General features: G+C 47.4%; 1 protein-coding gene across 1 annotated transcript; it reads right to left on the bottom strand.

The window, feature by feature from the left end:
- Positions 1-4,616: 4,616 nt before the first annotated feature.
- On the bottom strand, positions 4,617-54,080 carry SLC12A8 (solute carrier family 12 member 8). Its single transcript, XM_075710922.1, has 13 exons — positions 54,012-54,080; positions 53,059-53,205; positions 49,993-50,184; positions 46,026-46,257; positions 28,666-28,779; positions 21,176-21,263; positions 19,816-19,903; positions 16,492-16,638; positions 12,845-13,520; positions 11,874-11,971; positions 9,483-9,600; positions 7,209-7,269; positions 4,617-4,782 (listed from the first exon to the last, which is right to left on the bottom strand). The coding sequence occupies exons 1-13, from the start codon at positions 54,078-54,080 to the stop codon at positions 4,617-4,619; spliced, it is 2,196 nt and encodes a 731-aa protein (XP_075567037.1).
- Between the last annotated feature and the right edge of the window lie 470 nt (positions 54,081-54,550).

The following is a 54,550-nucleotide window of genomic DNA, read 5'->3' as shown; positions in this document are numbered from 1 at the left end:
AGGTGGAAAGGCAAGGAGCCTCTCTTGTGCCATACAGGCTTTAAAGCTATTTATTTCTAGCCTGCAGTTTGCTGCCAGAGCCTCTTGTCCATAGCTTTTAAGGTTGTTACCGCTGAGGTCTCACCTCGTCTCGGGTTTAAGTGATGCTACGCCAAATCTGGGTCTCAGCAACACACTGCTGCAGAGTCAGGAATATAAGCAAGTCCATTATATACCTCTTTTATATGGAGTTACCAAATTTATAGGTTGTCTACAAAATTTTCTCTCTTTTATCCTGGTAATTGCCTTTTCTAAAATTCACCAGGCAAGGGCAATAATTCAAATAACCTTGGTTTTCAACTAACATAAATGTTAATCCTAGGCTGGCTCCTGTGATTCAGCAAATCTCTTCCAACCTTGCAGGTGTAAGCATGATGCTGTTTAAGAGACTCTACCTGTCTGAACCAGAGGTGCATGGGTGAGAGCATGCCAGCTCACGGGGCACAGAGAGCCCCCCGTGCCTAAATTCAGCCATATACAGAAGCATCGTTTCATATTTTGTCATCATTCTTTGCTACTTCAACACTGTGGTCACAACTGTCTGCTATGAGCAAGAGACCCTGGCAGGTGTGTGATTTTTTGGCCACTGTACACCACAAAGACCAAGGAAACTCAAAGCTGATCAAGAGAGCGCCAAGAGGGCAGAAAAAAAATTAGTTTGAGCTAAGCTATGGATTTAAGGAGCTTGGTTCTCCCCGTGCAGACTCCTAATGGGATGCACAGGCAGATCCAGGTGGATGATGACAATTTATACCAGCTGAGGAGATGTCTCTTAATGCCAATATCACAATAAAAGGTCACTTTTCTCCTGCCTATTCTTAGTTGACTACTTGTGCTGCAAGTTTTTTGAGGCAGAATATTCTGATTTCCAGACCCATTTAGTGCTGTGGGATCACAAACGGAGCATGAGCTTCCAGGCAATACTGCAAGGCAAGTAATAAAATATTTATCCTCCACTGCCTTCGGTGCTTCTATGTTCTGCAGAGGAAGCCATCAAAACTAGAGCCACCAGTTTACAGCTGGAGTCTTCAAAAAGAAACAAAACCAAGCTTTTACATCCACATCTCTCTCAAAACCAAAGGTTTTCACACCCTGACCCCTTGCAAAACATTCTCATTTCTCAAATAATAATAATAAAAAGGTAAAATTTCCAGCTGAAAAGAAAATAATATAGATGCTAACAAAACTTACATGACTTAGAAGATAGGAGGGCCTTTTCATAATGACATTAACCAAGCTGCAACCTATACGGGACATATGATGCTCAGAGCTGGGTCCCAAACCCACCTTCAGGGAACCTGAATGCTCATGAAGGCCGCAGCATCTGGAGTCACAGCCTGGCTCCTGGAGGGGGTGAAAGCAGCACATTCCCACTCACTGTGGCAATCCCCACCTGCATTTCTTCCCTTCAACCACTAAACATGAAGTTGATAAATTCCTACCCCTAATTTCACCCATTTTTTTAGAGTGCTACAGAAGCTACAGACATTTTTGAGACAACACCCTGATCTCTGGCAAAGCAACTGCTCTTTCTTTCTCATCGGAAAAGCTTCCTTGATGTGCAAAACCCTGCATACCTGTATAGCCCAAACTCATCGAGTCTCCAGTGCTACCAAGTCTGTGGGGTTATTGGTGCTAAAACAAGGCTTCCCACTCACTCTTAACGTGCCAGAGCTAATGCTCCGGGAAAGAACAGCACGTCCTTTTTCATGCATTAAACAGGAAAGTTGCTCTACTCATAACCTGTAACGGCAGCAAGGAAAAAGTTCCTCCCTTGCAGATACAAGGGGAGGAAAGGACCAGGTGCCCATACTTACCGGGTGGCGGAGGGAGCTGGTTCCTGCTGTGCTGGTGGTGCCAGTGGAGGAGGTGGCAGGGTCTCTCCAGCAGCAGCACGTGGAGCCCAAAGACCAGAAACCCCCGGCATGACGTGCTCTGCAGAGCATCTCCTCCGCTGCCAGGTCCCGATAGCAGCTATTGCCATCTGGCGCTGATGCCAGCCCCGCCGCTGCCTTTTTCCAGAAATACCGAGGCACAACCCATCCCTGCACCCCAGAGCCCTCCAGACGTCCTCTCACCGAGCCCCTGCACAGCGCAGTGCCTTCCCCCAGCAGCTGGCAGAGGCTTCGCCAGCAGGCAAACACAACCAAAATTGTTCCAGAGGATGTTTGGATGCAAAGGGCTGCTGGAGCTAAAGAAGGGGCAGGACCGGTGGTGGCAGGGGAGGACATCTGCTGCAGATTTAGTCAGCTGAAAGCAAAGCTCTGGGGCACCTTCCCAATACTGCTAGCCCAAGGGGGAAGCTGCTTGTATTTCTGGCTCATCACATTCCAATTTTGGGGAAGAGCAGGGACTGCAGTGTCAGAGAGGCAAACGCTCCCCACCACCAAGTCATCTGGTTTCAACCAGCACAGCTCCTGGGCAAGGGACACGGCCAAGGGACCTTCCCCACCCTCCCTCTCTGGATCCCCTGATTGCTGTCTTATTTTAAGGAAACTAAATTGTTTAGGAGCTAACAAAGAAAAAGTTAACGCAGGAATTTCTGCCCGTTAATCACTTCATACCATGCTCTGGGGTTTTCTTTTGTCCAAGCTACAGAGAAACGCGGAGCTAGACAATCCCCATCTTGGGAGGGAAGGAACACTGCAATATTTTGATGCAACAGGACTTTATGAAATACAAGATTTTACAGTAATGGCATTATGGTTGCGTATCAAACTGTAACAGGGGATAACACAGCACCATGTGGCTTGCCAGCAGTGGATCAGCACCGAGGAGTCTTTGGAGTCTGCACAACAGCATTAGCTGCCAAGGTCAAGGAAGAGCACAGGAAGGGCTCTCTGGAGCTGCTGGTCCCAGGGAACCCTGGGGAAGCTTCAGCACAGAGCCACATCCCCGCAACAGATCCAGACTCTTTGGAAACCAAAGGCAAAAGGCAATGGAAGGAAGGAACCCTGGAAGGAGTGTTTCCAACACAGCGTGACTGACTTGAGGTGGCTCAGAGCCGGCCCCGCAAGCATAACTTCCCTCTTGCCCCTACCAAGATAATTAAGGTTAAAAACACTTAATAAAAGACCCGTGACCTTGAAAAATTAATACACTTTCTGCAGTGCACAAGGATCACTCTCTTCTTTATCTCAGCAGAAAGCTTCCTTTGCTTCCCTCTTTAAGAAAACTGGAAGAGCCAAAGTTGCAGCTGGCCAGACCATGAGATGGGACAGAGGGTTCCCCCATGGCTGGTAATGCCACGGTGCCAAGTGCTAGCAAGCTGAACGGCCCCAGTGCTCAAAAGCATCAAGCACACCCGCAGCAAGCACGGAGAGGAGTTTCTGGTGTCTCAAGCTTTTATTGCACAGAAGAAGAAATAAATAATCTAAAGGCTGAAATGCTCAGAGATGAAAGGAAGTGAAAGGCAGTGATTTCCCCCTCCTTTTAGCATCAGAACTGATTTGTGGTGCTGGGGCATGCCTCAACCCAGAGCCCTCCCTCGCACCTCCCTGGGTCTCTGCCAGGACCGCTGCCTGCAGGCAGGACAGTGCTCAGCGGAAGGGTTTTTTCCGTGGGGAGCAGAAGTGATGGTGACAGGGACATCCGTGCAAGACCTCACCCCACCCCATAGCCACTGCCCACCAACCCTAAGATCTGCACAGGAAATCCTGCAGCATCCCCAGCTGAACCTCCTGCATCCCAAATCATGGCAGTGGGAGAAATGGCTCCTTGTGGGAGCTCACTATGGGATGGGCTTTAAGCAAAATAAGCAAAGATGAGGCTGAACATGTTCTGTTAAGGCACTTCTGAATCATCTGCCCCTTCAGCCAGGAGATGCTCTATTTGGACCCAGCTATGTTGTCAGGTCCCAGGTGTCATGTCAGAAAGGATGTGGGAAATCACCACAAACAGCTTCGAAGACATCATTTCACAGTTTTACAGTAGACGTCATTATACCGCATTACTTCATTTAAGTGTGCGATTCCAGTTGTGAATGTGTTTCATAATCTTCTTGTACTTGTCACTGATTCTGGCCTATTGTCTAATGCCTTAAACTACTTTCTAAGACCTTGGTAATTGAAAAGCTGAGGTAGAAAATTACTGTATTACAAGCAGGAAAATTCGTGCCAAGAGGAGAAGTGAATTGACCTGGAAGGTCGCATCCATCCGTGGCACAGCTGGGAGCAGGGCGCTGGCTCCTGCTGCTGAGGTCACCGCTCCCAGGCACAAAGCGTCCCTAGTCACCCAGAGGACATTTGAAATGGGGTGCTGTAAGCTTTTATAGTGGTGACGGTCTTTAGAGCTCAACAGTGCTTATAATTGAATTCTTTAAAAGGATTATATTGTCCTCAGTAACTCATCACTTCCCTGGACTGGCCCTTTCATTTGCATTTTTTCCCCCATTTTGGATAAGATTTGAAACCCAGCAGTGTTGTAGTTTGCATAAACAAACAAGCCTCGAATACATAACTAACTATTCACATCCTTTTCATATATATTCAAGTATTTCACAAGGCACCGTGGCAGCCATTAGCATTTCTAAATGCTTTTTGAAGTGACGGCTTGAGGCTTAATTTTTTATGTGTCCTTTACCGGAATTGATTCCCAAACTCCTCTCTGCTGATAAGCGAGGACTGGTGATAGCGGTCCCGCGAGGCGAAGTCTGCGTTCTCCTCGGTGAGCTGTGTGGTCTCCATGCCAACTGTTGCAAAGGATGGTGTCACCACGATCTGCTCCTTGGGAGATGGCCTTCTCCTGCAAACACGAAGCACAGGCGCCTGCATCATCCCTTGTTTGCCATCCATTAGCAGCCGTGCTCTCAGCTGTGCAAACAAGGCAGGGCGCTTCGAGAAGAGGCTGAATCCTTCTCGGCGCCCTTGGGAGGCATAGGGCTAACCTGAAAACATTTTTCTTAGAAGGCGCACAAAAAATATACTCCCTTCCCCAGCCAACACTGGAAAATATACATTTTCTTAACAAATAAGTTTCCTCTTTGGACACTGGCTATGGCAAACACTTTCCACACTGTGCGGGAGAAGAAGGAGCATGAACAATTTCTAATGAAAAATACCCTTCTTATAGTTTCCTAAGCTTTAGTGTACAATTATTTTTGTAACTCTTTCAAATGAAAGAGGAGATTTCCCTGCAATCTGTTTATCCCAGAGGCTGATTTTAAGAAAACCTTATTGCACATCTGCAAATCAAAACTGTAAGAGCTTATAGCACCGACTCAGACCTCGTTGAGCACCTAAGAGCCTTAGAGGTGTCAAGGATCCTTGGTTGCCTCCAACTCTCTTGCAGTCTAATGGGATTTCTTCTTTACCTCGAATTCATTAAAATAGCTTGCCTGGGTTTCAAGAAAAGAGAGCTTAGGAAAAACCTGTAAATTACTTCAATGCAATTTCTTGCAGCATAGCAAAGGTGGGCATCAAAATGACCCACCCGACCCCCAAGCAGAACCAAAATTGTGCCAGCGTGAGCAGGAGCCCTGGCATTAGGATAAGGTGACCAAGCTGGCTGGCTGACCCAGACATTGCACTCTTTGAGGAGAGAGAAATAGGATCAGTTTCTGCCTTGGGCACTTGCCAGCTCCCCACTCGGCCCTCCTCAACAGCATCTTTGCTCATTGATTGCACTGATCGAAGCACTCCAAGGACTGTGCCGGTCTGGTAACCCACAGGATAAAATTCGCCTGTGACAACAGCACCTCTACCCATGAGAAGCAGGGCTGCCTCTCCGGGAGGGATAGTTTCTCCTTTCCACACATGGTAACTCTCCATGAAGCCTTGCATCTCAACCAGCCTCCCGTGGAGGACCTCTGACAATGAGCAGGACACGGGGCTGAGACGCACCAAGGGACAACCGGCAAGAAAATCCTGCTCTATCATCATAGCTGCACCAAACTAAAATGACCTGACACAAATCTGCCTAGATGCTGAGGTGGAACTGGAGAATCTCCCTAACCTGGGCTCTTAGCCCCTAAAGCTTAGGCAAGCATGCAGCTTTACACAACCACTGTGAGAGGCAGCAGTAGCTGTGTGAACAAAGCTATTCATGGCAAGAGGTGTGCGGGACAGGGGGGCCTTCAGGGACCCAGTCCCATACTCGGAGACATCCACTGGTGTGGTAGAGAGAGAGATGGATGTGATGCAGGAGAACCGACTTGTCTGTTCTCAGCCATGCCACAGACCTGCCATGGGGACCTAAGAGAAGTCCTGTCACCCCTGGCTTCTCTCCCAAGCTACCTCTGCTACCAAAGGCATGTGGCCATGTTATAGGAACTGTGGGCAGAGGCAGGAGCTGGCAAGACAGTCACAGGTGTGTGCCAATGTGCTTAAATGCCTGGAGTTTCATTTATTTTAAAGCAGCCACCAAATTTGCCCACATAATACACGGCAGCTCATGTTGTGCAGTCCTTGCTACAGTGTTCACCCACCGCAACAAAAAAGCAACCCAAGAGACTGAGAACCTCAAAATCCCACTGCATCATACAGTGGCAGAGATGGTCAATACCTGCTGTGGGAAACCCAAATGTGATGGAATTAATAATTAATAGGATCAAAACAGATTAACAAAACTAGTTAATAACCAACCAAACAAAACCCTTAAGGTCTTCTAGGAAGGAAAAACCCAAGACAATGCTACTGCAGTCCCATCCAAACTCAATACTGAATGGTTCCTTAACTGAAGACCTTGTTTATTGTACTTGCCCTGTAGCTATTGCGGCTTCCCCCCCAGTTTCCTCTCTGAAATTCGAGCGCAGCTGCCACGTGTGCCTGTTCCACCACTACTGTAGTAATTCGCTTTCAATGGATGGTGGTGGAAGACATGGAGTCTGCTGTTCCTCACTTCCTACCAGATTTTCTGCTTCAACCCGAGCCACCAAGGTTGAGCACAGACCTTTGGGGTAAGATAAAGCTTCAGGCACTGAGATATGGTTAGCAGCTGACATGTCCATGCATAAGGCAGAGGAGACTCCAGCATTCCCACTTATGTGGTCAGCCATACGCCAGGCTAACAGGAGCAAACAGTTATTTTTACCACTAAGAATAACTTTGAGTATGCAAGAAGGGACCGCTTAAGGTAATAAGCAAGTCAACTCTGCCACCCCTCTGTGCACATCAGTGGGTCACGGGAACAACGAGCACCACCTCAGTCACTGCCAAGTGACTGGTACCAACCTGCACAAAGTGATCAAAATTGACTTAATCCAGCTGAAGAAACTGAAATTTGCTGCTGCTCCTGCAGAGAAAAGGCACAAGAAATCAGTACGCTGCTAATTCTCTCATAATAACATTACGCCATTGAATTTTTGCACAAATCTCAAACCAACATGCTTGTTATTAGCCTTCAGTACACAAAGATTTTTCAGTGGCGAGAACACTCCTGCAGTCTCCCCACACACTGTGGCTTTTAAGCGATTGTCAGGAAACTTAACCCAAATTTCCCATGGAGAACAGTATCCCTTCCCAGACCGACAGCTTGTGAAAACCCCAGTAAAGCAGTGAGCAAAGCACAGACACCCCCTGCAGTACCTTTTCCTCTTGGACTGCAAAGCTCATTCCCACTGCAGGAATGGGGAGACGGGAGGAGCCATTCAACCAACCTCAGCCAGGGTGGCTGTGGTCTCACCATTCATTCCCTCCCATTTGACCCCATGCAGAGCTGGCTTAGCTTATTACACCAACACCAATTTTTTCTGATTTCTCTGTAGAGCTAGTTTCCTGCACTGGCTCAGTACATGGGCGGGGAAGTGCTGGAGCTGGCAGCGTGAGAAGTTTGTGGTGAGGGACAAGGAGGAGAACAGAGACCCAGCAGGCTTGCTGGATTTGCCTTAGGCTGTTGGGCAGAAAGAGAGAGGAGAAGGGGCATGTCGAAATCCCAGAGCATTTCTGCTCCCAAGGTCTTAATCTAGTCCTTAATCCAGAGCATCTATCCAGCCAGTGTCTCTCAACCTTTCTAGACAGAAGGGTTGTTCAGTCTTTTGGAGAACAAACTCATGGATCATTGGATGCCATGTGGCTGCACAATAACGTTCACTCACAGCCAAATAAAAATCAGGCTGAACTTTGAGTGTTCATTTCTAACTTGTTCTTTGCCATGAGTTGTTTTACTGCATGCATGGGAATGCATGTGCAAAGGAAACCAAGGAAAAAAGGTCTAATTATGCTGCCCTTGCTCAGATCACCTTCCAAAATTCTCTACACACTGACTGAGAAATTCTTTTTAAAGTCATTTTTGGTAAATATTTCAAAAGCACATAACAGAGATATAATATAGTGAATACACAAAGGCAAAGAAAACTCCAAAGCCTGAAAACCTTATTTGTGTTTTGTTTAATATATAAAAAAAATTGTTAAAACTTAGATATATTTCAAAAGATACAAATTAGCAAGTACTATCCGCAATCTCAGCTCTTTTCTACTATCCTACACAGATCAATAGAACAGACAATAATTAGAGTAGAAAGAGAAGCATTGGTGAGCGATGTTTTGATCGTTACCAAGTGACAACTATTTTTTGGTTTCTCATCGTTTGGGTTTCTGAAATCTAGTACCTACTTACCTACCGTCTAATAATCTTTCATCTAAATAAAGCCGGGTAGCTATTTCTGCATTGCTTAAAAGACATGAACTCAGGTTCTCTTGACTTTTCTCATCTTGGTTTCTCATCTTGGACAAAAAATTGCATGTACACACATGCAGGTACTTACGCACATATGCACCTACGTATGTATTTATGCATAAATACGTGAGTACACGCACGCTGTGTGCGTATCCCCCTCTCCCTTCAGAGACACAGACCAGTGCAAACCCCTCCTGCCGCCGTGCCAAGGAGCTGTAGGCTCTCGTGAGCTGCTTTCTGACTGTGCTTCACTGTTTAATTTTGAACTTGTTTAAGCCGATCACATGCACAGACCTTTCTAATGCCCTCTGCCTAAGAGTATTTTCCCAGATTACGTTCCCAACATATTCAACCTGTTTAGTTCTGGAATCAAAAGGCTCTCTTGTTCTGCAGTTATGAATGCTGAGATTTAATGAGATAGTCATCATAATTCCCATTTTCATTAAAGTTTTCTCAGATGGGTTTAGATTCATTAATTAAGTTTATTAAAACATATTTATGGCAGATTTTTCTCATTGCTGTGATACATTTACAATCTGCCATGCCTCTAAAGTCTTATTTTAGTATCTGGTGTTGCCATTTGAAGTACAATATATTAAAGCAATAAGCACAACGTTCAAACTATCAAACTCATGCTAGTTGCAGTTAGAATCCAATATAAAATTAGAGAGCCAGAGAGAAAATGTATTACAACCAGCAACAGAACAAAACCTCATCATTCACTGTGTCACCTGCATATTAAACACAAGAGTCTTGATTCCTAATTAAGTTAAAATAAAGCTTAATGAATTTTTAAGCAGATTTAATAATACAGGAAAAAAAATACTCACCAAGGGGGAGTCCTGGGCTCACTTGGCCGATGTAGAAATACAGAACAACTGCTGCACCCAGGCTGACAAGCGTGTAGATCCACTGAATGACAAACATGATGGCGAGGGACACGATCGCCTGTTGGGAAGACAAGGCTTGGGGTTACCCCAGAGTCCGTAAGAGAACACCTTGACAACAAGCTGACAGTCCTTCTTCTGCAAAGCCCAGCGGCTCTGCTGACCTCCTTGCAGTGGCCGGGAAGGACTACTCACCTTCAGACACAGCCTCACACCAAGTCAACAACTTGCTCTTCAACCTTGCAAGATGAGCATGATTTGCAACTCTAACGAAAACTCTTTAATAACTGAGGGAGTGCTGGAGCTTTCAAGTTGTTGTGAGAGCACCAGTAACTGGTTTTTGGCAGGGTTTTTTTGCCAGAGATGCTGAATCTTGGCTTTAAATTCATCGAAAAACAGTGCTTCAATGGCATCTCTGCACCTCCAGCTTTCTCAGGGACTTCTCAGGAGTATTGTATAAGAGATGTGCACAGTCAGGACCCAGGGCGCAGCCACCTGGCATTATCCTGACAAGTGTTGCCTTTTGTGTGTCTCCCTCCTAATGATGCCCCTGGATGGGGACACAACAGAGGCTCTCCTTGCCCAAGACCTGCTGTACAGCCCGTGTGCTGCCCGTGGGAGGATTGATGCCAGTTGCAACCACGTGGGTGGATGGACCCTCCTGGGCATCGGTGCCTGAGGACGGTGGTGCAGCAGGACCCCGGCGGAACCATATCATCTCCTGCCTGTAACACACTCCACGATGTGTGGCTTTTGGCCACACGTAGAGCATTTCCACGCAGTGTTATCTCTAAAGATTTGGGTATGGTGTGGCTGAAGTTTCTCAGTAGTGAGGTTCCCATGTCATAGGGAGCCTCGTTTGGCCTCACTGTTAAAAGGAGGGACAGCACAGGTTTACAGTGTCATCTTCAGCAGCATGGAGGTAGCTTTCAGTGAGCTACCTTGAGTCCTAGAGGCAGCGTGGACCTCAGGTCTCTGCTTGGGCTACTCCAAGAGGAATATCCAGAGGCTCACCAGCTCAGGAGGCAGATTTGGCTCAAGGGGCATATGAACCAGTGCGGGGTTAGCATATTCAAGGATCAGGGTAGGAGCAGCAAGGGGCAGCACGCAGAGAAAGCTAAATGAGCCCAGACTGACACAAACAGTGAAGTTCAAGGAGGGAGGGCAGAGGGGAAAGAAGCCAGGATGAATAAAAAATGCATCTGATTTTTGCTTCTGTGATTTTATTTTGCATCACTGATCCTTTCTCAGCTCTGCTGCAACCTCCTCCCAAGTCTGACTATTGACAGGAAACCAAATCTGCTTTAATGAACACGTCAGTCATCTCCGCAAGCAAATTCCCCTGCGAAGGCAGGGAACTGACTGCTCCGCAATGACATGCCCTTGGGAGCCACATTAGTTAACCGAGCCCAGAGACAGCATCAGGGTGCAACCTCCTAAAGGTGTCATCGCTAGAGAGGAGCCTGCACATCCATCCCACCCCTGGCATTGCAATCCAGTGGGACCCCTTGCCAGGAGCTAGCTGCTGGCAGCAGCAGCAGTGAATTTAAAAAGTAGGTGTCAAACTCCATCTGAGGATTAAACTAAAAGGCTTTGGTGTGTTGTTCAAGTGGGTTTGTTACATTTTACACACAGCTACGAAACCCCCATCCATGCAGCAAAGCCATATAGGTCATTCATTATGCATATCTGACCCTTTCCCTGTCATCTGCCCATTAATCCATCTTCCCAAGATGAATTTAAATGTCCTAAACTCCTCAGCGGCTTGAGACAGAAGCTACTGAAAACTTATTTATTCTTTAAAGTAAGGTGCTGGAGGAATGCTCCACTTTCCTCGCTCAAAAGGTGGAATTTCACAGGCTACTGTTATCAGGTCAGCACTAATGAAACCCCACCCCGAGCTTGCAGAAACTGGCTCATAAATAAAAGCCACAACGCTTTGAAGCTGATGTCTCACTCCATCCCAGGACAAGGGAAAGCAGGGTGGCACACAGTGAAAAGAGGGACACTGATTTTTTTCCCAGCCAGCCTAAAGTCCTAAGATGCCAGACTTCAAATTGTATCTTTTTGGTTTGGGTTGTTTGTTTTGGGGTTGGGGTTTGTGGTTTTTTTTTTCCCTGTTGTTGTTGTTTTAATTAATACACCATCTGGCTTTCTCTGAATTTGAACTGCTGGATGCATGGTACCTTGAGTACTTAATTCAGGTGACCTGGAATACTAGAATCAAAAGCCATTTTAAAGTACTGGATTGTATTTACACTGCAGTAAGTGATGAATTTCCTTCTGTTTTCTACAATCACAAACTCGTGCTCAAAATAAAGAAAAATTACTTACACCAGCAAAGGAAACCCAGTGATTGCAGAATTTGGAGTAGAAGGATTCTGGTATTTGCTGAATTTCCAGCTCTGGATTTTGTTGCTTTATAGACAATTCTACAGGAAAAAAAAAAAAAAAGAATTAAAAAAGAGACGAGACATTAGAAAGGAGCTATAATGTGTTTTTTTTCTTCTACTTTACATTACCAGATTCCAGAAAACCAAAGCAGAAATTCTAGCTGACAGCTGGGTATGGCAGAGTTAAACCAAAACCTCTAAAATGAAAGCAGAAAAGAAGTGCAAGGGAAAAAAAAAAGTTGCCAACTCTGGTACTGAGTCTATTTGAAGGCCACACTTCCCTATCTCTGCCTCAGTTTCCCTACTTGTGAAAAAAGAGAAATAATACTTTTCTCTCTCAGAGGGATTCATGAAGCTTAATTGACTACTGCTGATAAAACACTACAGCACTGACATGACAAACTCCAAGCAAACACACGGTATCAAATACCCTCATCGCCAACAAAACAAATTCAGACTCTTAGCTGTGGATGTTGAGTTACAGGCTCTATCTGTGGCAGGGGACCACTGCATTTTGATAGCCTGAGTTTTAGACTCGCACAGTTCCATCCCTCTTACCCCGCACCAGGATGAAGTAAATCCCAAGATACACTCAAAACCTTTTTAATGTACAGCGTTAAGCATGCATGCGTAGAATAACGAGTATATAGCAAACAACCCTACACTAAATATAGTCCTGCCTGCTTTCCTGCGATTAATCTTCTGTAGGAAATTGCATTGGAACTTCTCCTGTGATGCATTGCGATGAACTCTACCCTCACCTGGAATAAATGATATTATTGCTATGAATCACTGAATGACAGCCCCGTATAAAGCTAGTTTCACGCCTGCCTTCAGGAAAGCACCGGGAGGACCAAGGTTATAAACCATTCCCCTGTGAGCATGCAGATGTGCGCCTCCTACAGCCCTTACCTTCTCCCCTCTGGCCGGGGAGCGCTGGCACCTCACGGCAGAGCTGCTCCCCCCGCTCCAGCAGCCCACGTGTCCGCTGGGCGTCCGCAGCAGGCGATGAGCATGGGTCCGCACCACGCCGACAGCCCGGCTCAGCCAGGTCCTGCCGGCTCTCGCTGTGGGGCTCCACAGTCTCATGGCAGCCGTACTGAGTCGGGGGAGCATCGTGACGGAGATCCAGGAGAAAGCTGTCTTGTAACATCTGCTTGGCTGGCTTCTTTGCCTTCTTTTGTTTGACCTTTTGGGTTAAATTCTCTGGTCCTCCTTTTTTGCAAGTACCTGGCTCAGTAAGAAATGGTTTAAAAAGTTGGTCCATGTCTTTTGTGAATTCCAGCAAGGTGCCGTTTGATCTGCTTTGAATTGCTCCATCTGCTGCACGGCTGGAGGGCTTGTTGAAAATTAAAGGCTGGGAAGAGTGAGCAGGTCTAGCGTTTTCCATCTGGGTCTCGTCAGGTTTCTGTTGAACATTGTAGCTCAAGGAGACCGAGAAATAGGAATAGTCTACAGCAATATACGTCAACATGAAGTTGATGGTGACTATGGGAGCAAGAACATTCACTTTCCCAGTGAAGGTGAAAGCCATGGTGATGAGACTCGTTAAGCAAATCGCAGCCACTGGAGTCTTGTTGGGTCCTCTCTAGTTCGTAAATAAAACACTTACATTTAAATTAATAACCACGAGCCTCACCATGAGGATTCCCCACTTGCTCAGCTGCCATGGGTGGTTACCTGGGCGGTCTGCAGTACCCCCTTAGTCACAAAATACATGCATGCATGTGCACGCAGAGGCTCACCGGCTTAATAAATTAAAGAACAGGCTGGAATCCAAAAGCTGCTGAGCTCCCAGCTCACCTCTGAGCCTTATTCAAGCTTTGTCTTTGGAAAATTCATCCACTCTCACTCTGCATCTCCATGGTAAAACAATGTCATTAAAGCAGCAATAAACCTTCAGAGAGATTTGTGGGGCTTATGGGAAGTCTGGCAATAAAACGTGTTAATTAGAGTTAACTGTTCGTCTCTAATTTCTCTACAGGAGTCCGCATCACTGCCTACCCAAAAGGCTCCTGCACGCTGCCATTGGAAAGGCTTTGACTGCCAGACACAGCCAAGGAAGCTCTGCCGGCATCGAGCAGTGCCACCTTCACATCAGCAGCCTCTGGCCCTGCCCTGACATACAGCCGAGCTAAATCCATGGTCTGCTCAGCCTCTGCACTCAGGGTTTCCCTCCTTTCATCCACCCGAGCTGCATCTGCCCAGCGGCAGGAGGAAAGCAGCAGAGAGGTTAGGCGGCCGAGGATGCTGGAGGGCAGGAGTCAGCTCCCAGCGATGCCGGGCATGCATCAGGAAGGCAGGCAGCCAGGAGAAACACCACCTGCTCTTCTCCTTTGGGGTGGGGTGAAGGCAGGGAGAGGAGGAGAAAAAGAGAGGCAAAGCAAAGGGCTTCAGGGGTGGAAAGACTTGAGCCATCAGCTCATGAACTTTAATCCCAGGTCTAATGTGCCCTTCCTTGGACCAGGCACTGTCTTGCCGTTTTGGTACCCAAGAAGCCTGTGCAGGCTGCATAAAGACCTCACTGGAAAATATCTTATGAGATACCTTACAAAATATCTTAGGTTTTCATGTGTGTGTTTACCGCATGCGCTTCTTTAATAAACACACAGCTCAAAACTATTTCTAGTTTTATTTCCTCTACTCTTATTTATTAATAGAAAAGGGGACCAGTTCTGGACCTTACACCTTTCCACAATGAAACAGAAATACGTCTCAGGGACAAAGGAATACGGTTCTCTAAAAGCATCTTCAGTATCAGAAAGACGTACTGAGATGGGAAACAGATGGGACGATCTCAGGATGTCTCTGGCTTGGGTTTAACTCTACAGAAAACACTCGTGTCCTTCCCATCAGCTGGGGTTATGGTGACTACAACGCTTTCTTCAACCACAGAAAAGAACTGATGTGGAACAGATTGGTAAGGGCAAACTGAATTTATTAACTCTCCATGAACCAAATCTAGAAAAATTTTCAAGGTGGCAGAGAGAAGGAAGGGGGAAAGGTGATCTGCCTTTGATTTCTCACCTCTTTCTGAGCCCGTCCCATCATGGCACTCTGCCTGGACAGAGTTCAGAGCAGAAAATTTGACAGAAAGACAGAAAACTATCAGAGAAGAGAGGGAATCAACTCTGCAGTCAACTTTGCTAAATCACTGAGAATTTCACAAGGGTTGCCAAGTGGAGAACAGCCTGTTCTGCGATCACCTGACAACTGCATTCAGGGGCTGGAAGTTTTTGCTGTTGTTATTGTTCCTGCTTCCCCTATAATTATTACTATTTATTATTATTGCTATTATTATGACTTTAGTTTTAGAAAATCACTTTGAGGAACATAAAACAAAGGACAGAAAATTATTATACTTATAAAAAATTTAAATGTTTTAAAACATTAATAAATACCAATATTGTAAAATATTCTTCTGTATTTACAAGCTGCTCTAAAGGAACAAAACATCGTAAGGTTTTTCCAGCCACTTGGTACAGACAGTTAGGTACTGCAGGTTATTGAGAGTGACGGAGTTATTTTCTTCCTGTTTAGAAGATGGGAAAACTATAAAAAATAGTTTGCTCTGAGTGTATAGCCCAAGACTACAGAGACCTTAGCAACTGGTACTTTGACTGATCTCAGTAGAACGACTCCTGTGAACGAGGATTATTTGTTAGGACAAGGAAAAAGCCTCTTGTCATATTCAAAGCAAGGCTTTGTTTCAAAGTATATCTAAAGCTTAGCAGCCCCCTAACTTAACCTTTCAAATCTATTCTTTGTTTCTATTTTATAGTGTCCAAAAGGCACCTTATCTTACAAAGAAGTGTCCTCTTCTCCAGTGCACACAGACTGAATCCACAGCACCACAACTAGTCATGTACTCAGCTATGAGGTTACCAAAGAGGATAGGAACAGCTCAAAGAAAATGTGCAGGAAAAAAAAAGAAAAAAAAAAGATAAAGAGGCATCCATTTCACCAAGTGCTTGGACAAAAGCTTCAGGCCTCTGCCCTGGACAGGAGGGCAAAGAAGAGCTATGTACCTCCCTCCACCATGGTTAGGATCAGCACCAGCATAGATAACGCATTTGTAAAAGAACCCCACAGGCAAAGTTATATCCTAAGTGGCTGTTTTACTGGGGACATCTCGAAGAAGCGGGTCCAAGGGAGGGAGGGGACCAACAGCAGCCCAGGAAGGGCTGTCCGTGCACAGGGGCAGGACAGACAGCCCCGGGGCCGGGGTGCAGAGGTGGGCGAGCGAGATGCTGGGGTGAAGCAGGGCTGCTCCTGCGTGGTGCCGAGCCCCGCGGGAAGGCTCAGGGCAGAGGTGGTGCAGTGCAGGGGACAGGCAAGGAAAGGACCACAGGCAGCTGGGCTCTTGTTTTTTTAATAAAACCACCCATTTCCTGGCTTTTCTGCCTATGCATAGGGTACCAGATCCCGAGCCCTCTCCTCCTTGCATTTCATACATCCCCCATCTCACCCTACAGACACATAGAAATCCTGGCTTCTTAAATCACCAGTTTTCCTTCAGGTGAAGCTTTGACAGCAATCTCAGAGAAAGGATGACTAACCCCACGTCCAAGGAAGGCAAGCATGGGGATCACGTTCTCCTGGGCAATGCACTGCAGGATCCTGGGTGCTCCATACAGCCCTCCCATGCAGGAGGCCAGGGACGAGATGTACAGCCCTAGCAAAAACAAGAAACCCACCAAGGATACCTGGAGGAAGTGGAGAGAAAGCAAAGTTGATTATATTCTTCTTTAAAGACCCCCAAGCAGTCTTAAACACGTGAATTTTAAGAGACCGCACATATTTTGTAACATTGCTAAATGAACAGAGCGAGCCCTCAGAAAGCAGCAATTTAACTAGTCTGTGGTATAAAGTGCAAGTAATTAATACAGGAAAATTATCCCATAAAAGTAATTTAATACTGAACATCCTGCACCAACAGAGCCGTGTGACAAGCTCATATCCAAGAAATTCTTTGTCACTTGGAGCAATTGCAGCAAAGCAGCAGCTATTAGATTCCCCTTAAGTAACTGGAAGTGAGTTTATTTCAGGAGAGATCACTTATATACAGAGCACATCATACAGGAAAAGCTGCCCAGGCTTCCAACCATCCAAAACAGGAAGACAAACCCCTGCGTCCCAGAGGGGAAAACCAATCCTGAAAGAAAATCCACAGTAAAACCAAATCAAAATTGCCACTTAAACAAATGGCATCTCAAAAAATACGCTCCGAAGGATATAATACAATGACCTTATTTTCCTGTCTTCAATGAGAAAAGAATTTCCTTTGGCCAACATGAAACTTAAAAAAAAAAAAATCTTTAAAGCCACAGTGCTAACAAGGCTGGGTTTATTACCGGTTTCTAGTGAGCACCCTTTCAAACGGAGAGCATCTCCTGCAGACGTGGAGGGAAAGGCAGGCAGCTCATGGTCTATCACACAGAAGCGAGGATGGGGGTCCCCCTGCGCAGGTCCCCACTGTCAAGAGCTGCAAGCACAGGCAGCACATCTAAAAAAAACCCACCCAAATACACAAAACCCTACAATATGAACACTGTGCATGAAAGCTTTGAAATGGGAGTGTTCCTGGTACCATGGTGTAAGGAGGTGGGCAGACACAGCCAAGGAGACTAAGGTCTGGGGTCACCTGAGCCATCCCCAAATCCTGCAAGACCACAGGAGTCTGACAGCCAGCAGCCAGCCACAGAGAAAGGCAGGCAAGGCATGGCGGGTAACACCAGCACAAAGGCCAGGCAGGGAGAAAGCCCCAAAATTTTGGTCCAGATCCATCCTGCCCATACTCCACTGAAGCAAGCTGCTGGAGGTACAGACAGACATCTGCGGCAGAGGATGTCACCAAATGCAGGTCCCCTGCATCCCACGTGTCCTTTGCTCCCACCCCTCCTCTTGGGGAAAATAAGGTCTAAATGAACATGGGTCCTCCCAGATTCTGCCCCTGTTGAAGTCCGGTGGCACATGCTTTATCAGAAGGAATTACAAAAATTTACACGGCTGAAGATGATTCAAGCTACATCTGCCTCTTCCTCATCTATGAAATCTGCACACAGCAAAAAGGAGATTGGGTAAAAAGCCATAAAATGCTTGCTGTTTGGGGAAGGCCTGTAAAATTAACGTCGTGGTCCAGAACCGTACAAACTTCCTACCACAACATTTCTTTTCCCCATGAAAATCCACTTCGCCTTGTGAATTTTATCTTGTGGGACAGAAGAAACTTGAGGCAAAGATGAGCAGATATCAGCTTCCATTAGACCAACAGACAAACACTCAACTGGGAATCTTCCCTTCCCTCTCCTCTAATCCTGCCCTGCTCTGATAAATACTTGGAAGAAACAATCAATTGTGCAAGATGTCATATATTATTTTAGCTGCCAAAAATGCTTGCATTTAAATGTACTACTTTACATTCAAATCAGGGTTAAAGGGGAAGAGTCCTTTTCACCAAGGCTGATGAAAGGGTTTGCTGGGGATTTTGAGCAGAGAGAGCGTGAATACTTTGTAAGAAATTGGCACTTCGAGCTCATTAGAAGTGAAAGTACTGAATCTCATTTTTATGTTTAAAAAGCCAAACAAGTATTGTAAGGGAGAAAAGCAGCCAAGCACTCGCTCACCTGTGAATGACAGAAAGGGAGAGTTTGGGTGTGTAATGATCTCCCCTCACACACACACCCCAAAGTCATTAAAATCTAAAGCAGCTTGTAATAACTCAAAGCAGCAACTTCAATATTGGGATTGCACCATTGTTTTGTTCCATACTAGGGAAAACTGAATTTGCTTTTTGGGGATTTTGGTTGGTTGGTTGGTTTTTTTGTACTTAACATTATTAAATATCTTCACATTCTTTACTGGGGGATTTTTTATTCCCCCCCCCTGAGGATTTTGAAGTTAAAACACAGCTTTAACAATCTCTTTCTCTTCAGCTGATTCATTTAAAGCTGATTCTTCTAGTTACTGTACTTTTCTCCCACTATGTCATTGTCATACAAAGACGTTGCCTTAAAGAAGGTAGGCTCATTCTTTTTTCCCCTGAAACAGAGACAATTTTTTACCTTAGCAGGAAGTGGCAGGAGCCCCACCAATAATTTGGAGTTTATTTGGGGGACTGGAGGAAGTCTAGAGCTACAATTACTTAGAAAGAAAACAAAGCCAGAGTTTCAAATTTATATTTTAGATTAAAACCATGTTACAAATCAAATAAATGGCAAACATCTCAATTTTAAATTAATCACAAGAAATAGTGTCAAATATGGTGAACCCATGATTTTGGATAATGCTGAATAACAGAAAATTAGCCCTTCCATATCCCATTTAAAGTAAGACAGTGGCACACACCAAAACCTTTTGCTCTCTTTTTAAAGGCCTGCAATGATAAGGTTCATTGCCTGTAACACTAAAAACTTCCCTCATGTATATACACCCATGTGGAATGTCTCGAGTTTAATAATCCTATTGCCCGCCCTGCAATTACAGCCCACTAGATATGGAAATGTAAGCTTCGCTTGACTTAGTGAAGATAAGCAGTGGGGTTCTTTAGAGATTTCAATTTGGCCTAAGCTTTCACCAATGAGAAAGGAAACATTGACTAAAATACAGCATTTATCATTAGATCACATTAGCATATTTTAGTTCTTAAAGCTACTGCTGGGTGATTATGCCAAGATTCAGCATTACTGGAGATGCTGGTGAATGCAAAGCTATTCAAATCAATTGTACCCTGGGATTTACAATGGAGAAATCCCCCTGAATTTCAATGAGGGATGGGTACCCAAATTCCTTAGGCTTTTGGAAAACTCAAGTATTCGGTAAGGCAGATGGCAACCCAAAAGCACCGTTACATAAAACCACGCTGGTCTATTCGAACAAGTTACCTTCTCTGCTATCATGAAGTCATAGCGGAGTGACTGACGGGTACAAATGGCTCCCAGCAAAAAAACAAAGACCATGTATAGAAACCACCTGCAAACAATAAAAATAAACTATTTTTTTCCAGCAAGACAAGACCGTTGAGAATTCTGCCCATTAGCAGAGCCAGGAGACGGTCAAGTACCCGCAAGATGGGTCTTCAATCACTCTGCATGGGCTGCTCCTACATGGTTTAGCCTCAGGGCTAAACTGAACACAATTTTTTATGATGAGGGTGGTGAAACACTGGAACAGATTGTCTGGAGATGTGGTAGATGCCCCATCCCTGGAAACATTCAAGGTCAGGTTGGAGGGGGCTCTGAGCAACGTGATTCGAGTTAAAGCTGTCCCTGCTCACTGCAGGGGGGTTGGGCTGGATGAGCTCTAAAGGTCCCTTCTAACCCAAACTGTTCTATAATTCTGTGATTCTGCAGGTACACAGGTCCCCTCATCTGGCAGTAACGTTAAACACTGCAGCCGCCTGCTCTACCACCTCAGTCATGATCCTCCTCTGGCGTCTCCGGCCTTTCCAGTACTCAGATGGAGGGATAAGCTAGTCTGTTTGCAAAGCCCAGACAGCAGAGATGTGAATGACCACAGTCCATCCCTCTGTGATACTTCCGTGTCCTGTGGTATCCCCTCATTTAAAACAAGCCCCAGTTTCAGCAGGAATCCCTCTAAATTCTGAAGATCCTTCCTTTCTGTCTGAACTTTGGTACGCAATTAAAAGTAATAATTTCAAAAGCAATTTATGTGGCAATGAAAGCAGGCAGGAAAACCTACTGATGTTTTTTTTAATATGTAACAGTATTTTACTCCTGGAAAGCAGCATTTCCTGGGGGAGAGCACTGCTCAGGGATGCAGGGCTCCTGCATTCCTTTGGCCTTAGAGATGGGTACGTCATCTCACCTGCCTTGGCCCCATTTTCCCAATAATAAAATTAATATTCTTTTATATTTTATATATTTTATATTTATATAGAAAAAGAAAGCCCTTTGAAATCAACAGCAATAAGTGACAAAATCATGCACCCCAAGCCTTCAAGAACTTTGCATCCCGCTCTGGGACAGCTGGGCTGCAGCAGCACAACTGCTCTAGCACCAACACACATCCCACCCAGCGGAGGAAGGACTGATTACATCCACATTAATGAATGTCTTCTCTAACCCACCCAGAGTAGGTGGTGGTAATGGATGATAATTTGAATGAGGGCCAGACTTTAATTTTCCAGATGGCTGAGTAATAAAGGTTGATAGGAATATGAAATGGATTGGTCACATCCAGGGCAGTCTCCAAAGAGTAAATTTTCCCCCATCTACGACTTACGAGGTGCCAATAGCAGCCAGAGACCCCAGGGGGATGTTGGTAGCTGGCTTCCGGAGATCTCCGCTCATATTGAACCCAACCATCACACCTGTATGTTGCAGACATAAATGCAATTTAGAGTTATAGCATATATAATACATATTATAATATGTAATATAATTTAATCAATCAGTTAATTGATTGCTTCAGAACAGTAACTGTATCACTTCATTGCACTTCCACACACATGAATACTGGCTCCCATCAATTGCTTCGTAAGAAACTGTTCATGTCTTTAATAGAAGCAAGCCACCACCAACACATCTACAAAGAACCCTTTGTCCAGTTTGAACAATGCTGCAGGGGGAAGGGAAAAAAAAAACAGAAATCTGGACAAACCCCATCTTATCTTAATGCAAACCTCACAGAAGACAGTGCTGTCCAGTTGTTGAAAAGAAAAATGCTACCGTTCATCACAGCAGCACATTCAGCAGGTGGTACTACCCCGGCAGACCAGATCCATTACAGGTCCCTGCATTCAAGGGGGACAACCGCCATTACAAAACAGCCTGTCCTGTCCGTGTTTAATGACGAGCACATGCGCATTTAGCAGAGGGAATAACAGTGCTCAGCACGTAGGTGGCACCTTCCAGCCAAGGGATCTGCTTTGGAAGTAGGCATTATCTCTACTTTCCAGATAGGAAAACAGAAGCACTGAGCGGGCAAATGATTGTCTCAGTGTCACGTAGAAAATGCGTGGTATGAATAAGAATAAAGTACTGAACTGTTATTTTAGGCCAGAGACCAGGGTATTGTACAATCACGGACAGTCCTTAGCCTAAAAAATTACCATCTAAAAACACAAGAAAGGGAAACAGGGTGGAGCAAAGGATCTCCATGTTGAGGCTAGGAACCTGAGGTACAAATGGTTTATGAGACTTTGCCCACAGTTGAAGAAGGAGTCATACCAGATTTGGCAAGAAAACAGAATTTTTTTCATCAAATCGGCCCAAAACTTTTCCTAGAAGACTTCAGATATCTGCTATTAAAAAAAAAAAAAAAAAAATCTGTGATTTAGAATCCTGATGAGAATTTGGACAATTTGAAGGCAAGACAGAAGAGCCTCTTTAAGACACTAACTTCGGCCCATCACTGTCCCACCCCCTCAGATGTTAGACTAACATCTTCGTAAGGACACGTGGGCCAGGTGCCAGTCAGCAGTGCTCATGGGATGGTCCCTGGGAGCCGGGGTGAGATCACCACAGAACAACAATGAGGAGGAGGACGCCAACGCCACGGCGCCCGCGGCATCTGCCAGCCCTGGCAGCAGGGGACCGACCACACGTCAGTCTGCCACTCAGCTGCCAAGTCCAGCAGTCATAACTAATTTTCAGAGGGCACAAGAATGACAAAGTCAGTCTCTCAGGCTGCAAATCTGAGTGACTACAGCTCTAAATCAGCAACAACCCATTGCATTTTAAAGCTCAAACACTGACTGCTGCTTGGGAGGATTTTCTCCCAAGATGAAGGGTAGGCAGGAGCCATGGGACAAATCCCAAGATGAAAGGGACAAACCCATCTCAGCTGGATGGGTGCCTTCCCTACAGACCTTGCATGGCCACCAACAGACTGCCAACAGGGACCAACGGTTGGATTGCTAATCGGGGAACAGGGGCTCATCTCCCTGCTCCATCCCAGGCTTTGCTGTGCATCTTCATAGCTGCATCTCCCCATCTGCTACATGGGAATCATAACACTTCCTCTCCTCACTGTGCTGCCACAATGATAGCACATTAATGAGCACAAGGCACTCACATGTTGCCAAACACAATGGCTAAGCATCCAGGGCTTTATTTATTTATTAGTAATATTTTTTCCTTGATCATCTTTTTCTTCCCTCCCCCCTTAATCATCCCACCCAGCAGCTATTTTTTTCTGTCCTCTCCACCACAGCGCCAGAGCCCCAACAGTCCCCGTGGGCTCCTGGCATTCCTCAGCTCCTGGAAGAGCTGTCTTCCAGATTCAGACCAGATTTGAATCCTTGACACCATACCGAAAACATTACAAATCAAAATGAGTTCTTAATTTTCTCCTGGAAGACTATTCCGAAGACATACTTCTGAACAGCACTGCTAAAAGCCTATCAGCTGGTGCGCTTCTCCCTGGATAAAGCTTCCAAGCGCTGTTCAAGCACTGCTCCTTTTAAACAGCCACACAATAGGCTTAGCTGGAGGTGAGAAAAGTTAGGAAGGCAGAAGTCCATGGGAATGGTCACAAACAACATGCTAAATGAAACTGCTATAAAGTACTCTTCAGTGACTTTGTAATTCAGGGGCAAAGCACAAAGCTGAGAATACTCTGAATTTTTCTTCCAGAGGGAGCAAACTATTGTCAGAAGGACAGCTGTTAATCTCATGTGCCTCTTGGCCAAGTTTCCCAAACATCTGGCACCACCTCTAAATCTCCCAGCTTGAGCTTGACTCACCTCTTCCTCATCCAAACTCCTACCTCAGCAAAGTGCTGGGGAAACACCAAAATGGTGTTTTCTGGACTGAATATGAAAAAAGGGGAAGACATGTGAGTCATCTGTGCAGTGATGACTGCACAGCCCAGGCCACCTCATTGCCTCCCACTCACAGACCCACGCATATTCAGGAGCAGCCAGGAGAGGACCTGCCAGAGCCCACATAAATGGGATCTTGAGATCGATGACTGACCTCCTGCCTGGCAGCGACAAGGGGTCAGACCCAGGTCAGTGCACACCATTAGCTTCTGTCAGGACCCCCTGGAGGTCACCAAAGTCTCATGGCTTCCACTGCCAAAGGCCAAGGCCACCACAGAAGGAATGAACATGGATATTCTCGGCCACTGAGGCCAAAGCCATCTCCTCTGTGCTGCAACTATGCCTCAGACCTGACTAGTACAGAAGGATGGACAATCTGGTAGTACAGAAGTATGGACAATGCTAAAGCCACCTCTCCACCACCACCCAAAAAGTAATCTTCCAGGCAGGATGACAGCTGCCAGAGAGCAGTACTGAGAAGGTCTTTTGCGAGCAGCAGGCTAACCACCACACTTTTCAATGAAAGGACAACCTGATTAATTTAAAAAAAACCTAAACAATCTCCACCATCCATAGCCTCAGTCACCTCCTGCCAGAGAACTGGTCTGACTTGCAAGAGGCTAAAAACAGCCTTTCCAGAGACTCTAGCTACTCAAGAGAAGAAAAACCCTACACTTGCATATAAAATTCAACAATGTAGAGAAGCTGGGACGTTCATTCCTCCAGACAGAGACCTGTCCCTAGGGAAATGGCCAATCCCTTCTGAACTCAAGCAATCATATCTGCAGATTGTCCATGGAGAAAATTACCCACCTCTCTGTTTCAGTGAGATAGCAGGCTGGATTTTCCACACTGGCTATTATCTCAGAGAGCAGCAGATAATGACAAAGCTTCTGGACCAGGAAGCATGAAAACACGGTCAACTCAGCCAGGAAATTATGGCTGAGACAGTCTGTACATTGCTGCTATTCCCAGCGTAATCCTGTCCTGGGCATCATCCAGGCGGTGGATACGTGCATGAGGGGACCACCTACATTGTCCATTAGACACAACCATCAGCTCCACCAGCTTCGGCTTTTAACTCTACCAGCTATGGTTTATAAATGTAGATATGACTGCTTGCAAACACCCATTGCATTTTCCAACAAATTTTACTACACAATACAAAAGGGGTTTTTTTGTCCTTCACCCAAGAGATGAAGAATGGAAAATCTTAGATAAGAATTGCAGCTAATTTTTTAAAAGGACCGAATTCTCCACTGATGTAAGATGGCACCTCTCCATAGACTTCAATGGAGTTGTGCCAGTTTACATCATCTGATAACTTAGCCCAAAACTTCTAAATCTATTTGCTGTCATTTTGCAAGTGCCAAATATCATTTATTTCAGAACTGGTTTCAGCACAATGATATTTTCCACTAACACCACTTCAAACGTTGTCTTACTTTCTTGTATCACATGACAACACACTTCTTTCATTAGACAGAAAACCTTGGGGATTTAGCAGAAAAAGGAAAACATTCTCTGCACAACAGAAACAACATTTAACTTCATTTTAAAGCCACACTGATGGTTGCATGGCTGCTGCTCCTGTCGCTGTGCAGTTCTAAAAGCTGAACATGGGCAGGAAGCTCCCGAGACTCCTTCCCCGTGCAAAGCAAACTTTGTGATACACAAAGTTTGCGTATCAAGATGTGGCAGCTAAACACGTGCATAAAGAAGGTATTTACAAACACACAGAAAAACATTTGGTTAATGCACAGCATCTCTATAGAGGTATGCTCACATCTTCCACAGCGAGCATGTTAGTGTTTTTGACTGAAGCCAGCAAATCTGAGTCTTCTGTGCCCATGCACTCCCATTTAGGTCAGCTCTGGATGTATGTTTTGGATCGCTCAGCTACTTCTCTATTATTAAATGACAAACTTCAGGGAATAAGGCCAGCTGCACTGCACATCCAGCTGAAATGGTTTAAACAGCTATTACCCAGGAAGCAAATGGACCAGCCTCTGCTTAACACTGCTCAGCTGTAAAATCAGGGTAACTTCACTCACGTTGCTGGAGTCGTACCAATAAAATACAGAGAAAAGGAGAAAACAACTGGACCTGCAGCAAAATGATCAAAGGAGGATGCTCGTAGAAGGCATGTTGCTACCAGTCTACAAAAGGCTGAGACAACCATCCTTGGCCACAGTGCCCTGGCCAAGGCAGTGGCCCCTCCTGCCCATTCCGTCCCAGCAAGGGTCTCCCTGCAGGTCCCACTCTCCCTTCCTGAAGCAGCTGCCCCTCTTTGCTTACCAGCCTGTATTTCTGCAGTTTCAGTTTCACTGCTATTTCGGGTGGAAAGAGGCAACTTAAAACCACTCTTCTGTACATCCCAGAGCCCAAACTTAAACCAGCTGAATTCAGATAACCATTTTGGAGGGTGAATAAAGCGCTTATTCTGAAGATACCTAAATAGTTTCACTTCAAAGGGGAACATTTCATCTCAGCAAGGCCCAAACATCTTGTTTCACAATTTCCTAAACCTTTTTTTTTTAAAGAACAGCATCTTAGATTGTAAACTATGCTAAAAATTAAAGAGAGTAAACACAAGGTTTAATAATAAAAGATAAACAGAACATTGCTGTGGGTCACAGAAATGTTTCAAACTGGCTCGAAGTAACCCCTCAAAACTAAACAACATAGTGTTTCACTGAAACTCTTCCCAGATTTCTGATGCATCTTAACGCAAAGGATTTTGCTTCCAGTGCTTTGGCCGCGTCACTGCGGGGGTCCCAGCAGAGGTGGGTGCCACTTGGGCATGGTGCTGGGCAGGAGCAGGAGCACAGGCTGGAGGTGACAGCCTGGGAGCAATGTTTGGACACCCCTGCCACTTCTTTTCACACAGAGGTGCTGGGGATTGACACTGCCACTCGCTCACAATCTGCATCAGGCTGCCTGCCCTGCATCAGAGGCGCCGGCAATCCTATCACATCTCTCCAGCCTGCTATTAATGCTGCTGCCAAACCCATCCCTGAAATGCCATCTCCAGTCTCGTGGACCGCCTGTCCTGCTGGCGGGCTCGGACTGCATCCAGGCAGCGCCCGCAATGCGGTGGGAAGCAGCTCTGCTCCAGCATGGGGGACCCCGAGAAACCTGGGGTCCCCTCTGCAGCCCTGGCGTCACACCCCATCACGGGGGAGGAGGTGAGCTAAGCCAGCGCGGGTCAGGCGGGACACGGGGGAACCGCAGCCCTCACTCATTGCCCCAGCCCTAGGAGATGTGACCTTTATTCCCAGCGCTTCAGAAGTTGCACTGGGCTCCCCATTTGTGATCTGCAGCAGAGAAGTCTTGACTCCCACCCTAAAAACTTCTTAATATCAGATCTCAACTTCTTCTATATAGAGCACCAAACACAACCCTACATACATTTTATGAGGCTCCTGAACTCCGCAGTGCTACAAACAGCAGTAACAGAAGCAATAACGATGTTATATGGTACCACTGGCACCACTACTCTGAAGGAATAATTTAAATCCTGTAAATAACCAAGCAATTAAAAAGAACGCAGCCAGCAAAGTAATTATACATCAGCCCAAAACTGTATTTTCAGAGAATGTTTAACATTACTACTGGTATTACTACTGCTAACTAACAAAACAACAGGCTGCCAGGGTTTTAAATAAATGATATCTATTAGCTTTGGCCTTCTTCCTAGCAGCCAAGCACTAGCAGTGATGAAGAACCATTTAATACGGCTAATCACAGTAATTTTCTGCACAGCTTTGTCATAACTATTCCTTCTTCTATAACCAAGAAGCTGGAAAAAACTGCTTTCCTGCATCAGAGGCAGGGCTCATGAGGAAGGTCTCTTTCTTTGGCTGGGGGACTCGCTTAGGCCAGGCAGAAATGACAAAAAAGAGGGCAGAAGCCAATTTCTCCATGGTGCTGATAGTTCAGGCAGGTGAGTTTTCCAGGAGGAAGTCTACACGGAGGCAACAGCCAGCCTGATAAGCTGGGAGAGAGGATTTCAAAGGAAAATTTGAAGTCCTGCACTAGGTGCACCTGACAAAGTGATGTCTTCTGCTACCAGATCATTCCTCCAGTCCCATCTGTTTCACAAAACCCTTTAGTTTGTCTCCCTGTGCCGCAGCAATTCTGCGGACAACTTGTAGCGAGTTGCTTAGAGCTAATCCTCTGAAAATTCATTCTGTAATCCAAGGATTCATTGCTATGGAAACTGCTTATAATTGGTACTTTTTATAGCTTAAAAACCCCAACATCAACAAAAGGTATTGTAACTCCAATTGATAGTTATTTCATTCCTACTGGAGACTGCCGGCTTTGGAAAGGGGACATAGTTCTTCCTGGTAATTTAAGGGAATGAATAATATGAAAGCATCCAATTAATCTCATAAACATGAGCTCTGCTGACATGCAAAGATGCATCCGTGACACTGCAGAGAGTGGTGGGTCAGCATCATGAGTGATGGCATCAGCCGAGCTGGGCCTCCCACCCACGGTATGGATGGAGGGAAAGCCCTCATGTGCTCTTTCCAACGCTCCCAGTGCAATCAAGTGATAAGGCTTAGCTAATAAGATAAATCATGATTGGCACTTTTAAAAAGGCTTGATACCTCGTGGCCTGACAGCATTGGCCAAGCTCAGTGCCTGAGCCTTGTCCTTGGCAGGGAAGGATTTAGACCACCACGTCAACCCATAGCATTGACCAGCAGTTTCTGACCACAGAGAGACCGAAGAGCACATTCAAGTGAACAAGACAGGAGTGTGCAAAATTTGAGATGCTGGAGGAATGTCCGAACATTTTGAATCGACCGCATGAGTCTGCTACAGCCCAGTATGGTCCCGCTCGCCTCGCCCTGCAGCCCAGAGGGACTCCCTTGCTTCTGCTCATCTCCAAGACATGACTGTAGAGGGAAAGAGGGGAGGATAAAACTTACGGCACCTGTGGCAGCTGGAAAAAACACTCCAAAAACAGTGAAGAAGGACTCCCCCTGGCTGTAGTCCGGCAGCGTGTTGTTGAACATAAGCTCTTCAGAGTAGCCAACGAAGCCGTGCTCTGCGAAGACACGGAGGGCGAGAGGAGAACCTCAGAAACCACCGGGACTGCAGGAGACCCTCCAGCCTGCTCTCGGCAACCACCTGTCCTCTAAACACATGCAACAGCAGCGGCTGTTTCCAGGGACAGTTTGAAAGGATGAATGTCAACTTATTTGGTTGCGGGAGAAGGCAGAGGTCAGCGTGGTTACAAGGGTGTAAATGCCAGGGAAAGGTGCAGTGGTGCAGGCCAGCACATCGAGAGGCACCACCAGGCTGGGCGGCTCTCGCCAAGCCAGAACACAGATCATATCGAGTCCTGCCTGAAATCAAGCAGGACATCTTCCTGTAAAACCTGTCCATGGAGGAAAACTGACTGCAGGGATCAGCTGATATTTATACTTACTTATCCATGCCACTTCAATCCTCTTTCCAAATAGAGCAAAATTATGATGCCATGAGACAACTGCATCCCTGAGCCAGCCCTAGGACCATATCCCAATTCTGTGTTTCTGACAGTCAAGCTCCTGCACAGACAAGACCTGAGATGTGCCCACACTGTGAAGCTGCTACCAACACACACAGTTTACACACTGGTTACCAATGAGCCCAGAGCAAATAAAGCCAGTTTGTTGCAGGGGGGGCTCTCTCCTACAAGATGGGTTTCCCAGTGGAGAAGGAATAAAGTGCTCTAAAACTGCCCACTGCTGCGTTGTGCACTTACCCTCCTGATGCCATTGCTCTCTGGTTGCTGCATTATCATCTCCAAACCAGGGATAAACATGGGCCTGTGCATCACGACCAGCCGTTCCCCTCCCAAATCTTCTGCGGATGTTTCTCATGCCGCAACAAGGAGCAAATGCCGAGACCTTGGGCTGTGCCCCGCTCCCCACACCAACTTCTGCCAAGTCTTTCCAAGGTCATACACAAACAAGTTTTACTTTCCAAACAAAAGGTTTTAGAGAAGATGGGAGAGAGGGGAAAGCAATGGGTAGGATATCAACATCATGCAACTGGTTTACTGGGTATGTAATGGAGGATCCTGCTCCCTCACTTCACACTGGAAGGGCAGGTCAAATTCTTCCACAAACCTGGATTTGTTAGGAATAGTTGAGCCTGGCAGCTGATGTGCAGGCAGGGCATTAATTAGGAAAGGTTTTAGATGCTTAGAGGTAGAAAAGATAACTCATGAAAGCAGGTTAAGGAATTAACAATAAGTCTATGAAATTAATAATTTCATTTTCAACAGGCAACACTGCTTTTTAATGGAGTATCTTAATCTGTGGAAACTTCTCCTCCCTGTCAGTAATCCAAATGCTCATGCCAGCTGGGGGTGGGAGGTGAGCAAAGTCAGTTCCTTTTTTTCTCCTGCCACTACAATCTATTTCCACAAGACATGTGACTGCAATAACTTGAATTTTCTCATTAGCAGGCAGGATGTTGTTTATGGCTGCACAGGGTGATGGCCAGAAATTAAAAAAAGACTCCATCAAAGCTGTCCCATGCCTCAAAGACAACATTAATGATGTTTGGACAATAGATTAAACCGGAAAATTAAATCAGGCTCTGAACGCAAGACATATCCATTTAAAGACTCAGAATATAACTAACCACAGAGCTTTGAAGTTGCCACAGAAAAGTCCTATAGATAATCAAAAGTTTCCTACTACATCTGCATTCATTGTGTTGCCCAAACATGGATGGAAACACATTGATAGAAGAGGTCTCCTGCTGCTAGGCTTTTTAAAAGCACCAGCTATCTTCACCAGGACCCAGACCCAGACGAGATTTAAAGGGAATAAGCTCAGTGCAACACACTGACCTCTGGACCTCACAGACGTCTGCAGAAAGCGCAGCTTCTGGAGAAATAAAGGGGGGATTTGTGTAGGCTGTACGCTCCTGCAAGACCAGACCTGAGCTCCTTCAACTAGAATTCGAGCCCATGCTGGCACAGCACGTGGGCTGGCTGCAAAGCTCCCACAAACTGCTCGAGGAAAATTTCGGTCCCTGGCCAAGGGATTTTTGACAAAGTATGTGCTCCTCATAGAAACATTGATGTTTCATTAGCAAAACAAAAGGAGTGGGCAAAATAGTCCTCTCGCCCCAAGGAGATCTGCAGACCTTCTCCAACCTGTGCTTCGCAGCAGCAGCATCAAATGTATCTATGTCACTCTTGACAAAAGTTTGCCCCGCCTATTCTTAAAAATCTCCTGTGAAGTGGACTCTCACCCCTCTTGATGGTTTACTCTCATATTTTCCTGTCTTTATCATTTAGGTTTCCCTTACTGTCTAACCAAAATCACCCTGTTTGAAGTTCATGATGCTATCGCTTGCCTGATCCATAAGCTATCTGCATTTTTTAATAGCATCCTTTCACCTACTGGAAACAGTCCCATCCTGCGCTGGTGCAGTTGACGGTTCCTGCCAGGCTGTAAAACTTTATGTTTGTCCTTATCAAACCACAAATCATCCCTTTCACACCACTTTCCCAGCTTGTGCAAGGTCATCTGGAAGTCTGACCCTCTCAGTCAGGCTGCTGCGACTCCTTCCCAGCTGGGGGTCATGTGCAAATTGAATCTGCATAGTCTCTTTTCCATCATCCAAGCAGCAAGCAGTTAAGGAAAATACCAAACCAAAACGAGACCCTTGCAGAACCTCACCAGACACAGCATCCTGCTTTGCGAGTGAACCATCTCCAACCGGGGTCTTACAACCAGGTTTTGGGGCTATGGAATTCAACGATGGATAGATCCAGGCACTTTCGGTGCCTTACGTCTCCTTTCTCATACAAAAGGCCAAGTATACAACCAGACCACATTTTCTGTGATACCCTTTTGGCCATACCATGGCCAAAGAGAGACCGTGAGACCCATGAGTCTGACGTCTGACCTGCACCTGTGTCCATATTAATCTTAAGAAGCCAAACAATCTCTTGTGCTGCACCCATTCGTCTGCTGCTCCCCTTCCTATTTTATTTCCCTAAGTGTAAATCCTGGGTGGAAGAGACAAAACCCGAAACCATGGCAGATGTCACTGGAACCGCAGAAAACGACAGCCGTGGATTTTTTGAAAGAGCCACAGGATGCACCTACAACTCTATCCCACTTCTGCTTCCTTTCCTCGCAGCTCTGGCAAGCAAGAGGAAGCCCAGCCATTCCACATTTCCCCTTTATACAGAACCAGGAGCTTTCTTGTCTAATTAAAGAAAAGTTCATCCAAATGTTACTTGTTATTGCAACCTCATTTCTCAGTCAATCACCCTCCCGTGAAGCAAATCTCACATCCCTTTTGATTGGTTTTACACCAGGATTTGCAATTGCCATCAATTTAAGCAAGCTATCGGCACACGACTGCAGAGCTGAGAACAACACGCTGTGAGCATCTCCTGGCTGCCCTCATGCCTGCGACCGGAGCAAGTCATCTGTGACCTTTCAGCTGTCGTATTAATGGGACTAATTGTAGCTGACAGGGCAATTGGGCTGAAAATCATCCAAAACAAAACAGGAATCAGCAACTGAGACCAATCGGTTAAACCAACAGAGCACTCGGTCGGTTGTTCACAGAGTCAATTATCCACATCCCATTGAAAGTGCACTTCAAAAGGACGAGCTTCGGAAGGAGGAGGGAAGGAAACGCGATAGGGTCTATATTTGGCTCTCTGATCTCCAAACAAGGCAAGATCATTTTATTAATTTTTTTTTTGTAAGAGGATCTTTTCCTCCAGCTTACTGCTGGGTACATGAGATCCAAGCCAGATTCCTCCTTCCTCGCTCATTACAAAATGTTTGTCTGACAAATTTTATTCTCAATTAATTTATGCAACCCTGCAACCTCTAAATCCTGCCTTTAATGAGCCTGCTCTCGGTTGGCTTGCAGAGGGCTGGAGCTGAAGTGCTATAAACAATCTTCCTAGTGTCATGCTAGAAGGAAAAGAATCTGGTTCCTTCTCTGTGCCGTGTCTGCCTTATGGGAAATGCACAATAAAGAGCAGTAACAATTTATTTTCATCATTAGATACTCAATAGGGACCAGGCAAATAATGGGTTCTCAAGCGGTTGAGCTGAAGTAAATAAACAACAGGAAAAAAAAACTGACTTAGAGCAGTATCTGAATTATTCCTGTAATTTTTGACAGATTAAAATGATGTAATAAACAATAAAACCACCTAGCAAGTTTCAAATGGAAGAGCTTCCAGGATGAGCACCCTCCATTAACAAGCGCAGGGGGACCACAGGGGGCTGCACATCAGCCCGATGCAGGCAGAGAAGGAGGAGGAAGATGGCCAGGATTCTCATGTCCCCCCGGCCATGAGATGCTTGGGAGGAGGTACCAGCCTTCGCCTGGTTGCCACTGCTGCATCCCCCCTCCACCCTGGCTGGTTTCCACATTTGAGCTTTTCTTGCACTTTTTCCCACCTCTCACCCTGTGGAAGAGGATGAAAGCAGCTAGGGAGGTTTTCAGCACTCAGGGCACCCTTTAGCAGGGTGGCCACTCTGTGAAGCCCAGGGTTTCGGAGAGGTACTCAAGGAGGTTGGAGAAAGGGCACAAGGCGAAGCTGTGGTTATGCAGGGTCAGGCCATTATGCAACGGCACAGAGAACGACAGCGCTGCCAAGTTCCAGGCAACCTGGAGCTCATTACACATTAGTCAAGTCTTGGCCAAATTCAATAAGCCTGTTCACAAGCTTAAGGTTAAGTAAACCCTGGCACCAAGGCAGGGGCTAAATAATGCAAAAATGGAAAACCACCTTAAGAAACAGTTCCCAGAAGATGGTCACGTATTGTGCTCTGCTTGTGATTAGAGATTTTAATTATGAAGGTGAATGCTGAAGGCTTAAAATGGTGAGATATTTTTCTTTTCCTAAATAAGTAAGCCCACACGTTCCCACCTGGAAGGTACTTGCTGAGATTTGCTTTCAGAGGAACAGCTGGAAGTGTTTGTCTTGCAGCACATTTCACAGGTCTGACCCCAGCATTTTCAGGATCCTGTGTGATCTAAGACATGGAGAGCCAAAGAGTAATTATATATCCTTGGCATAATTGTCTCCTCTCTCTCTCTTTCCCATTTCTTCTTCCATCTCTAAACCCTTCTGCCATAAGCTCCGAAATCCAGTCGTTCCCCTTGGATGCCAGTCCAAGTGCACACCAGAAATGAGGTCCTGGTGTGGGTGCCAGAGATAGCCGGGCACACCAGCGTGGAGAAAACAGGAATGGTCCCCACAGCCTGGTCCCACAGCTGCCATCCTCACCTGAACACACACTTCTGCAGTAAGATAAAATTTCACTCCTCACCAGCCACATGCTTGCATTTTCCTCCTCCAAACTCTTAGCCAAGGGCAAGGTACAAGCCCAGGACTTCTGAGCTGTTAACTCTCCGGTGGACAAGTCAAGCCCTGTCAGGTTGGTAACTCTCAGAAGTTGTGGTCTATCAGATGACTGTTGGGTGCCCTAAATCAAATTAATTTCTACATACGTTGAAGTGCTCTACAGCAGGGAAGGAGTAAAATTCTCCCTCCAAAAGCCTTTGAAATACTAATTCTTCCCCTGCCTGCAGAAGTTCATCCATGGATGGTCTGTGGTCACCAAACTCACCAAAACGTACTTACTACCCATAGCCTATCACACAAGAACAGCATCTTCACTTGCCAAGGGAAAATCAGGCATGCCTGGCTTTAATGAAGCAACATTTTGATGCCAAACCACTACCATCAATAGGTTTTTCAGCATCTCAGTTTGCAATTGCAGATACGCAGGATTAACCATCCACACAGAAACTGTGGATGTGAAGAGATGGATGTCAAAGCCATGAATGTCATCCAAACCCCACGGTCTTTTTATCTTTGTGTTTCAGCTATGCAAACACTGAAATTTAGTTTGAGGCAACAAGCAGTGCAGGATCCTGTGATGCAACAGCTCTGAACGATGTTCTGCGCCGACGCAGCCATGCTCCGGGTTACTCGGGGCTTCCCCAGAAAAGGGAGTACTCGCACGTGCCGGAGAACGACATGGATCTGGCTGACCGCAACCACAGTCATGCAATGCCACGCAGCACTCCCGAGGAAGGTCATTGAAAACAGTGCACCTCTGCAGCAGATTGGCATCATCAAAGAGGCAGGAAGAGAGCACTGGGGTCATGAATAACACTTAAATCACCTTTCCCAACAGAATAAAAAATAAATCAAAGCGGTGCAGTCACAAGCTACATCCCTCCGCATCCCTCCGTGCACACGCTTGGCTTCCTGTGTTTGGGCTTGTTTAGCACCGACATTAACAATCACATTTCCAACACTCTTCCAAGGCTGGGCTGCTTCTGCAGCCATGCCTTTGCAACCACCCAGCTCCACCTCCAGCTCCCAAGGTCCTCCAAATATTTTTTCTCAAGCAAGTCCAACACTACCATTGCTATTCCCAGGCACTGCCCTACTGCTGCCAGCCTGGTACTGGGCAGGTGGAGGCAGAGACAGATGAGAAAAATGGTGAAAGGCTGGGAAGGAAAACAGTGAGAGGGAAGCAGCGCTGGAGGTGAACAGAGGACAGTACGGTGGGTTTTCTGTGCTACATCACTGCTCAACTTGATGTGGGCTGACACTCGGCCTGTGAGATGCATGAACAGATTTTCACCAGAAAGTCCCAGTCCTCTAAGAGATGGGGAACCAGCGAGTCATGAAAGCAAAGCACATTAAGAGGCAGAGCTGCGCTGGTAGGTACAGAGAATAAACATAGCCTTTGCTGAACTCGTACAGGGATACAAAAATGTTTTAACATCTTCCAGGACATCTCCTGCTTCACCTTTGCATATACAAGGTTTGGCTGGAAGACTGGGAAGAAACAGAAGGAAAAGAGAAGAGCTGCAGGGGAGCAGAGCTGGAGGAGGATAGGATGGACTGAAGAGATCGATGCCCCTGTCTCCTGACAGCTACCCCTGGACTCATCTACCCAGGGGAACACATTCACCAAACCCAGGTTGCCTTTTTCTGCAGCCCCAGTGCAACACATGTGCCACGTGAGTCAGCATGGATCAGCGCACATTTCCTATGAGCCAGGAGCACGTCTGCTCCATGCTGGACTTATGGGCAGCAGCACAGCTCTGTAGCTGGAGATGGGGCACGTGCAGCCCAGCCCAGATGGAAAAGAGCAAACACAAGACTTCTGATGCCTGTCCCTGCAGAATCACCCTCTGTATGTCACAAATGACATCATGCCTTGGATTTGTCACAGTCCTCAGGGCCACGTCCTACCTGCTGACAGCTCCCACAGTCTCCGTATTTCTGCTTTGGGAGTCTTAAACTAGGCGAGGGAAAAAATAGAGAAGAATTTTTGTGTTGAATACATGCAGGTCAATGATTATGCAGCGATAAAAACGCAGCTATCACGCAATTAACACAATGGCGCGTGGCCGCACTGACAGATCAGTGCAGAAAGGCTGCAGAGCATTTGCTCGAGCTGCCAGGGCATGGAGAGATGGGGAACGTGGGACCTCCCCAGCTCCTGCTCTGCCCCACCCCAACCCATGCCGCTGCTGACAGCCCTAAGCACAAAGTACTGGGAAGAGGAGGAGGTAAGGATGGGAAGGGACTAAATTCCCTCTGTAATTTCATCCCTAAATCCCGGTTAAACATTTACTATTAAAAGAGCTCATAGCGATCACAGACCCCGAGTCACAGGCAGCAGGGGTGAAAGCAGCAGCTCTGCCGTTGCCGTCTCCCCACGTGGCAGGATGGTGCCAGTTGAAAATTAAGCTCTGGGTGCCATAGCCAGCACCTCCCCACGCCTCGCTGGCCACAGCAAGTGGTGTCCTCAAAAATGTCAAACCAAAGCCGAGCAGCAAGAGGCAGCCCAGGGCAGGGAGAAGAGCCCATTGCTATTTTTCCACTTGTGGTGAACAAATAAGCTCCTATTTTATCATCAGCACTAGGGAGATGGTTTCATAAATTAGGACAAACAGCACACTTACGTTTCAAATTCGTCAGAGCTGCAAGGAACAAAAAATAGACAGGTTTTAGTGAAAAAAAAATGTAGCAAGAAGGGGGTGGGGGGAGAAGGATCAGAGCAATTTTAAAGAAAGAAGAAAAGGAGTTCCCTTGCCCAAGACTTTCTCTGCACCTATAATAAGCCCAGCAAACCCAAAATGAGAGATTATGTAAAGTCTGTAATTGAAGGAGCGAAAGCCACAGTTAAAACAATCTAAAAAGGCCAAGCCCTGAGAAAAGCAACTTGAATCCCTTATCTTTCGATGGAAAAGAATGTCCTCCCTGAGATTAATGACGTGTTTACCCGAAAGGAAATCGCCACCCTTCTGAAGCAGCGAGTGTTTGTTCCTCCCAAGCCCCTGTTTTCTGCTCCAGAGCTGATCTCCCAAACCTCCTGTTTAAAGTCAACACACAATACGGCTTCCTGCCGCCATGGGCTCCGAGGGATCCCACCATTAACCCTCTCCCGAAAACCACCCTCCACCGCACCTGTTCGTCCCAGCCACCGCCGGCAGGGATGAAAAGCGAGTATTTAGAACATGCTTCGAGCGCCAGCTTGGAGACAAGCATCATGCCGACGGCTGCCAGCAACCTTGCTGCAGGGCAATGAATCACCCCCATGCATAAATATTTCTCAGCTGAGCAGACAAATTAGCAAGCATGGAGACTGACAGCGCTGTCGAGGGGAAGCACTCATTCATCTTGCTCTTCTCCAAAGTCTCCGGACGCAGGAGATGACCTCAAGTTGCTCACGGTTTCGGCAGCACGCCCTGCAGCCTGGCCTGCCGCAGGATGCTCTTGGAAAGAGGTTTAACACCGGCCAGTACAATGGTCTGCTGTGTTACGGGAGGCATGGAGGAGCATGGGATTTCTCCACTGAAAACCCTTGAGCAAGCAAGAAAGCCTAAAGCAGAAGCACTGGGGGGTGATCTGTTTGAGGAAACCTGCAAAAAAACCCGCTCAGGGACCATCAGTCCTTTGCATACGTGACAAACCCAAGTATTCACATCCTCCCTCTCTGGTAAATGCATCCCTGGTAAATGCGCTCACACTCCAACCCCGATCTCCTCATGGAGCATCCCAGCCACGAGAGCCATCAGGTCACAAGCATCCTCCTCTCCCTAAAGCCAATGGACTTGCAATAACGGGTGCTGGCCAACAGCTAAAAACAGCACAAAAGGCAGAATAAACAAAGGGATCTGCTTAAATTTGTCTCCGACGTTCATATTTAGCTAATGGGGCAATTTGCATTTGCAGGATGCTGTCACCTCTCTCAGTTTGTGAAGCAGCCTACGCTCCCTCCAAGCTCTCCCCAGCCACATCACGTCTCCTGTGGGACCGGGCTGGGTGGGAGGAAACGCTAATTTGTGCCCAACTCCCCATGTGCCTGCTTTGTCTCCACCTCGGCTGCTCGGGAGGATGGAGAAGTGGAAAACCACCAGCATACACAAGAGCACACACAGAGCCCAAAAGCGCCCACCCAGGCAGCTCCTCATCACAAAAGCCCAGTGCCTCAGCACTGCTTAAATAAAGGAAAACTCAGAAATGGCCTGTGGAAGTAGCTAGTAGAGCTGTTTGGCACTTATTCTGCCTCTACAGGTTGGTAAGTTTTAATTATTTTTTGCAAAAAAGCCAAAAAATGGATATTTTCTGCAGGTGGAAAGTCTGAAATTTTGGTTAGGAGAAAAATGGAAGAAATTTTAACATGGGTATTTCAACTTAATATAAAACATAAGTGGACTTTATAACTTAATGCTAAGCACCAGACTTGCCGTAATATATAAAATCCTTTCATTACTATTCTATTTTTTTGATGTGGTATCCGCTACCTGGCTTGTTCAGCGGTATTCAAACCAGCCAGCGGAAATGGTTTTACTCATTACAAAGAGGACAAGAAATAAAACATCCCTTGCTTCACCCTTTTTCTAGGAAAATAGTTTGCATCAATGGGATACTATTATTAATTACAGAGCGGTATTTCTTGGAAGTCGTGCCCAGGGTCCCCGGTTGTGGGAGGTTCTGTAGAACTTCTCCAGAAACCCCAGCCTTGAGAAATCAGAATTTAGGCTGAGTCAAGGCACAACAATTGGAGGAAAATGAATGGCAGCTGAGCAGCAGCGGCGATGACACACATCCTTTGGACTCACTGGAGTGACCTCCTTTCTAATGCGGAGCTACTCCATGTATTGATTGGGACAAAGCCCAATCCATGTCGATCAAATCCCCATCTTTCTAAAGAAAGCAGTTCACCAAAATTAACACAAATTAACACAAAGTTAACACAATCCACCGGATGCTGCCATGGTCTACAGAGTCTTCTGCCATACTCATGACTAGAGCATCCCGTACTTCCAAGTTATGGATATGTTATCCAGATGACAATGGTATTTCAAAAGAAAACTATTCCTTTTGTTGATTTTTTGATTCTGTGTCCAAAATGATAGTTTGATTTTATTTTTGGGAGGTTTTCATTATCCTCCATACAACACAAACAGCTTCAGCTTCAAGTCTGGTTTCAGACTGCAAATCAAACTGGAAATCAAACAGTGTCTGGTTTTCGAAAGGTTGAGCAAGATGTTGTCACCTAGAAGGATTTTTTGTTTGTTTGTTTGAAACTATTAATTGAATTCAGTTTAAATCAGAGAATACATTTTTCCCTACCAAAATCACATTTTTCAATGAATGCATTTCCCCTTTGAGTAGAAAAGAAAACCAGCAAGAACCACCAGGCCATCATCCAGCCCCATGAAGGTACAACCAGGCTAAAGTCTCTTACCTACAGCTGAAAAAGGCCAAAAATTTTTAACACAAGCCAGCAGAGAAGATGATGAGCAGTAGATAAGGACCCATGTCCCACGCAAAGTTTTCTCTTTAGCCTAGGAGAGGAATGTGAACTAGAAGTGAAGCAGCTGGAGAAATAATCTAATATCCAGAAACTATCTTTATAAATTAAATCCCTAAATAAGGAAAGCTGATTCAGTGCACAGCTGAACTGTGACTGGAATTAAACACTGGAGGGATAAAAAAAGAGGAGGTAAAATATCTCCATCATTTGAAAACAATTATGTAGTGGCACCAAAAAAAGATTAAAAAAAAAAAACAAACAACAAAACAATGCAATTAAATAAAGCTGTCTCGTTTAAACACAGCAACAGGGAGAGATGGAGAGATTATGGGATGATATATATCTTCCTCAAGCCAGTCAGTTTTATTAGGTCTCTAGCATTAAACAAGTTGCTGCTGAACAGAAAGCCTGCATGGGAGGTTTTATGGGGGAAGCGGGTGGGGAAAACCCACGTGAAGGCAGCATCTAGCAGGGGACAAAGCCAGCCGAGGTATTTCAGGATTTATTTACAAACTCTAGGAAGACAAGCTTAGCACTGCCTCACAGGGAAACAGCAAAGAAATTAAAGGTTAAATCAACCGTGTACAAAACCTCCTGTATAAATCAGGAGCAGCATTGCCTATTAAGCAAGTTTAAACCTGTAACAACCTCAGCAAGCCTTCTCCTGCCCCGGGGATGGACGTGGGCCAGCCTGGCCCTGACGGTACCGTGCAGTGGCACTTTTGAGCGTGTCAGGTGAGGCCAGGACCCTCCTCCTCCTCAGCAGCACGCGGCGGAGGGCAGCTCGCTCCCGTGCCCCACGTGGCCGCTCGGATGGTGCAGCCCGGAGAAGACCGGAGAGGAGCACAAGAGGTCTTCCACGCAAGGTGGTTTGATGCAGAAAGGAAGGACACGAGCTGGTCCTCAAGTCCTCAAGAGACCCAGCGAGGTGGGTTTTGGCTGCAGGAAGAGGGGGTTAGCCTGAGCCAGCTGCCACTAGAGCAGGGTCCCCAAGGATGCAGCAGAGGATCCGTCACTGGAAGTTTTTAAGAGCAGGTTAGATGCACACCGCATCCCCAGCGCAGCCTGGCAGGTGCAGGAGGGCAGGACCCCACAGGCCCTGAGCTCTCCTCCCCTCCTCCTTACCCACCTCCTGGGAGATGCTTCAGGGTGGTGGGCTCAGAAATCCCGCCTGGCCTCAGCGGAGCGGGGGCACAGGGATGCCAGCCCCGGCCCCCAGCGAGCAGCAGCTGCACCGACACCCTGAGCACCCGCCGGCAGGCGAGACCGCTGCTCCTCAGCAAAGTCCTACTGCCAGGTGTCCTCCAGTGAGGAAACACCATGAAAACCTACATACGACGCAGCAAAATTACATCTCAATCTAATTTTTTTTAACTTTTTTTTTTTCTAAACAAACTGCTTTAAATACCTACTTCATAGAGGCTGGACGGAGTGGTGTAGCTTTCCTCTCACTATCTAAATAAGGCCCTAACAATGTTATCACTTTTCAAAACACATCTGTCCCACAGCTCCTAGCCCAGACAATTGGCAGGTAACCAGTTAATAAATGTCTTCGCCAGACTGTTGAATAGGCTGGCCCGAGCTCAAGAGTGATGTCAGGGCCATTCAATGCGCTATAATTGGAAAAACCTGGGGAAAGCAATCCTGCGTTTTTTAATAAATAAAGAGTGTATTAGCAGCCTCCTGCTTTTATTCACCACAGTGTCTACCTTGTTCGGTAGCAAAGTGGGATTTTTTTTCTGCTGCCGTTCGCTCAGTGATTTCTACTTGGAATTTGATGCCAGTTTCCAGATGTGTCTCAGTCCAGGAAGTCAGCAATCAGCCTGGATAAAGCCTCTGGGATTAGCTGCAGATCATCTTCTGACACACACATCCTTCCTGCACCCTCTCTTATGAAATTGGGGCACACCCCTTGTGCCCAAAAATAAAATAAAACAACCCAGAGGCAAGGAAAAGCCCCTGATTAGGACGCTTTGATCAGTTTCGTATTAAGTATGTGGGAATACGTTTAATTAATTCAATCCATCAAAGCCCCTGAGGCACCGTTTGAGGGATCTTTACAACACCAGAGTGTTTATATACATAAATCACTTTAACAATTGCAGGTTCCCCATCTGCTGGAGCAGCCCCAGGCGAAGCTCCTCTCCCACAGCTCCTCTCCAGCGGTACCCACGGGAGAACATCAGCTCCCCCAGCTCAGCCGCAGGACACCCGAGGGGGATGAATCCTCCGAAGGAGGAAGAAGTAAGGATAATAAATGGGTTTTCTGGGCTCTGCACGAGCAGCTTCAGGAAGCTAAAGCCGAAGAGGGTAGCATAAAGGATGTGGTTTGCATGGAAAACAATCCCAAGCAGAAGCACCCTGACAGCAACATGCCTTTCAAGATTCCCCGTGTCCCCGAGAAATGAACTATCCGGGTTCCCCAGCCAGGAGGAAAGGGGCTCAGCCTGGGGCACGTAGCACCGTCTGCTGCAGGACAGGGAGTCCCAGCCCTGGGGGTCCCCAGGGGTCAGACCCCCACCCTCCAATTATTCAATTCCCAATAAAATCTATTTTCTTTCTTCCCCCCAGACATTTAAGAGTCTGTTGTTGGGCCCCTTTTGCTGATGTTGCGATTCCTTTCATCTCCCCAACAAAGCGCAATCAAATTAACACCAGCTCTCCCCCCAGTACCCCCCCTCAGCGCACTCCCACAGCTGCTCTGCTTCAACAGGGCACCTGAGAGCCACTGCCAAAACAGGAAAGCAGGCGCCTAATTGAAAGGGAGTATTTGGGAGTCACCCTACACAAAAATTAGCAGAGATATGCTAGGAAAATAAGAGTGGGCATTAACTGCGGGCTTATCTTCTTTTTCCATGACTCTAACATTTGGGACGTGAAAAGGCCAAAAAGTTTCACATACTGTTCTGAGGAGCTGGTCACGGAGAGGAGCATCCTCTCCTTTACATTCACCGCTCCTCCCAAAATAACTGAGGTTGATTTTGAGGTATGGACATCCAGAATTAAAACGCAAACGTAGGCAAGCCAAGAAAACCCTGCATTGCTACCATGCAGTTGTGCAGCAAGCGCTGGGTCTTGGTTATGGGTCGAGAAGTCGAGCACTGCCTGATTTCAATTCACCTGCTTTAGGTTTGGTAAAAACAGCAAGCTGTGCCTAGAGAATATGGATGTTTTCCGTCCCGAGGAAGGAGCACAGGGGTCTCCATTTCTGGAGGTGGGACTGAATTTTAAGGTGAGCAGCCAGAGACAGCTTGAAGAGGCTGGTTTTCAGACAGCACGGGGAGCCCCTCTCCTCGCCACCCACCCCTGGCCGAGATCCCAGCCTGGGATGGTGACCCGTCCCCAGGGGAAGCGCCAGCTGGAGCCAAGGGGAGGATTTAGGATTAACTCCAAAAAATCAGCCAGTCCCACCCCACCCTGCAAGGCAGCCTGTGGAAAGGAGCGAAAGCCCTTGGGGCCAGGCAGAGGGACGCCGCAGCCTGGCAGGGAGCAGGCAGGCCTGCCTGCAGCCTCAGCGGGGTCGGCAGCATCTGGACAAGGGACCCAGAGCACTCCCCGTCTGCTGGAACTGCTCAGCACCTCCAGCCCCAGCTCCAGGCTGCTGGAGCCCGGCTGGCTCTCGGAGCGGGAGCAAGCCACAGCAATAGAGGGAAAAGAGAAAAAAAAAAAAAAAAAAAAAAAAAAAAAAGAAGAAAGAGAAAAAGCAGCGGGAAGCCCTGCTGAGAAGCCCCCTTTTGTGTAAACACGCTCCGTCCTCAAACTAAAAATAAAGGCAAACCACAGGAAGGGAGTGAGTGCTTGGACAATATCCGATTTGGTGTGTGCCTGGGTGTGAGCTGAGGGAATGGGGAGAAGAGCGGGGGACTCCACCCAGCGCAACCACACAAAGGCAGTTGTTTAAGACCTTCAAGATGGACAGGCATTCCTGGAGATCATTTAAATCCAAATAACTGCTGCTTGGCAGATGCGCAGTCCTTTGGTATGCGTGCAGCACTTGGAAATGTGAAGTGAGGGAAAAGGCTGCCATGGTAGGAGCAGGAAAGGCAGGGTGACTGCACGAGGCCCATTTTACAGGTTCGGAGACCGAGACCTGACGCTGCAAGCTGAGACCCCATAAAGCTGTCCTAAAACAAGGAAGCAACCCAGGCAAGATGTCAGCTGAAATCTTTCCAGCTCACAGGTCCGTCCCCAAAAATTACCTCTCCCATGGCTCTCCCTGCATGCTGCCCTGCATATCTCAGTCACTGCTGCAGCCGAAGAACCAAACCCAAAACAACTGCATGCATGTGAAGGCTGCAGAGAGCTGATCAGCTGACTGCCCACCCCAAAGGGGTCTCAAATGCTTCCCCAGAGGTGCTGGGCTCAGATGCACCGCACCCCGCCACTGCCATCAGCCAACTCTCAAGGATGGAGCTTCACCAACACCTGCACGTCCCACCCGCAGCCTCCTGCGCTGCCTTGCAGGAAGGATGCTTTGCTGACGGGCGCAATCGTACCCAGGAGACAAGCATCCATCCATGCCGTGCAGAAAGCGTGCAAGACAGAAGGCTTCTTGAAGGCCAGCGCTCACCGTTGGTGCTGACACACCACTCAGAGGCCTGCTGGGGAAATGCAGGACTTGGGATGAACCAACTGTTCAGCCTGGACTCAAAACCGTTCTCTCACACAGAAGCTGTCTGTAAAAGCAAAGAAACCCACAGCTCTCCCTAACCAGCCTTAGGGCCGCAGGTCCCACCATATGGGCAGCACTGCTCGGGGGTGCTGGTGTTTTGGGCTTGGATCCAGCCACCATCAGCCCGACCTTCTTCTATGTCCTGGAAACTCTCCTCTCTTCAGCCAGCCACAGCTAAACTGCAGCATCTGCGATGCTCAACTGCCTCATTCCTTTCCTTTCTCTATTTTCTGTCAGAAGAAAATGACATAGTGCTCGGCAGTGGAGGAAATCAAAGACAACTACATTGACCTCAACTTGGGCATGTTTCCTGCTGACGTTTGTATTCCTCTAATTCTCTCCTCCTGGTCCCATGTTCACTTTCCTACCATCAGATCTCACCCCAAGCATTCATTTTCTCTCTACTATTAGAAAGGTCTCTAGGTCCACATTAAAGGTCTTCTCCGAGCACAACCGAAATGTAACACCCCCCACCCCCCATTTCCTTTAGAAAACAACTTCCGATGAAATGCAGCTGTTTGGAGCAGGTCAGTTGCTTTCTCTGCAAAACACACCACACCAAGCACAACTGTCCTCACTTCGTTCTCATTTGCAAGTGTCTGCTGTAATTTTTACCGGCTTTCATTTGGGGCATTTTTTACATGCTAAATATAAAATGCAAACACCTTTCCACAAGGCTCTCTCCGAGAAAGGAGCAGCTGATGGTGCAGCAGCTTCTGCCCCAACCCCACCGCCCTTGCACACCATACCAGCAGCACAAAGTAACGCAGCAGTGTGAAAACACAGCCGTGCCATCGGTGCTATGGACACCTACGTGACTCACCTTCTGCTGCCCAACTTGGCAGCTCAATCCTAACTAGATCAAAATTGAAGATCTTTCCTTTAAGCTGACTTTAGCGGGTCGCTTGCAACCCCCTAAGGTGCTGCTGGACACAGGGGAAGCCAAGAAAAAGGTGACACCTTCTGTTTACTCAGCTAATTACACTTCGTTATTGCTGATGTGGCTGCTGCGGCACTCATGGACCCCTTCCACCGCAACTCCCCGCGGCTTGAGACGTGCAAGCACCTCTGGGGGATGAGGACGGAGGGAGGCAAAGAGGGCTCAGGGTGCAAGCAGGGCTGGAGGTGGGAGCCCCAAACCTCCGCCTTGCCGCTGCAGGCTGAAGTCAGGTTGGGGAAGGTTAACGGGGGAGACTTGCACCCACGGCTCCTTGAAACCCCATCAGTCACCTGTCCCGGCCCACCCAGCTCCCTAACATGGCCCTGGGCAGCAAATCCAGTGGTGTGCAGCCTGGGGCCAGCGCTGGTGGCACAGCTCACCACAGCCAGGATCTAAGTGACCTCAGGGGTCTCTGGGGAGAAGATCTCCTTAACGCAAGGGCACAATCCTCCATTTTCGTGGGCACAGTGCTTAACGCGGAGTTAGACAGCAGAAAGCTACAAAGAGAGACTGCAAACACAGCCGCTCTCTGTTGTTAGAAAACCTCCGAGTGCAATACAAGTATAACAAGCGCACACATTGAGAGCCTGATTCCCGAGGTTAAACGCCTAAATTAATAACGCATCTTCAGTCATGAAGATGGACTGGACTTCTCTGGAAATACTTACTCCTTGCAAAATTAGGGGCTGCCTCTAAAAGATCGGTACCAAAGGACAGGGGACACGTCTGGAAGCGCTGAACACTACCTCTACCCAGATGTGTAACTTCACAAAGATACCCAAGGAGAAAACCCCGGGGGATTAATGCCTCCTGAGCACAGTGTGACAAGCCCCCAGTTTTACCTGGATCAAGGTGTGTAAAGGACCCAATGACAAAGTCCAGCGTCGAGACGGCCAGTAGGAAGAGCAGCAGGAGCTGGAGCCTGATGATCCATTTCACCCCGGCCAGGTTGATCCCCAGCAGGCCCAGCAGGACAGCCAGGGAGATGCCGCGCACTGCCCAGATGTTGCTGAGGCTCAGGACATCTGCGATGGACTCCGCAAAGCCAGTGATGTACATGGCACCTGCAACGCACTGAAGGACAGAGCTCTGTGAGTGCCCTGCGGGAGAGCAAGGGATCCTCAACCACAGCCCCCATGCCAGGCTGGGCGGGGGTCTCTGCTCAGACAGACAGACATTTGCTGTCACAGTAAAATCTTTAATGTTACTCTGGCCTACAGGGACTGAACCTTATTGCTGTAAGACAGCACGCTGCCAGGGCAGCATACCTACTGCCCAGGTGAACAGAGAAGGCTGGGCGCTAGGGCCAGCAGCCCAGCAACTTTCCACTGGCTTTAAAATTTACTGTCCATTAATGCTCCAGGAGAAACCATGCTGGCTTCTCAGAGGGAGAAAAGGATGAGCCAACCTCTAAGTTTCTTCCCTTCTTCTGTTTCTCTGAAGAAAAGGGTCCCAGTTCAACACCTGCCTGAAGAACGGCAGTTTGCTTCCCCCTTCGTTGCCTCCCAGGGGTTATTTTTAACTCTGTGTTTAGTTTGGATGTAAAGTCTGATGTTTCACTGGCTCCCCATCTCGCTGCTGGAACGGAGCCTGCGCTTTTGAGGAGAGCGCATTGTGCAAGCCATGCCCCCTGAGCTCCGGGGAAAGCTGCTCGTTTGTCTTGCTGCAGGGCAGGACACGCGCTCTGCCCTGGGTGGCTGAGAGTCTGCAGGACAGGACTTCTACAGCACAGGTTCAGGCCTCAAACCCCACTGTGGGGCAGCAATCCTAAATACCAGGGCATTTCCCTCCAGAGGTTCCTACTAGCTGACATTCTGCAATAACCCTTTCCAGTGCATGGCATCCCCGGCAAACCGGGTTGGGGCACACAGCTGCACACCAGCACAGGTGGTGTGACCTTGACTCCTGCAAACTCCCCCATCCCCGTCCACGGATGAGGGATGTACAGCACAGCTCCCACACGACTGGAAGGGAGAAAACCACCACCCAAGCCAGCAAGAGTCAGAGCAGACCCCTCCTTCGCTGCAGATCCCACTTGGACCGACCCAACACCACTCCACTGAGGGTGTTCAGTGACCCATACCAAGGAGCTGTGGGTTCATGCACGGTTTTCAGCAGGCAAGGTGCATGGGATTCACCTGTTCAGATTCGGACACCTACAACTTGGAGATCTTGGAGAAGGATTCACTTCCATCATAAGCAGACACCTAGCACAGATTGGGTGAACTACACCCTAAAAGTCTCTCTTGCTCCTCGCTGGCAGCCGCACCGTGAATGTCTCCGCCAGAGAAGTCTCAGACTCTGCAAGGTAGTCCCCAAATAAGTGGATGTATTCTTGTTTACCTGTGTTTAGCATGGGCTACACCACCACTGAATGGACTACACACATCCTGCTTCTCTGCGGGAGCCAGCAGAAGTGGAGCTGGTATGGGAGGAGAGCTGGGCAGCAGTAAGGACCACAGCTAATTGACTTCTTGAGGTCCAAAAGTCACAGTTCTGGGTTTTCTGAAAGGCCCCATGGAGCCGGATCTCTCCGGAAAACAGATCCCTCCTGAGCTAGCAGAGGACAACACCCTGTGCGCTCCGCTTGAGGCACCCACAAAAACTGCACTTGAGACCTGAAGCCAAAAAAACCCCAAACAGAATCTAACTCCAATAAACACATTAAAACCAGGTGCAGTTCTTGCCTCTCACATGAAGAAAAGCCCTGTAGACCAAAAGCAGTATCACGTAACCCCAACTCCCTGTACCTGACCAACATAATTTTCTAAGAAGTTAAGTTTTCTTAACTAAATAAGTTTGCTTCCCTTTCACACCAAGGACAGCAATGTGCGAGGACACTCTGAAGGCAGCAGAGCGGAGCGAGCCTCTGACAGTCTCAGCACCACAAGCCTCCTTGAAGCCTTTCCTCTGATGAACCATGAGCATCACCAGCAGAATGGAGGGGCTGGGTGCCCACAAACACCCCGCTGTTCTGCACACAACAACGGCCAGGGCCCCAGCAGCACTGTGACATGGGCTGGCTTCTCATGAACTACCTGTCTTGAAATCAGAACTGAGTTCTAGGCTGAAATGTGCAGAAATCAGTCCCTTATGAGCCTTCGTAAACCACGCACTTCGCTGGGCGAGGACCATAATTGATTTTCAATGCCCAGACAATCGCTGCCACTGTCTTTGCCTTTGGGATTTTAGGGCTGGACCCCGGAAAACTTCTGCTTGCACAGACAGGTCTTACTGCAAACCACTCCAGGAAAGGAGACTGCAAAGAAAAGCACCAAACCCCGGCCTCATGGTTGGAGCTGCGGTGACCAAACATGCGTTAGTCTCCGCAGGACCTAGCAGACACATGCTGCATTGTTTAGGGTAATCTGATTAAGCCTCTCCTCTGGAGCATCCCAGGACGACAGCAAAGCCCAACCGAGTCTCAGCTCACCTTGGTTGACGCAGCAGGAACCCACCTCTGCGGCAGCCCCAGGGCACTGAGCCACCTCTCATCTCCCAAGGCATCAGCAGCACGTGGCCAGTCATTCCCCACTTGCCCCAGTCAGACCAGGGAATGGGGAATACCCCCATTTCTGGCTGGACTCGCCTCATGACAGAGGTTACGGCGCTCCGTGAGCATCCTGTAGCAGGGGAGCAGCCTGCAGCTGGCGCAAAGCACGTCAGGCTGAAAGCACGGCCAAAGAGAAGGGAAAGGCATCACCTTTTGGGAGCATGCAAAGCGTTCCTAAGCGAGCTGCCAGCTCCCATCCCGCAGCCCCTGGTGCACACAGGATGCCTAGGCAGGGGCCAGGGCTGTCGCAGCCCAGTTTTTACGACCCTCAGGACAGGCTGCAACCTGATTGCTTTCCCAGACGGGGTCCGCTCGGAGCGCAAGAGTGGAAAATATGACAGGAAGGATTCTCATGTGTGGCCCATTTCCATATCTTGGCTTGTAACTGAGTTCACTTTGTATTTTACGGACACTTGCTTTTAATCTGGAGTGAAAGAAGAGGGGATTATTTTTGGGTTTTTTGTTTGTTTTTTTTTTAGGGTTTTCAGAGATTGCTGCAAGCCAGTCAGTTAAAAAAAAACCTCAATAAAAATGCTTCTCTGCTCACCACATTTTATACTGTTCGTAACATCTTTACGGGGGGAGGGGGTTAAGTTACTGCAGGTTTAAGAGATTACTTTTCCATTCTTTATGGTTACTACTTGTGTATTTCAGTGCTTCATCACCATGACGGCTCCTTGGGGCCTTTCAGAAAACCCAGAACTGTGACTTTTGGACCTCAAGAAGTCAATTAGCTGTGGCCCTTACTGCTACCCGGCTCTCCTCCCATACCAGCTCCACTTCTGCTGGCTCCCGCAGAGAAGCAGCCAAGGCTTGCCCAGTCCCTAAGGGCACGGGGAGCATGCCAAGGCCAACCTGCCAGCCCACAGCCGCTCGCGGTGCTTTAGGTGGCCACCCTGGCCTCTCCCACTTCGCTTTAAGTCAAGTCTCCCACCAGCAAGGGCATGTCCTGGCAATGGGGGTAATTTGGGATGGGAGGGCCTGTCCTGCATGGTTTGCTTGTTCAGAAACCCAGTTCCTCCACTGTTGTGACCCATGCCAGGCAGCGCATTGCCACGCACAGGCTTGCTCTTGGGGAGCAGAGCGGGGCTGAATGCTCCCCGTCGCGCTCCCCCATGCCATCCAGCATACTGGAGCATTACTCAGATCTTACCTGGAGCATTACCTCCTGCGGCAGGAAAGCACAAGATTAATATCTGCACCGCAAAGTTTCTAATGCTTTTTAAATAACTCTTTTTTTTTTTTTTTTTAATTACCTGGCCAAAAATATAAAGGAGGCCAATGGTCCCCCCTACTTGACCTCCAAGGACAGTAGAAATCATGGAGTAGACTCCTCCACTTCCAATGCTGCACTTCTCACACACCCCAATTCCAGATAAGACTGTCACCAGGGCAACCAGGACAACAAAGGACACCAGAAACATGCCCACTACAATGCCAGTGTTTCCCTGGAATGAAAAAAAAAAAAAAATTTCAAATAAAGATCAACTCACACCAACTCTGTTGAGACGGAAAAAGGACCTATCCGCTTCTAGTCACTAGTGATCAATGAATCTGGAGTCATTACAGATTAAAAGAAACACGCGCACACACACCCCCTACTTATCTAACTAACATAATTGATTGCCAAATTTACAGTTCCTCTTAGCGCTCCTTTGAAGACGACCTGCCTTGTCCTGGGGCTGGACAGACCTTTGCACAAGCAGGTTCTGCTCCTGCATGAATCACCGATTTTGTCCTCTGGTTTAAAAAGAACGAGGTCAAACAATGATTCAGCCACCATGGCAGGGATCACCGCCTATTTGCATGTTTTAGAATGACATGCTTAAAAAAAAAAAAACAACCCACCACTTTCATAACAAAAAGTAGGTTCAAAATTGAACCTCTGGGAATTTGCGACAGCTGATTTATTAACAGCATCAAGCTCACATTTTAATTTTTCAGAACATGTACCTTTAAAAGCTCTGATCCTCCCAAACAATGAGATACCAAAGAACAAAACCCCAAAGGCAACACAGCGTGGAAGATAAATAACACTCTCATAAACCAGCGCACGCTGGGCCTTATCTGCAGGACGTACGCCGAGTGGCAGGTGGCTCTCGCTCTCCCTGTACTCGGGGGAGTTTTGTGCAGAGGATTCAGCCCCACTGAAAAAAAAAAAAAAACCCAACTCATTCCTGCTTGGGGCAGAGGGAGCTGCTGCACCAACCGTGGTCTCACTGTGAGCAAAAGCCTCTGAACAAACCCAGCTGCAGGTCCCTATCTATTTTGGGGGGTTCAATTTAGGTCGGATTTTCAGAAAGAGAAGGCACTCGGTACCTCCAAAAGGAGTCAAGCACCTCTTTTGAGCTCGGGACCTTCCAACTCTCTCGCACATGGCTGTAATTTATTTTCCAGGGTCAAAAGTTTTCCCTCGTGCTCCAGCCCACCTTCCCCTGCTGACAAATCGCTCAGCCCAGCGCAGTGATTCCAACGGTATGATCAGATCTCCGCCAGTGCCCAGCACTTTGTTAACGTCTGGCTTCCCTTCCCCTGCCTTTACTCATATTACAGGCCATGTCCACATCACTCCTTTCCAACCTTGCTCCTTCTCCTGCTCCCGCAATGCTCATTTCTGAGGTCATGCTAGCCTTGATGGGGTTTGTTTATCACCAGTATTAAAAGGCTGCTTCTCGGCTTCGGGGTTGGTTGAAATCCCAGATTTTTTTTTCTTCTCTCTTTTTTGTGAAACAACAGAAACATATCCAGGATGTTGCTATCATCATAAAATCCTATTTTGGTTCAGCATCCCGCTGCTTTTGACAGGGGCTTTAACTGGTCAGTAGGGAACGGAGCCAAGGTTTGCTACAAACACAGCTGCTGGCTCGGTCAGCACCACAGCCCACTACAACGCGATACTCCTTTTTTAAAAGGACAATTGTTCTTTTTCTTCAACAGCTTACCCTCAGGCTAAAAGGGTTAATAAATAAGACACGCTTCAGTTAAGGAAAAAAAAAAAAAAAAAAAGCACACATATGCAAACATACACGTAGCCTTGGGCTTTTCCAGAATCTGCTGGTGGCACCAGGCTATGGCAGCAGCTAGTTAATGGGCAATTCAATGGTTTCCACAGAAGAAAGGGTTAACGCAAAGAGCAGGGCAGGAAGGCTGGACTCACAGCAACAATAGCAAGCAGAGAAAGTGGGAAGAAAAAGCCCCCATTAAACACTGATGCTTATTTATGCATGCGTGCTGGAAGGGGTTAGTGTAGCATTACAATAGTTGTTGAACATTTCGGCAAGATTAGGGTCCCCTGGAATTGCAAAGCTTTACCAGCCCCAGCTCCCGAAATTTATAGCAAAAGCCTGACTCTGCAAACGGCTCGACATATGACAGTCCTTTGCCAGGGGAGCTCTCTGCCAACCCCGACTTCTCCTCCCTTCCCTTTTATGCTAGCTTCCAGCTGTTTCAGTTTTTCTTTTATTTACTGGCTTTATTTTTATTTGCGTATGCTCCAGCAGGAACTTGCTTTCAAAGGAGACGTGGAGGAAACAAGATCAGGAGGAAAAGGGAGCTAGGAAAATCATCCCAACTTCTCCACCACGACGACTGCAGCTCCCCTCAAAGCCTCCAGTGAAGCGATTTTCAATACAGAATGGAAGTGTCTTCCTGCTCCTTTTGGAAGATGTCCACCGTGCCTGTGACACGAACTCGTGCCTGTGACATGAACTCTGCCTGAAGCTCAAATCCCGCCCGTCTCTGGGGGAGCTTTCCTTCTTCTAAGGGGAAATTTTAAGGGACAATACAACGTTTTGCATCAGGAGGGGAGAAGAGACACTATTCCAGGCTCTGACCTTCAGTGAGATACTGTTCTGGATCCACAGGAGGAAGTCCCCTTGATAGCGATGACAATTTCACCTGACTGAGGACTCTCCATTCAAGACATTGGGGACTCCAACACTAACACGTTTGGAAGAGACCTGCTTCAGTGCTGTTGGGAAGATGGCCAAGTAGCTGTAACTACAGCAATACACTTCACCTGAGAAGCGGTTCTTTCATCTCAACAGTACAACACAAGGGTGTCCCTGTTCATTGTCAAGGTTGGTTATTGTGTTTTTCTTCTTCTTTCCTAAAGCTAAAATAGGAAACCACTTACAAAGACCTCTTCAGCTTTACATTTTAGTGGAACTTTTTTAAATGCCACCAAATACCAGAGGACGTAAGCAATGCCTACAATGAATAGCACAGAATCTAAACCACTTGGGTGGTGATGGAGATACGAGGTAAGGAGGTGAGGAGGAAAATGCCTATTCACACGTTCAACCAAGTCAGCACTCACTCACCACGAGCCATCCCGTCCTCAGGAAAAGAACCACTCCAAAAATGTTGATCATGCAGGAGGTGAAGACGCCATCCCATGTTCCAAAAAGCACCGGTTCCCACACAAACAGCTGGATCTTCCACCAGGGCCTGGTCTGCGTTTGAGATACCTAGAGAAAAGCAAAGCCTTTGGTTTTACCTCTCGTGCTTTACAGGCAGGCTGCAGAAGTGGTACAACAGCCAGCCACCAACAGTGGGATGGCCACCAACAGCTACTAAGACACCACTTTGCTGCAAGTTGTCTCTAAGAAGAAAGGGCAGCAGAGCTGTTGGGATCCCTGGGCCCGGGAAGAGAAGGTTCCCTGTAATACCCTATTTATATTCTTGTAGGATAAGCAGCAACAGAATCCTACTCAGCCTCAGCGCATTAACCCCATTGATGATGTTACATGAACCTAAAACAGCATTCAAGGGGTCCTTTCCAGAGCTTGCAACTATACAAGGTGCTTCTCCTTCTGTCCCTGCCAAGCACCCCACCAAGACAAGCAGGGTCCTCAGTGCACTGGAGAAGTCTCTTAGATGAGCTGACAAACCAGCTGGACCAACCGCGACTGGCAGAGTAGGTTAAGATGGTCTTCCCATCACACACAGTCATCTCTTATCAGGACACTACGTTTCTAGAGGGGACACGGGACTCTGGTACTTGGGGCACCAGTGAATTTCAGAGCTGCTGGAACCAAGACCTGAAACTCCAGCGAAACCGCAGTTTTCCTATTGCAACTGCTCCCTCCCGCCCTCTGGAAACCAAGTCCCCCCTTTCCCTTTCTAAATAATACACCTCAGGTTTATGTAGCAAAAAGAAGGGCAGTTTTGTTACTTCAGTCCTGTTTACCTGCCACAGAGGTGACCAGGGGGAGGTGCAGAGACCATGGAGATGGAAACTTGGGCTACGAAAGGAAATGGCTCTCTGACATACCTGCTGTGCTTCCTCGTGGAACAGCTCTTGGACACACCCCTCCCTTCTGGCACCATTCAGGCTGACCATCGTATCCTTCGCGTTGCCTCCGCCTGCCCAACGCGCAGCTCTAACGCTACAAGAGGTGAGGCCGATCCGAGCAGAAGGTCAGCTATTCTCCTCGGTCAAATTCCTGTGGTGCGGGATCCTCCGTTGGAGGAGATTCATGGTTTTGTTGCACTTTACTGTGAAAGCAGGAAAGGCAGAAGACATGACTGTTGCCGCCTTAGCCTGCAGAAACAGAAGGCTATTACCCAGACAGAGCCGACAGCAGCTCGTAGCAGATGCTGAACCACAGAGCGACACCACGGCAAGCAGAGAGCAATACTCCCCCAGCACCCTCCCAGGGCCTGCCAGCAGCACAGGCTGTATCATCAGCCCTACATTTAATGGCCCTTGGTGGCCTTTTCTGAATCTATCCACACCCCTGGCGTCCCCAGCATCCTGCCGCACTAGCTCCACAGCTTCCCTGTGTGCTGTCTGGGAAAAGTATTTCCTTT

Source organism: Pelecanus crispus, chromosome 5 (genome assembly GCF_030463565.1).
Source record: "Pelecanus crispus isolate bPelCri1 chromosome 5, bPelCri1.pri, whole genome shotgun sequence".
Lineage (NCBI taxonomy): Eukaryota > Metazoa > Chordata > Aves > Pelecaniformes > Pelecanidae > Pelecanus > Pelecanus crispus.
This window is presented reverse-complemented; position numbering and strand designations above follow the sequence as displayed.

Excerpts from the sequence above, each read along its gene's own strand:
- SLC12A8 (XM_075710922.1), bottom strand. The coding sequence starts at position 54,080 with ATGGTCAGCCTGAATGGTGCCAGAAGGGAGGGGTGTGTCCAAGAGCTG. Across the intron at positions 46,258-49,992 it reads TCCTTTATATTTTTGGCCAG|TGCGTTGCAGGTGCCATGTA; the intron begins GTAATTAAAAAA and ends TCTGTCCTTCAG. Across the intron at positions 9,601-11,873 it reads ACTGGGTTTCCTTTGCTGGT|GCGATCGTGTCCCTCGCCAT; the intron begins GTAAGTAATTTT and ends TCTTCCCAACAG.